The 72,089-nt window shown below is 40.8% G+C and overlaps 1 protein-coding gene across 2 annotated transcripts; it reads right to left on the reverse strand.

Annotated features, from left to right (window-relative positions):
- Positions 1-3,206: 3,206 nt before the first annotated feature.
- Positions 3,207-57,060, reverse strand: NDC1 (NDC1 transmembrane nucleoporin; the record flags this gene model as incomplete). Of its 2 annotated transcripts, none has more annotated exons than XM_080692474.1 (18): positions 3,207-3,270; positions 7,907-8,067; positions 18,037-18,137; positions 19,293-19,356; positions 22,324-22,374; positions 25,270-25,385; positions 25,481-25,711; positions 29,059-29,214; positions 33,256-33,337; positions 34,043-34,135; positions 34,650-34,785; positions 37,856-37,907; positions 41,874-41,982; positions 46,509-46,647; positions 49,302-49,476; positions 52,402-52,503; positions 55,216-55,336; positions 56,695-57,060. In XM_080692474.1, the coding sequence occupies 18 exons, from the start codon at positions 57,058-57,060 to the stop codon at positions 3,207-3,209; spliced, it is 2,319 nt and encodes a 772-aa protein (XP_080548600.1). The 2 variants fall into 2 exon arrangements, with proteins under 2 accessions (XP_080548600.1, XP_080548601.1); XM_080692475.1 differs by having other exon boundaries at positions 49,302-49,356; positions 56,695-56,751.
- Positions 57,061-72,089: the final 15,029 nt, after the last annotated feature.

Consider the following 72,089-nt stretch of genomic DNA (forward strand, 5'->3'; position numbering starts at 1 on the left):
AGATAAACCTTTCCAGATTTTCCAAGCAACAACTCTGAGACTAAATTGCAATGGTTAAGACAACACACATACATTTAATAGCTGACCTTGTAGACACACACATTGCAAGTAATAGACCCATTTAAAAAATTCCCAATTTATTTTTCTATTCAATATCAACAGTATACAAAAGATATAAGCAGATTATCATAAATATTTATAGAAAGACACACACAGCAATTACGAAGGAGAAATCCTGCAGAGTCACAAATTGCTGCTTATTCATGTCCACTCAACAGTACAAGGTTTATTCTAGGACAGTGTTCCAGGTCTACATGAAAGAAGCGTTGTGGCTGTATGCTTTCCACGAGGGCCAAGAAGACGCTGTACAAGCTCGTACGACTGTGTGTTGTACGGACAATTTCATGCCAATGTCAGCATCAGTGGGCTCGGAGTCAAGGTGCAGCAACTGGATCACAGGAAATGCTTCTCTCCTCTTGGCCTCCCTCAGATCCTCCTTGTACACAAGAGAAGGCGCTTCCTTTAAGAACACTCTTGTTCCAACAGCTACCAGTGCACAGTGGAGAAAAAGAACTGACCCCCTTACCTACTAAAAACACAAATGTGGGGAGGACAGGGAGACATCATGTATCACGTATACTGCAACTCATGTACGTCAATCTCTAGAGAAAACAGGAGCATGTCAGAAACATCCACGGCGCTTATCAGATATACACAGGAAAGGGCAAGAAACTAAGCCTAGTCCGACACTTTATAAACGCAGGCCAGGGTTTAAAGGAATCACCCAATATTCTGTCTCAGGAATCCAGTAGGTTCAATACCACAATCCTCCCCCCCAGTACTGGAGGTTTTACCAGGGTCTCCTACTAGTGGTAGGCAAGCACTCGACCGACCACTGAGCTAATCCCTACTTTCCTCCTCCTCCTCCTCCCTCTTCTCCTTCTTTTTTTTTTTTTTTTGGTGGTACTGTAGATTGAACCCCGGGGCACTCTACCTCTGAACTACACCCACAGGCCTATTTTATTCTTTATTCCAAAACAGGGTCTCACTGCGTTTCGGAGGGCCTCACTAAATTGCCAAGGCTGTTGCAAACCTGCGGTCCTCCTGTTTCAGCCTCCCAAACCCCTTCACGTCCTGTTTTGCTGTTTTCTTTCTGAGACAGAATCTTGTTAATTCACTAAGTTGCCCAAGTCTACCAGGATCTCCTGGTTCTCCTGTCTGTCTGCTGAGGAGCTGAACCACAGGTGTGTCCACAACCCACAACCCACCGAGCTCCGCCATTCTTCTTCTGCATCAGGCTCCACAATGCTTTTTTTTTTTTTTTTAAACAATAGTACTGGGGATTGAACCCAGAAGTGTTCTACCTCTGACCTATATATGCCCTCAGTCCTATTTTATTGTTTATTTTGAAACAGTCTAAGTTGCTGAGTCCTAAGTTGCTGAGGCTGGCCTCAAACCTGCGATCCTCCTATCTTAGCCTCCCAAATCCTGAGATTACAGGTGTGTGCTACCATGCCCAGCTCCCACCAATTCTTTAGTGGAAGCAGAAGAGATCTTCTCTCCCAAAATGCTTCAGCCAGGGGACGACCAGGGAATATAAAATGCTTATGGCTTTAATACATGGAACACAGCAGTTCTCAGTTAATGCAGCCACCACTTTCTGGTCATCTGTGAGAAACCACATTTGCAATTCAACTTTCACATTTTCTGTGAAAAAAATTTCACAAAAAAGATCAACTCAACCTCAAACACAAAAAGAAACAAGCAACAAATAAACAAAAACAAATAGCAATATAGCAAATACCCAAACGCTTAACAACCGGGGAGCTGTACTCTAAAGACACATTAAAGGCCTGCAGGACTCATTTATAATTTGGCATGTGCTGGCTAAAGGGGCAATAGGGCAGAAGCTAAAATGTTTTATTATAAAGATGTAGCACATCGATGAAGCAAATGGTAGACATATATATCACATTAAAGGTTCATATACAATACTGTGCTGACTTTAAAGGAAAAAATCTAGGGGACACTATGGGGGAAAAGATTATAGAAAAAGAATTACACAGGAGTCTCTAGCCCAAAGCTAGACCAGTGAACCACCAGGACTTCCAATCTTCCCTCTCCAAAGAAGCTGATCCAATAAATTATAAATGACTTCACTCGCATTACTCCCAAGTAGAATAACTCCTCTGATATTTTGGTTTCACTTGCTTTTGATGACTAAGTTGTTTCTCGCTTTAAAATTTTTTCTATTATATTTTAATTAGCTGGTTAACACAACAAAGGCTCCTCCCTCTGTAAGGCCAAACAAACTTCAAAACTAATTTGAAATAATAAAGATGAACGGTGGGGGAAAGAGGAAAAGCTTTCTGGTTTTTCTTGCAAAACCTTTTCTCTCACTTGAAAAACTCTGCAATTACTTAATATTTTATTCCAGAAAAAGAAAGCAAAATTAATTGGGAAAACACCCATACACTGATTGTTTACTAGCATGATACAAAATAAAATCATACATGTTGGTCAATTGTTTCTAAAGTCCAAATGTGAATGTTTAATCTTGCAACTTAAGAACCGAATTTCTCCACATTCCTTTATATAGAGTTAGCATCTGTAAATTTGGACTTTTTTTGGACAATCATGCAAATTTAATTTGTCCCTGGAAACAAAAACACAGCCTAACAGATTAACAAAATATGTCCGTTAGACAATATTTTTTCTGTGAATTTTTCTCTGTTACCATTTTTATCCATCAGTAAACAGAAACTACTCTAAAAAAATTCATGTATTTGGAATTGACGGAGAGCTTAACTTTTCGAATGATCAAGAAGGCTGCATCAAGCCAACCTATTCTACTTCTAAACTGGCTCCATTCTTTTCAAAAGCAAGTTCTAAAAAACTTTGAGTTATGATTATTAAGTTATATGAACTAGACATTTCGATTGCCATTGATGCTCCTGTAAAATTGAACAAAGATTTTATTATACCACACACACAAAAAGCAATCGGTACAGAAAAGGCAGTTTTCGGTTTTCTGTTGAGAATTTCTTTCCATGATTTCTCTCATTAAAGTATAGTTTTCAAAGCAACCACCACGACAAAGGAAGCATCTAATTAGTCCATTTTCTTCTGATCCAAGAATGCTGAACATTTACTGTCCCATCTGTAGTTGTATCAGCAGTGTAATGAACACAGTTTATATTACTTAACTATTCTTTGAACTCCAAGAACTGTTGAAGTCTTTTCTGATGTTCTGCAGATGCTTGCACAGCACTAAATGAAACATAAATTCAAAGCATAAGCTTTATTTTACATTAAGCATATTAAGTGAACCACAAAGCACAGAGTCAATATTTTTCAAAACAATTAAAAATGAATAGGAATCTTCATTTCTTTAGTATTTCTGAAAGAGCTGATGGAAACCTTTTTTAATCTAATGAAGAAAAAGGCTACAGTCAGTAATGGCCTGCTTCTACCTTCTAAAAGACCAAAGCAAATTAAGACTGACAAGTGAAGGCATCGATTGTAACCTGCTCTGCTGCAGAACCTGCTGTGCAGAGTTCCAGGCCTTGCAGTAGATTTTCTGGATTTTATTATTTTATTTAAACCAGATTTCAACATTATCTTTGAGTTGTAGAATATTTGAATTGCCTTTAATACAAAATCCTTTAAACTAAAATGTTTGGTTAAAACACAATAGACTCCATTAATCGCTTTCAAAGGTAATAGCTTGGTGGTTCAGATTTACTTTTTCCTTTGAACACACGTTCTGTTTTGGATGGGGCCGCTGAGTTCTCGCTCTACTCTCATCAGCACAAAAATGACTTATTACCTTGACAAAGCTAAGGCAAATATACACTGAACCCAGTATTAACTTCCTTTTAAACTTCTAAACAAAAATCGAATACAATAAAAGATTCTGGTTTTTTAGTTTCTAAATAGTAACTTATCATTAATGAATGATTCAATTCTAGATAACTAAAGGTCACTACTTTTCAAAGTATCAAAAGTCTCCTTTCAATAATATTTCTATAAGTCATCCTGAAATGCCTATTTCACATCTCTGCTTTCTTAAACCAAGATATTCACTTCTAATGGACCCATTTCAAACACTTTACTAGGCAGATCCTAGTAAAGCTGTCATCTCTAAATAAATGCCCTGACCTCTCAAACACCAAATGTATGGGTTTTCCCATGACTCTAGCAGGTAGTATAATATCCTTTATGATTCACTGTTACTACTCTTAACTCCAAAAGCAATTTCTGCCCCTCAAGTAAATTTTGATACACTATGGGCTGGAAGCCAATCAAATTTGCCCAAATTAAGAGTAAATAAAATGGGCATGGAGGTACACACTTGTAATCCCAGTATTTGGGAGGCCGAGACAAGAGGATCACAGGTTTGCAGCCAGCCTAAGCTACGTAGTGAGTTCCTCCACAACTTAGTGAGACCCTGTTTCAAAATAAAAAATGAAAAATAAGGCTGGAAGTGTAGTTCGGTGGTAGAATATCCCTAGGTTCAAACCCAAGTACTAGAAAAGGGGGAGGGTAAATAATCCAGGCATGGTGGCACACGCCTGTAATCCCAGTACTTGGGAGGCTGAGACAAGAGGATCACAGGTTCATGGCTAGCCTTAGCAACTTGTGAGGTCCTCTACAAATTATTAAGACCCTGTTCAAAATAAAGAATAAAACAGGGCTAAGTGTATAGCTTGGAGGTCGAATGCCCCTGGGTTCAATCCCCAGTATCATATCAAATAAATGAGCCAGGTATGATGGTGCATGCCTGTAATCCCAGTACTTGGGAGGGATCACAGGTGAGACCAGAAGGATCACAGGTTTGAGACCAGCCTCAGAAATTTAGTGAGGCCTTGTTTCAAAGTAAAAATAGGACTGGGGGTATATAGTTCAATGGTAGGACACCTCTGGGTTCAATCTCCCATACGAAAAATAAATAAATGAGGGGGAGGAAATAAGGAAATGTATATAGAAGGATACAAAATATAAGATATGCAGAATAAACAAATCTACAGAATATACAAGTACTGTAATTAATAAAGCTGTATGTTAGGAATTTTCATAAAATAAGTAGATTTTAGAAGTTCTTGTCACAAAAACTATATAAGATGAGAACTGTTAATTTGCTTTACTACAATTTTTTAACTATCGATATGCATCCTATAGCATCATGTTACAAACCTCAAATGTACTCAATAGAGTTTATTTAAAACAAAACTAACAACAAAAAGGCAAGAAGGGTGCTATTTGAATGTCTCCAATGAGTAACTAGCCGCATGGTTCAAGGATCTATTTACGCCTGCTTCTGAGTGGTAGAGCTTCAGCTAGTGAATAATTAGCTATTATGCAATAATAATAGTTGTCACAATATATAATGTATAGTAATATGACATATGACATATATGTCATATATGACATAGGAACTTAAGAGTTAGCAGAAAGATTCAGAGCTCAGGGAAGATAATAAGGTCAACTGGCTGAGTATAGATACTGTAGTTGTCTAGGGTTAGAAAAATGTGGATCTGAATTCTGTTTCTGCAACTTTATATCCATATAATCTTGGATGAATTACTCTCACTTGGTAGGTAACTTGCCCATAATCATAGATCACCAATAGGGTAACCAGAAATAAATTCAGATGTTTTAACTCTAGATTAACATTCTTTCCAACATACCATTCTGTCCTATATTTGTACAAGACTCTATTCATTAGTTTTAGTGCATATGTAAAATATGACTCTTTTCAGAGGAAAGAAACCAAGGCAGAATTTCTCTCAAACAATTTTTAATCAGTCATCTACCTCCTCTTCTGTATCTAAACATTCCCTTTCTGCCCTACCTTTGCTCCATCAATAAATATCACACCTATTTCATTCTCTAAGTTCATCAATGAGCATTCAGTGAGCGTATCCTAGATGCTAATTTTTATCTATCTAATAAGCAGATTAATGAGTAAGAAAGACCTGACTCAGGTTCATGTTGTAACATGCACCAGACTGTGCTATCAGGCAAGCTTTAACCTCTCCCTGCCTCAGTTTCCACACGTGTACAATTAGGATAACGCCTGCATTTCACAGGATCTTTGAGAAGAATAAGCGGAGCACATCTGTAATCCCAATACTAAGGAGGCTAAGATAAATAGATCGCGGGTTTGAGACAAACCTCATCAGCTTAGCAAGTACCTGTTTCAACATAAAAATTTTTAAAAGGAGCCGGGCATGGTGGTGCACATTTGTATTCCCAGCATTCGGGAGGCTGAGGCTGGCGGTTCACCAACAGCCTCGGCTACTTAGTGAGGCCCTTTGCAACTCAGTGAGACCCTGTTTCAAAAATAAAAACATTAAAAAATAGGGTTGGGGTGTAGCTCAAAGGTAGAATGCCCCTGGGTTCCATCCCCAGTACTGCAAAAAAAAAAAAAAAAAAGTTTGAAAAGGGCTAAAGGTCTAGCTTGGAGGTAGAACACCCCGGGTCCAATCCCCAGTGCTATCTCCCTCTTCACCCAAAATGAGAAGAAATAAGAAATATATGGCTATTATATTGTATAGTACAGGTCTAGAAGTTACTCAATAAATAGAGCTTTTGCCAGGCGTGGTGGTGCACACTTGTAATCCCCACGCTTGGGAGGCAGAGAAAGGAGGATCGCGCAGGTTCGAAGCCAGCCTCGTGCGCTGGCTTAGGAGACCCTGTTTCTAAATAAAAAATATATAAAATAGGTCTGGGAAATAGGTCTGGGAGTGAAGCCCGGAGGTAGAAGGGCTTCCAGGAACCCCAGTACCACCAAAACAAACAAACAAACAAACAAATAAAGCTTTTGGGGGGTTGTTTTTAATTAAGTTAATAAATGTCTTTTTTTTTTTTTTTTTTTTTTGCAGTACTGGGGATGGAACCCAGGGGCATTCTACCTCCAAGCTACGTCCCTGGTTCTATTTTTTAGTCTTACACAGTCTCACTGAGTTGTGAAGGGCCTAAGTAGCTGAGGCTGTCCGCGAACTGCCATCTTCTGGTCTCCTGAATGCTGGGATTACCAGCGTGTGCTACCACGCCCTGCCAACAAATGTCTTAAAATGGTAGAGAATTATCTGCAGCTCTTTAGTATTCCCTCATAGAGTCCCCGATAAATACTTACTCCTGCCTAGTATTATGGAAGTAAAAGGAAATATACTCCTTGCTTCTAGAAGCAGGTAGTAATAAAGAAGTTCTAAACTATTAATTGATTGCATACAGGAAAAGCAAGGCAATCTCTCATGCTTTCTATAGCACATTTATGATTATAATAAACATGATTTAGTTGATAAATTAGTGTCCCTCATCCTGTCTCGCTGGATGAGAGCAAAGCAGTAAACATCAACGAAACTAAATATAAACAGGTTTGGCACTGTGGTTTTTCTCTCTGGTTCTGAAGGTGCTGTGATCTGTGTTTCTCCAGCATGACTCACAAAGCACCACAGACTCATTTACGGAATACTCTGCTCACCCAAGTCTTAATTTCCTGACCAAAATGTAAAACCAGAATTATTTTTAATATACTTTTCTGGAAGGTACTCAGTATTTTGTTGTTGTTGCTTGTTTTGTTGCCATTTTACTTTCTTGAAGATCTTTCAGTAACTTAAAAAAATACACAATCATATTTGCTGTTTTTACAACTTCTTATCCTCTCTTTTGTCCATTTAAAAGAAACCCCCAAAGCTCAAATTTTAAGTCTAAATCCAAGAATCTGATTCACAGTGTGGAATCATTAAAGCCCCAGAAGAACACTTCCAGCTAGTGAGCCTTCATAATTCTCAGACCTATTTCTCAGAGGAATTCCTGAAAGTGCACAAATCAAAGTATACTTTGATTATCAAAGTGCATAGGATTATTTAAGTGCACGGATCAAAACAGGTAAACTTACTTTAGATGTTCACCAAATGTGGTAGTTATTCGATAGATGGCAGTTTTCAGTGATGCTCTGAACGCAAATCTTAATGTTTTATAAGAAGTATCCACAAGGCTTCCTGATACCCGAGGGGGTTTACTGGAAGCATGAGGAAGCTTGAAGTACTTGTCGGCTGCCTAGACCAAAAAAAGAAAATGCACAGATCATCAAGAAAGCCAACTTAGTCCAAAACTTAGTGAGATTTTTATTTTTGATACATATCTATATCTCCAGACATGTGGTTCCCCCCGCCCCCGTGGCTCACAGTCCAAGCAGTTTAAAAAGCAATGCAGTAGCCAGGCATGGTGGTGCACATCTGTAAACCCAGTACTTGGGAGGCTGAGACAGGAGGACCGAAGGTTCAAGGACAGCCTCACCAACTTAGTGAGATTCTCATCAACTTAGTGAAGCACTGTTTCAAAATAAAAATAAAATAGGGCTGGGGGTATAGCTCAGAGGTAGAATGCCCCTGGGCTCAATCCCCAGTACCACACAAAACAAACTAAAAACAATGCAAAAGAGGCTCAGCTACTTCAACAGTTACCAGGGCCCAGCAAAAGTCCAGATCTGTCCTCTAACGGGGAGCTGTTATTCAGCAAGATAACTTCTAAAAGCCGGGCATGGTGGCACACGCTTGTAATCCCAGCATTTGGGAGGTTGAGACGGGAGGATCACGTTTCGAGGACAGCCTCAGCTACTTAGTGAGGCCCTCTGCAACTTAGTGAGACCCTGTTTCAAAATAAAGAATAAAAAACAGGACTGAGGGTGTAGCTCAGAGGTAGAATGCCCCTGGGTTCCATTCCTAGTTCCGCAAAAAAAAAAAAAAAAAAAAAGATAACCTCTAAAGCAATAAGAAGTGTAAGCATGTTATTTGTAGTTAATGGGTATCATCACCAAAAGAACTGGAAAAAAAAAGTTAAAATATTTTTGCCATCTTATTTTTAAGAGCTCTTTTATGTCTTCTTAGTGTTTGTTTTACTTTATTTCTTTACTGGTGGGGGGGGGCATTCTTCCTTCAAGTTATATCCCCAGTCCTATTTTATTTTTATTTTGAAATAGTCTCTCTAGGTGATGAGAGTCTCACTATTGGCTGAGGCTGTCCTTGGACCTGCAATCCTCCCGTCTTAGTTTCCCAAGTACTGGGATTACAGGCATGAGCCACCACACCTGGCTAGCACCTTACTTTTGTTTCAAGGATATAATATCCCTATTATTTCTGAAGTTTTTTGGTTTGTTTTTTTTTTGGTGGTACTGGGGGTGGAACCCAGGGGCTTTCTACCTCCAGGCTATACTCCCAGACCTATTTTATATTTGGAAACAGGGTCTCACTAAGTTGCTGAGAGCCTCGCTAAGTAGCAAGGCTGGCTTCGAACCTGTGCGATCCTTCTGTCTCAAGACTCCCAAGCGCAGGGATCACAAGCATGCACCACCACGCCCAGCTTTATTTCTGAGGATTTTGATATCTTTTTTGTTTTCTATAGCTTCTTCAGGCTATAAATTTTCCCTTTGTTTCTCCTTTTGGTTTCCATCTTCTGCATTAAAGACTTTCTTCAGAAATTTGGTGATCCTTGGCTCATGACTATTAATGGGAACTCCAAAATGCTAGCGGGAAGCTCTGAGTGCATGGCTGGAGATTACTGACAAAAGACTTCACTGCAGGTGACCTGTGGGCTCCCACCTCAGATTGTAGGTCTTTGGTCTTGGTTTGGTCAGAAGCCTCAGAGAAGTCTTCAAGCATCTTGTCTGGAGAGACTTGCCCTGGTGTTCTGAAGAACTCTTCCCTATGCACAGAGTCCCCACAACTGTGGCAGGACTCTCCCAGTCCAGAGTATTCTGCTCTCTTGAACTTAGATCCCAAAGTCCTCCATTTTCCTTCATCCAGGGAGCAGGAGGGAGCAACTGAACAAACCAGGAGGGCAGTGGATTCTGACTAAACTGAAGGCATTGAATAAAATTAAGAAGGCAGAGGACAAGCCCAGGAGGGTGCTGAGTAATTTTTTTTTTTTTCCTGAAAAGAGGGCCATAAGCCAATTTAGTTTGGGTAATCTGTACCCTTGAGAATGAACCTGTGTGGCAGGAAGGATGTACAAGTAGACGGCATGGGAGGCTGGATCTATTTGGTCTTCAAACCACCACCCGCAGGCCTCAGGCTGGGGCCAGCACTCTCCCCTGCCAGCGTGGGACGTGCCTCTGGCACCTGTCAGGTGAGTCGTCTCAAACATCGGCTTTCCAGTTTCAAAGACCTTGCTGCTGTTGGTTCTGCTCTTGCTTATGGATTTATGTATTTCTACACTCTGTCTCCACAGTTCAGTAGTGTTGGAGAAGGAACAAGACTCGATACACGTGTTCAGTATGGCATGTTCACTTCAAGTCCAATCATTTGTTCTTTCACAATAATCATACTTGTGTTTCCCAAGACTGGGACATGCTTGAGATAATTTGAGGCAGCATGAGCAGTGACATTCAGTGAAATACTTAGCAGGAGTCAATGACACTGAGTCATAACAGAAGTGTTTGAAGTTATTTTCTTTTTAATTTCCTTCTTTCTCTCTCTCTCAGCATCTTTCTTTCTGCTTTATGGTACTGGGGAATAAATCCAGGATCTCCTGCGTGCTAGGTAAATGTTCTACCACTCAACCCCCATCCCCCTGTATAACTTCTGATTAACCCTCAGGATACCAAGCAAAACAGTCATCATCATTTAACATCTGGATCCAAGAGACCCTCCCCCCTTTTAAATTGGTGGTACTGGGGGTGGGACCCAGGAGCTTTCTTTCTACCTCCGGGCTATACTCCCAGACCTATTTTATATTTTATTTGGAAACAGGGTCTCACTAAGTTGCTGAGAGCCTCACTAAGTAGTTGAGGCTGGCTTCGAACCTGTGCGATCCTCCTGTCTCAGCCTCCCAAGCGCGGAGATTACAAGCGTGCGCCACCACGCCCAGCTCAAGAGACCCTTTGGAATTAATACATTCTAAAGTTATTTTAGTCCAAGATTTGAGCCCCGGCACTATTAAAACAAAAACAAAAAACTACAGAAGAATGACAGGATACTGTAAAATAACTATATAATTTAGAGAACATGAACATAGCAAACTCCAATTTTTATTCCATATTTTCTAGGTTTCAAAGATAACAGGCAATGTCCTTTGAATCTGAATGCCACCACCTGCCCATCGACTGTCAAGCATAAAGCTAGAATACATCCACTGTATAAACACGGATTTCAAAGCCAGGTGTGGAGGCATATAAGTGTAATACTAGTACATAGGAAGCTAAGACAGAGGGATGGCAGGTTCGAGGCTAGCCTCAGCAACTTAGTGAGATACTGTTTCAAAATATAAAAAATAAAGCCAGACATGGTGGTATATGCTTATAATCCCAATACTTGGGAGGCTGAGACAGGAGGATCATAGGTTTGAAGTAAAAAATGTAAGACCCTCAGCGACTTGGTGAGACCTTGTTTCAAGATAGAAAATATTTTTTTTTGGGGGGGGGCAGGTCTGGGAATGGAACCCAGGGGCATTCCATCTCCAAGCTACACCCCCAGACCTATTTTTTTTATTCTTTATTTTGAAACAGGATCTCACTGAGTTGCAGAGGGCCTCACTAAGTAGCTGAGGATGCGATCCTCCGGTCTCAGCCTCCTGAATGCTGGGATTACAAGCGTGCGTCACCACGCCCGATTTGAGAATACTGTTTTGAAATAGGGTCTTACAAGGTTGCTGACAACCTCACTACATTGCTGAGGTTGGTCTGGAGCCTGTGATCCTCCTATCTCAACCTCCCAGGCACTGGGATTACAGGTATGTGCCACCATGCCCGGCTTTGCTTCAATTACTTATCCTCAATCTAAAATCCAAAAAGACCTGCAAACAGAAATTGTTTGTAACTCCTTTGGTGGCAAAAACTGACCTAAACTCATCTAGCACTGTGACAGCCTGTGTTGGCACAGGCAATTTACAGTCTTATTCCATTTACTATCCTTTTTCGTTTATTGTACTAAAGAAAAGCATTCCTGATGCTTACAATTAAAGAAATTCAACTCAGAAATAGTTAAGTAGAAGTAATACAATGTTATATTATATACTATTTGCAGACACACACTTATATTTTTTATTTTTTATTTTTGGTGGTACTGGGGATGGAACCCTTCTACCTTCGGGCTACATTCCCAGACCTATTATATATATATATATATATATATATATATATATATATTTTTTTTTTTTTTTTTTTTTTTTTTTGAAACAGGGTCTCTTAAGCCAGCGCAGTCCTCCCGTCTCCACCTCCCAAGTGCGGGGATTACAAGCGTGCGCCACCATGCCCAGCCTAACACTTAGATTTTTAAAACAACAACAAAAAAATCTGAATTCTAAAATATATGGTAGGCTTGAAATAAAGGACTATGGACCTGTATTCTACTTGTGGCAAGTCAAACTACTTTTCCTTTTATAATATTGATGTTTCCTTACAGTTTTTGTTAAAAGTAAATGACTTGCCGGGCGTGGTGGCGCATACTTGTAATGCCTGCACTTGGGAGGCGGAGACAGGAGGATCGCTCAGGTTCGAAGCCAGCCTCTCTGGCTTAAAAGACCCTGTTTCCAAATAAAAAAATATAAAAATGGGTCTGGGCGTGTAGCCCGGAGGTAGAAGGGTTTCCAGGAACCCCAATACCACCAAAAACAACAAAACAAAACAAAAAACAAAAAACAAAAAGACAAAAAAAATGACTTAAAATACTAAGTAAACTAAGGTTCAGGTAAGTCAAATGCAACAAACATTATGACAAAAGTATGTGTTAAGAATCAGTTATGGTAATCCCTGTGCTTGGGAGGCTGAGACAGGAGGATCGCACAGGTTCGAAGCCAGCCTCCGCTACTTAGTGAGGCTCTCAGCAACTTAGTGAGACCCTGTTTCCAAATAAAATATAAAATATAGGTCTGGGAGTATAGCCCAGAGGTAGTAAGTCTCTGGGTTCCATCCCCAGTACCACCAAGAAAAAAGAAAAGGAACAGTTATGGCAGCCAGGCATGGTGGCGCACACTTGTAATCCTAGCAATTTGGGAGGCTGAGACCTGAGGATCATGGTTCGCAGGAAGCTTGGAGGACGAATCCCCCTGGGTTCCATCCCCAGACCCGCAAAAAAAAAAAAAAAAAAAAGAAGAAGAAACAGTTATGGCCAAACTTTTAAAGATAGCATATGAATAACTTAAGTAGGAAAATGTTTTTTAATATTCATTCATGTGCTCTGTGGTTAGAATTGAAATAATCAGCAGTGAGATTGAGTATCAATGGAATACATTCCTTTTATGTACTACACATGGTCCTTGCCCTTAAGATTCTGATCACTTTGCTAGGACCTCAAATATCCCAAATGATGAAGAAATAAGTGGTGTCACCTAGCACAGTACACCACTGAACAACATCCTTTAAGAAAAATTTAAAATCCCAAGGCCTTATACTTTGGCCCTACCAGAAGCCTAAACATGGGCTGCTATTATGAAAATGGGTATTTTCCCCATTTATATTTACATGCAGTAGTACATGAACAAAAGCCAAAAAAGAGAAAACTTTGATTGCTTACCTCTGAATATCTATCACTGTCATTAACAAATGCAGACTATGCAAAGCTGTGAGATGCCCTAGTCTCCAAGATCCTATGTATAATGTAGTTAAAACAAAGTTTTACTCCAATAAAGCTGGAATTCCAAAAAGAAATATTAAATATAAGGAGCCAGGCTTTGTTACTGAGAATCAGGGCACAGAGCAGCTCTCAGCACAAGTGACATCCTTGATTGGACATTCTTGCCGTGGCTCTGTCTTATGCTTAACAGGCTGTATAGCAGCATTCCTGGCCCACGCAGCACTCCCCTGGCAGCAGACATCAAAACCATCTCAGACACTGCAAGATGGCTCCTGGTGGAGAACCACTATTATAGTCCATATGATAATGCTAACAGCTAAATTCATTGATTGTAATTACGGTGTCCCAGGAATTAAACGAATTAAATATTTTATATGTAACATCTTGTTTAAATAATAAAATAATTTGCTGATGAAATCACACGCAAAAAATACTTGCTACATTTTTTCTAATCAGATGTTTTTATAAAAGTACCTGCTGCCAGGCGTGGTGGCACACGCTTGTAATCCCCATGCTTGGGAGGCAGAGACAGGAGGATCGCACAGGCTCGGAAGCCAGCCATGCTGGCTTAAGAGACCCTGTTTCAAAAAAAAAAACAACAACATATATATACATAAACATATATATACATAATAGGTCTGGGAGTGTAGCCCAGAGGTTGAGGGTTTCCAGGAATCCCAGTACCACCAAAAAAAATAATAAATAATAATAAATAAAAGTACCTGCTACTTATTGTATAATTATTACTAGGCACTATTCTATACCCTGTATCAATATCATTGAAAAAAAAACAAAAAAACATTATTTTCGTTCCCAACCTTTCATATTTAAGGACAATTTAAAATATTATGAGCCGGGCGTGGTGGTGCATGCTTGAAATCCCCCACGCTTGGGAGGCAGAGACAGGAGGATCGCACAGGTTTGAAGCCAGCCACGCTGGCTTAAGAGACCCTGTTTCCAAATAAAAAAGTATAAAATAGGTCTGGGAGTGTAGCCCGGAGGTAGAAGGGTTTCCAAGAACCCCAGCACCATACACACACAAATATATATATATGGAAGTCTGGGAGTGTAGCCCGGAGGTAGAAGGCCCCAGGGTTCCATTCACAGTACCACCAACAATAAAAAACAAAAAGATAAAAAATAAAAAATTATGAATGTTCACTGGGTTATAACTATTCTACATCCTCTGATGAAGAAAATAAGTACCATGAATTCAGTAATGCTTTTAAATGAATTTGTATTTTAATTTATCAAAACAGCATGCAAAAACCTCTCAGAAGTAGCTGCCAACCTGTTAGAACACAGGTTAATTATTCATGTGACCGTAACCTGTGTGTGGAGCCGGAGCCCCTTGTAATGAGCATGATCTCCCAGGGCAGCCTGGCTGGCCTGGCTGCTGGTAGGAACCACTGATCTAGATTTCCATCACTCTTCCTCCTGCCCTCTGAATGGTTGGAAGAGAGAAAGGCTCCCCTTTCACATTTTGCCTTCAATGATTCACAGAGAAATGACTGAATGACTGATGATATTGATACTGAGAAGTAAAACAAAACAATAGAACAGCTCCATACAATTGTTTCTTAGTAACACCCAGAAGCTGGCATTGTACAACTTAAATTACATACTCGGAATTTGTTCTCTTCACTAAGAATAAGTATCCCTGGAGATCAAAGAACATAAAATCAAAAACATGTAACATTAGCCGGGCGTGGTGGCGCACGCTTGTAATCCCCGCACTTGGGAGGCAGAGATAGAAGGATCGCACAGGTTCGCAGGTTCGAAGCCAGCCACGATGGCTTAAGAGACCCTGTTTCCAAAAATAAAAAAGCATAAAGTAGGTCTGGGAGTGTAGCCCAGAAGTAGAAGGGCTTCCAGGAACCCCAGTAACACCAAAAAAAAAAAAAAAAAAAAAAAAAGTAACATTGCATTCCCGCCTCTCAAAATAAAAGGGTAGTTTGGGATAATTAAAATCAATCTACTACATCAGAACTGTCACTAAACTTAGGACCAGAACAGAGCTTTCCTTCACTTAACCAGCAGGGAGGCTTTCAGCAGCCATCCAGCAAGCATGCAGTAAGTATCTGCCACTCAGGTACCCTGTCAGGTACTAGGAATCAGAAATGAGACAAGGGCTCTGCCCCGCTCCAACTAATGGAAGAGAAAAAAAAAGTCAGTAATGCTGGGCACATGCTTATAATCCCAGTACTCAAGAAGCCATGAGAGGAAGATTGCAGAATTGTGGCCAGCTTCAGAAAAAACAAAAACAAAAACAAAAAAACAGATAAATAAACTAGGGCTGGGAGTATAGCTCAAAGGCAGAATGCCTCTGGGTTCAATTTCTAGTGTCTGTCTGTCTGTCTGTCTGTCTCTCTTCTCTCTCTCTCTCTCTCTCTCTCTCTCTCACACACACACACACACACACACACACACACACACACACACACACACACACTCTCTCTCCTGTGGAGGGGAGTAGTAGGGAGGAGAATAAGACAAGATGGCAGACAAGTTCAGGAAGAATAAAGATTATGGATCTGTAGCTTTTTCTGGGCTCTATTATACTGCTAACACTCTGCAATCAGATTAGGTTCGAGTCCTAGCTCTTCCTCCTATGAGACCTGTGTGAGCCCTAAGGAAAGTCAATATACTGCTGAACCTCCCTCATCTGTTAACACAATGCTAGCACGCCTCCAATTTACCTAATCACAGGTACTAATAAAGCCATGTCAGCAGGGCTAAAGACATGTCAAGCCACAGTTGCCCATTAAATGGTTAGACATGCCACACATCAGAAGAATACTGTGAGCGTGTGTGTGTGTGTGTGTGTGTGTGTGTGTGTGTGTGTGTGTGTGGTGCTGAGAATTGAACCCAGAGGCATTCTACCTCCTAGCTACACTCACAGCCTGATTTCTTATTTTTTATTTTTAAACAGGGTCTCACTAAGTTGCGGAGGGCCTACTAAGTAGCTGAGGCTGGCTGAGAACCCAAATCCTCCTGTCTCAGCCTCTCAAATGCTGGGATTACAAGCGTGCACCACCATACCCAGCTATGTGAGCTAAGTTTAAAGAAAGATAGCTAGAAAAGAATACAGATAAAAGACTATCCATGCAAACAAACACACGTCAAAAACATGCCTGAGAAAGTGGGTATGAACAATACTCAAACCAAACAAAAAATTCACTGATTTTTTTTTGGGGGGGTACTGGGGATGGAACTCAGGGCACTCTACCTCCGAGCTACACCCTCAGCTCTATTTTTTTATTCTTTATTTGGAAACAGGGTCTTACTGAGTTGCAAAGGGCCTAAGTTGCTGAGGCTGTCCTCGAACTGCAATCCTCCTGTCTCAGCCTCCCAAGTGCTGGGATTACAAGTGTGCACCACCATGCCTGGCTCACTGATTTTGATGAGTAAGACTGTGTATACGTATGTTACTGGGGATTGAAATCAGGGAATTCTATCTCTGAGCCACCATCTCCAGCCCTATTTTATTTTGTGTGTGTGTGGTACTGGAGATTGAACCCAGGGACATTCTATCTCTAAGCTACACCTCCAGCCCTATTTTATTTTTTATTTTGAAACAGGGCCTCTCTAAGTTGCTACGGTTGGCTGCGAACCTGTGATCGTCCAGTCTCAGCCTCCCAAGTACTGAGGTCACAAGGCATGCACCACCACATCAAGGAGATAAAATGAACCAAGTTTTGAAGAAAGGAACTGTGCCACATGCTTTCTTTAATATCTTAAATGGCTTCCGAAGACCAAACTGTGCACCAATTGTTATCCTTCAGGCTTACAAAAGCCTTTGTGTTTAGTATACTTTCTATTTCTATAAAACATTTTTTCTGCAGTACTGGGGATGGAACCCAGGGGTACTCTACCTCTGAGCTACACCTTCAGCCCTTCTTATGTTTTTGTTTGGAAATAGGGTCTTGCTAGGTTGCTGAGAGTCTCACTATATATCTTTCTTTCTTTCGTTTTTTTTTTTGTGGTACTGGGCATGGAACCCAGAGGCTTTCCACCTCCAAGCTACACTCCCAGAACTATTTTATACTTTATTTGGAAACAGGATCTCACTAAGTAGCTGAGGCTGGCTTAGAACGTGTGCGATCCTCCTGTCTCAGCCTATCGAGCGCAGGGATTACAAGCATGCGCCACCATGCCCGGCTTTCTCACTATATTTCTGAGACTGGTCTCAAACCTGTGTGCCCCCTGTCTCAGTCTCTCAAGTATTACAGTCATGTGTCACCACACCCTGCTTCTATAAAATCTTATAAGAAAATTGAAGCTTTCTCCTCCTGTTCTCTCTTTTAGATTATAATTTCCTAAGGGTGAGAACAGTACCATTATTTCAGTTTCTAACATGTTTGGTTACTCAATAAATGTGATCCATAAGAAATAAACAAAACAAAAATGGGGCGGGGGAGATAACCTCTTACACATACCCAAAGCACAGATTGCTTACCTCTTGCAGTGTCAAAAAAGTATTAAGGATAGCTGGTAGTGTAGTCTGGACAACTCCAAATCTATCTTCTGTGAATGATGCTGCTACTAAATGAGAAAGACCTCAAGGGGAAGAGCAAACAGTAAAAAGTTAATCAAAATTATGTAAATCTATCTACAATACACCTAATTTGAAGAAAGATTAATATCCTGAATATAAAAAGAAGGGGGGAATACAATGTAAAAATGGGAATAAGATGGGGATTAGCACTAACAGGGTATTCAACTGCTTCAGTCATAAATAAAATGACAAAATCTTTAGTTCTATTAAAGAAATAATAATATAAAGTGCTGTTAGGCTCCGGTGGTACATGCCTACAATTACAGCTATTTGGGAAGCTAAGGCAGAAGGATTGCAAATTCAAGGCCAGCCTGGCCAACTTAGCAAGATCCTGTCTCGAATAAAATAAAAAGGACTAAGGATATAATTCAGAGGTAGAATGCTTCTGGGTTCAATCTTCATTATCAAACTAAATTAAATTAAAATACTGAGTTGTGATAAATGCTAGGAAGAAAAAAATGGCAGAGTGACAGTTGTGAGGTAGACACTTTCCACAGGATGGTCAAGAAAAACCTTTTTCAGAATCACTTATGCCCCCAAAAGGTAGTATCTAAAAGGTGAAAAGAAACAGGATTTTTGTCTGTGTTTGTGGTACAGGAGCTGATCCTGGGGCCTCCTGCGTGATAGTTAAGCACTCTGCCACAGAGCTATATCCCCAGCCAGGCCATGCATTTCATCATTTAACTTCAAGATCTGACATCACTAAGCTGCCCAGGCTGGCTTGAACTCGCAGCCCTCCTACCTCCCCTCCCAAGTAGCTGGGCTTAGACGTGTACCACTGTATTCAGCAAGAAACAGTTCTTAACAAAAAATGAGGTTTCCATATTTAACATAAATCAAGATAAGTTGAAAACAATCTATTAGTTGTGCTTTTTTGCAGAATACAAAGATCACAGATGAATCCCAGGATCAATTTTTCTGCTATGCACAAAAAGAAAAAATTTTGTCCAAATCAAAGTCTGGACTTGATCCCCACCATTGCAAACACAAATACCCAAAAATCTAAGAAAAGTGATCTATATAAAACAAAGACATAAAAATGCATCTGAAAATTCAAATATTGATAATCAAAGTCCAAACAGTGATTTTTCACTAATTATATTTCAATATTTAACTGATAATTAGAATCATAGTTATAGTTCATAGAGATTGTTTACCTTCTAATGCCCAAATATGCATCTGGGCATCTGAAAAAACAGACTGAATGGAGGACTCTGGGTGCTACAAATAAAACAACACTGAGGTTAGTTCACCAGGCAAAAACTACAATCTCATTCATTTTACCAACTATATAGACCATAACAAAAGAATCAAAGTTGCCTTTCAAGAATTAAAATATAAAATAGCCGGGCCTGGTGGCGCACGCTTGTAATACCAGCATTCGGGAGGCTGAGGCCGGAGGATCACGGTTCGGGGACAGCCTCAGTTACTTAGTGAGGCCCTCTGCAACTCAGTGAGACCTGGTTTCAAAATAAAGAATAAAAAGTAGGCCAGGGGATGTAGCTCGGAGGTCGAATGTCCTGGGTTCCATCCCCAGACCCGCAAAAAAAAAAAAAAAAAAAAAAAAATATATATATATATGTATATATAATATATAAATATACATATAATAAATTTTTATGCAGTATGATTTAACTACAAAGCATTTGTTTTTTACTTGGTGGTACTGGGGTTCCTGGAAGCCCTTCTACCTCCGGGCTACACTCCCAGACCTATTTTATATTTTTATTTGGAAACAGGGTCTCTTAAACCAGCGCGGCTGGCTTTGAACCTGCGCGATCCTCCTGTCTCCGCCTCCCAAGGGCGGGGATTACAAGCGTGCGCCACCATGCCCAGCCAAAGCATTCTTTTTATCAACTTACTGTATGGCCCTTGCCAAGATTCTAAATCACTATGTGCCTCAGTTTCTCAATTATAAGAATTATGTGTGGGGACAGTGGATACAGCTCAGTAGTGGAGCACTTACTTAGCATGTGTGAGGCACTAGGTTTGATCCCCAACAGCACACACACAGAATAAATAAATGTATAAATAAACTTACTTTAAAAAAGTTATGTGTGCTCGTCTTACTTCAGAAGATTAGTACAGATATCATTAAGAGAAAAGGCTTTTTTAAAAAAACCTGCTCAAATACATACTACTTTAAATGGTCTACTCTCAACCCTACTCCAAAGAAAAATTGCCCATTTTCTTTCCTCTGCCAGGGTCAGATGGTGTGGTGAATGCTGCCTTTGGTTATGCACCTAACGAAGCACACTAAGTGCAGCACAATAAAGCTATTAAGCTACATTTCTCAACATCACACGGCAGTGTCCATAACTTGTCATACTACAGATCCACTGGCGAACTCAGAATCAAAAGGAGCCATTCACACCCAAGAAAAGGAGCTCTTGAGCTGCTCTGCCATTCACTGGCCATGTGCCATAGACGAGCTGTTTGACTCCTCTGGGCTTCAGGTTTCCTCATCTGTAAAATGAGGACAAAAAGCCTACCTCACAGCAATGCTCTGGAGGAATTAAATGAGGGCACTTAAATGAAAGCACGCAAGACTCACATGGAAAATTCCTTCCGCTCCTTCTGAAACCAAGCACTGAAGTAAAACTTAAGACACTCCTCAGCCGGGCGTGGTGGCGCACGCTTGTAATCCCAGAGATTGGGAGGCTGAGACAGGAGGATCGCACAGGTTCGAAGCCAGCCTCGGCTACTTAGTGAGGCTCTCAGCAACTTAGTGAGACCCTGTTTCCAAATAAAATACAAAATAGGTCTGGGGGTGTAACCCGGAGGTAGAAGGCCCCTGGGTTCCATCTCCAGTACCACCAAAAAAAAAAAAAAGACACTTCTCACCCTCCCAAGGTAAATTTACTTTTTGGCAAAAGAAGATTCAAAAACTTGTTCTAACTTTTATGTGTGTCTATATTCTATCAGGGTTGCTCAGATCTTGTTCTCCACAAGAGTACAAATTCCAAAGAATAAAAATGAACAATGCATGCCAATGCAACTTTACCTGAATGCATTAACTGAGTGCAATATTAGCCTATTCACTAATACTGCATGTCTTCAGAAAGACAGGTTAGAGTTAAAATATTAAAAACAAAATTTCCTTCCAAAAAGGGGCAAAGGATTAATACACATCAGACAGATGAAAACAAGAATAAATCTTTAGCTTCCGCAGATGAGCTTTACTCTACCAAGGCAGCTCCAACAAATGCCTGACAGACAGGTTGGAAGGTCCTTTTATTTGTGGCCTGAAACTTTCTTTTTGCTGTACTGGGGACTGAACCCGGGGATTCACAAATAGTAGGCAAGCACTATAATCACTGAACTACACCACCAGCCCTTGAAATATAACGTGTGTGTGTGTGTGTGTGTGTGTGTGTGTGTGTGTGTGTGTGTGTAGGTACCAGGAATTAAACCCAGGAGTATTCTACCTCCAAGCTACACCTGCAACTCTATTTTATATTTCAAAACAGGGTCTAAGTTGCTGGTGGCCTCACTATGTTGCTGAACCTGGCCTCAGATGTGCAATCCTCCTGACTTAACCTTCCAAATACTAGGATTACAGGAATGAGCCACCATTCCATGTGTAAAATACAACTTTTACCCATCACAAATTTAACATATGTCATCTAACTCAGTAATCTCTTTTGAACTGTTAGTTGGCCAAATGCAGAAGGCCATGGATCACAGACTTTATGCAGATCCAAGCAGCAGGAAGAGATCAGTGTTACATATCCACATGAAGCTGCCAGCCACCAAGTCTCGGGAAGCCACTGAGGTGAGATATGTATTTAGAGTGACTAGAATTTAAATAAAGGATGGGAGAACCACTCTGCAAAGCTGCATGGCATGCTAAGATTAAGCTATAAAATACCTAAGAGAAATGTGTCGTGCATGCGTGCGTGCGTGCGTGTGTGTTACTAGAGATTAATCCCAGGGGCATTTTACCTCCAAACTATGGCCCCAGCCATTTTTACTTTTACTTTTGAAATAGGGTCTCACCTAATTGCTAAAGGTCTCAATAAGTTGCCGAGGCTGTCCTTGAACCTGCTATCCTTCGGTCTTAGCCTCCCAAATACTGAAATTATAGACAAGAGCCCCTACCACCCGGCTTGCAATCAGATCTGCTACTTCACTACATATTTCATTCCCTCTCCCTCTGTTCTCACGGCTATAACTTCATATTCTTACCTTGCTGAAAAAATACATTATCAGCACCCGTTTTGACAAGAAATTCTTAATCTGTGTTGGAAAAGAGAATTAACATATTTACATTTTCAGTTCTATTCACATATATTATGCATTTCCAGGTTTTACCTGATAATAACTTAAAATATCGAAATGCCTCACATCTTACAGAAAAAAAACAATAATATTATAATAAACTGTGTAAGTAAATATATTTGTACTACAAACTAGACAACCAAAACGGACCATCCAAACTAATATGTACTGGGTTCCCATACACATATTATTTAAGGGTTTCTCAGTGGTTCTAGCAATGTTTTCTTTTTTTGTGTGGTACTGAAGACTGAGTAAACTCAGGAGCATTCTGCCTCTGGTTATACCCTCAGCCCTATTTTACTTTTTATTCTAAAATAGGGTCTCCCTAAGTTGCAGAGGACCTCCCTAAATTGCTGAGTCTGGCCGCATACCAACAATCTTCCTGTCTCAGACTCCCAAGTACTAGGTCTGGTGACAGTTGCTCTAAGAACATACTTGGGAGGCTGAGACAGAAGGATTGTGGGTTCACAGCCAGGCTCAGCTACTTAGTGAGACTTACAACTTAGTGAGACCCTGTTTCAAAATAATATAAAACTAGGACTGGGGGTGCGGCTCGGGGGTAGAATGCCTCTACCTCTGGTTTCAACTCCCAGTACCACACACACACTAAAAAAAAATGCAGAGACCTCCACATTTCTAATTCCACCCGGCAGCACCCTTCTGGTCCTCAAAACACTTTCTTTCATCATTTCTCTGCTTATCTCAATTCCCACTCCTCCGTGCCCTCTGCTGTTCCTCCCATTCCTGTTTCCACTCCTGTCTGGGACCGAGAGTCTAAACTTGAAAAGTGTAGTCTCAACCCAGCTATTAGAACAGCACTTAACAGGTGTATTCATTTAGAATCACCCCCCCCCATGCCATTTTGGCATGGGGCTGTATTTCTATTTTCTGTATTTCTATCTTTCTAATAAATTTCTTTAAATCTTAAAAAACAAAAAACAAAAAACACAGCACTTAACAATTTAAATTACAGCCTATTATTCTTTGGGGCAAAGCCATACAGTAGCTTTCCATCTCCCTCAGAGAAAGGGTCAATCTTGGTTTTGTTTATGTGTGTGTCTGGGGAATGAACCCAGGAACATTCTACCCCTGAGCTATACCCCAGCCCTATTAATTTTTATATTAAAACAGGTGCTTACTAAGTTGCTGAGGCTAGCCTCCAACCCATGTTTTGCCTGTCTCAGCCTCCTCCCAGGTACTGGGATTACAGGCATGCACGACTGCGCCTGGCCAAGAAAGCCAATCTTTACAGCAGCTAATGGCCTGGTAAGCTGCAGGTGGTGCTACCTCTCTGACCTCCTCCCCCTTACCTCTCCTTACTGTTTGGTGCAGCCACACTGGTGTCCAGTCTGTCCCTCACACTGTGCAGGGGGTACATTTCCTGCTCCCTGCTCTGTCAGGCCTCTGGTCTGTGTCGCCTTCCCCTGGTTATACCACACTAAATGATACTTCCATAGCTACAGTCTCCCTTTCCTGCTCTATTTTTCTCCTGGAGACTTAAGACATCGAATTTCTTTCCTTGTTCCTGTAAATTCTTCCCTTTCATATTTTTCCTTCTTGAACATGAACATATCAGGATGCATCTTATAGTTAATAGAACGTCATAGTTTATGGCAACTTTTTCCTTAATAGTACTCAACTATGTCTTAGATTAATCCAATTAATGGCATTCTAAGTTCAATGAAATATAAGTTTACTTCTTCAGCTATTTCCCTAACTAGGATGTAAACATTATATGGGCAAGGACTTTATTTTCCCAAGAGCCTAAAATGGCATCCTGCATATACAAAGGACTCAAGAATTTTTTTTGTTTTTGTTTTTTTTGTTTTATGGTATTTGGAATTGAACCCAGGGACTTCTACCTCCAATCTACACCCAGCCTGCCCTTTTATTGTGGTACTGGGGATTAAACTCAGGAGCATTCTACCTCTGAGCTACACGGCCAGACTTTTTTTTTTTTGCTTCTGGTACTGGGGATTGAATTCAGAGGCACTCTACCTCTGATCTACATTCTGAGCCCTATTTTATTTTTATTTTAAAATAGCGTCTCATTATTTGCTGAGATTGTCCTTGAACCTGTGACCCTCCTGTCTCAGCCTCCCAGGTACTGGGATTACAAGTGTGCACCACCATTCCCAGAGTATTTTTTGTTTTAAAATAGGGTTTCACTAGGTGCTGAGTCTTCCTAAGTAGCTAAGGCTGACCTCAAACCTGCAGTCCTCCTGTCTCAGCCTCTCAAGTACTAGGATTACAGGTTTGCATCACCTTGCCCAGCTACCCGCCATTTTTATTTTTTATTTTGATATAGGGTCTGAGTTTCTGAGGCTGGTCTTGAATATGCGATCCTCCTGTCTCAGCTTCCCTAGTACTGGGTGTGTACCACTGCTCTTGGCTTCAAGAATGTTTTAAGTGAAATAATTCACAGATAAAAGATATTATAATAGGTTAAACTACATAAGATTGCAATTTCTGTCGCTCAAAACCAGTCAAATATTGGCAATTTTAAGCCGGGCATGGTGGCGCACCCTTGTTATCCCCACGCTTGAGAGACTGAGACAAGAGGATCGCACAGGTTCGAAGCCAGCCTCAGCTACTTAGTGAGACTCTCAGCAACTTAGTGAGACCCTGTTTCCAAATAAAGTATAAAATAGGTCTGGGAGAGGTAGAAAGTCCCCTGGGTTCCACCCCCAGTACCACCAAAAAAAAAAAGGCAATTTTATATGGACCGACTTAATACATAAAGCATCAAAAAATTCCAACACGCTATTTGTACCTGATGATTTGCTCATGTGAGATCCTTAATGCTCTCAATATTACATATAAATATAAATCCTATAACCATTATCATCCTACCTGTTCACGTTTATTCTGAATCCATAAATAAATCACATTGGGCTGTCTCACTGTCTTACCCTCAGCACTAATAGAGGTATATGGAGAAGGATTATAAAATTCAGATGTTTGCTGATCTATTGGGGGAAAAAAAACAATCAGGTAAGAATTTAGGCTGTTTGATCCTCTGCAACTAGGAGATTTTAAATTTTATAAAATAAATAGTCCTCACCAGAAGCAGAAGTCCACAATTTTGGCCCTCTTCGCATTAGCTGAGTACCTTGCGGTGACCCAGAGTAGGTGTTTACATCAAAAATTCCAGCCATTCGATTCACCACAATAGAGCCACGCAGAGTTCCAAAGGGACTTGAAGCCTCAGGAGTAGATAATTTTGAAGACAACAGTGATGGCACTGAATGCCGAGGCATCTGACTAGATTTTGGTGTTTGAAGAGTAGTTTCCTCTGTAAAAGAACATACACACTGCTGAAAAGGAAACTGAGTTCAAGCAGCCAGCGTGGAGGTCCCCAAACTGTATTCATCTTAACTCTGTTTCAAACACATTTACTTAAGTAGATCATTTCCATTAGGAATTACATTCCCAAATCATTGACCACTCAAGATTTATGTATCTTTTTCTCAGATGAGTATACCTGCTTTTGTTTTGTTTCCCTCCATAAATATCTTTATCTTCAAGGTCATTTCTCTAAGTTCTTTTGAATGAATTAATCAATTTACATTTTATTTGTAAGGCAATGAACTTTTTACCACATTATAATTTATTCACTTTTACTACATATTTCTACTGTAGCTATTATTTGACATACCAAATCTATACTGCAAATATGTACACATTTTCCTCAAATCTTTCTTACTTTTTTTTTTTTTTTTGTGGTAAAGGGGATGAAACCCAGGGGCATTCTACCTCTGAGCTATATACCCCCAGCCGGATTTTTTATTCTTTATCTTGAAAGAGGGTCTCACTGAGTTGCACAGGGCCTCACTAAGTAGTAGCTGAGGATGTCCTTGAACCACGATTCTCCTGTCTCAGCCTCCCAAAAGTTGAGATTACAAGCGTGCAACACCTCTCCCAGGTTTCCTCAAATCTTTCAAGTTAACAAATTCACACCAAAGACTAATTTTTCCAAGATATCTACTAATCTAAGCCTATAAATCTGATCTGCAAACAGATTCTTTAAAAAATTACCTCATAGTTGGGCATGGTGGTGCACGGTTGTAATCCCAGCATTTGTGAGGCTGAGACAGGATCGTGGTTTACGGACAGCCTCAGCTACTTAGGCCCTGTTTCAAAATAAAGAATAAAAAATAGGGCTGGGGTATAGCTCAGAGGTAGAATGCCCCTGGATTCTATCCCCAGTACCACAAAAGAAAGAAAGAAAGAAAGAAAGAAAGAAAGAAAGAAAGAAAGAAAGAAAGAAAGAAAGAAAGAAAGAAAAGAAAAGAAAAAAATCACCTCATAACTCTGCCTTAAATTGGCAAAGAAACTTTTCTTGACATTCTTGCACCAGGCACAAAAACAAATAAACTACACTAGGAGTCTATCTTTTTTTTTTGGGGGGGGGGTTACTGGCAATTAAACCCAAGGGCATTCTAGCTCCAAGCTACACCCTCAGCTCCATATCATTATGGAATAAAATTCAAACTTTTTTTGGTAGCATACAAAGCCTCCTTTCACTATCAGACATCATTCTTACCCATTCAGACTTTTCTGAACACATTTCTTATTAGTAGTTTTACTGTCTTATCATTATTTGTGTGCCTTCTCCTAAAATGTTCAGTTCCATAAGTATTTTTTTCATCTGTAACTCCTGGCCTCTAACACATTGTTTGGTATACAGAAAGCATTCAATATTTGTTGAATAAATGAAACATGTATTTGTTGCATATCTAAAAGATGTTAACATCTCAAACACTCAAGAATTTTAAAATCTGAAATTTATAAACTTACTTAGATATTTGTAATCTATCTGTTTCTAGGCCATGACTCCTCCAGAGTAATGACTTCAAAAGCATAGGTGGTCAGGTGTCATGGCACACACTTGTAATCCTGGTCCTTGGGAGGCTGAGATAGGAGGATAACAGGTTCATGGCAAAAAAAAAATAAATAAAAAAAAAATTAGTTGCTAACTTTTTTCTTTGGTGGTACTGGGTTGGAACCCAGAGACATTCTATCCCTGAGCTACACTCTCAGCACTATTTGATTCTTTTATTTTTGAAACAAACTCTAAGTTGTAGGAGACCTTATTAAGTTACTGAGGCTGGCCACACCACCTGTGGTCCTCCTGCCTCAGCCTCCCAAGTACTGGAATGAACAGTATGCACACCATGCCCAGCTAGTTGCCAACATTTAAAAGGTGGAAATTTTCAACTAAAATTTTCTTAATTTCAGATGTTTCCTAAGGAAAAGAGAAAAAAGACTAAAAGTTCAGTTACTGGGTCTGAATACCTACGCAGGCTCAAGAGTGCAGCTGACTCTGCTGCCAGTCAGATGAAGCCTGTGCCCATTAGGTTTGCCACCATCCTCCCCAGTCAGTCTTGCCTGTTTTCTTTAAATGTTCACCTTGAAAAAACATCTGAACATTAAGTCCTTTTATCAATCTTACATTCCTGGGCATTTTCTGCTGAAGGGATTTGGTGAAATAGCATAGGTTCCTGCACCTGTACTTCTCAGCTTTAATCTTTCGTGTGGAAAGCATACTAACATTTTATTAGGCTATCTTCAACAATGAGTGTGATCCCCTCTCTCAAATCATTCAATTATCTCAGTTGATCTTCTCTAGAGCAGCAACATTTATATCTGGGAAAGTATAGCCAAAATAGCACCCAGTATTATTCCTGAGGATTTGCCTGGTTTTGTACTAAAGTCTTTTATCTGGTGGCCATAATTTTGTTAGGCTTTTAAATATCACTACCACAGTGAACTTAATTTAAAAACTTTTATCAAGTGACAAGTGAAAAACTGTATATATTTTTGGTGTTAATGACTTGATGCTTTGGACGTGTGTGTGTGTGTGTGTGTGTGTATGTGTGTGTGTATTTTTTTTGGTGGTACTGAGGATGGAACCCAGGGGCATTGTTATCTCCGAGCTACACCCCCAGCCCTATTTGTTTTTTTTTAGGTTTTTTTTTTTTGTGTGTGTGTGTGGTACTGGAAGTGGAACCTAAAGGCTTTCTACCTCCGGGCTATATTCCCAGCCCTATTTTTTTTTTTTTTAAACAGGGTCTCACTAAGTTGCTGAGAGTCTCACTAAGTAGCTGAGGCTGGCTTCGAACCTGCGCGATCGATCCTCTTAGCCTCTCAAGCACAGGGATTATAAGCGTGTGACACCACACCTAGCTAGGACTTAATCTTGGCTTAATTTTCCCTAGAAATATACACTTCACACATAAGTTTAGTATTCTTAGATTAATCACTATCTTTTTTTTTTTTCAATATTGGCGATTGAACCCAGGGGCATTCTACCTCTAAGCTATACCCCCAGCTCTATTTTTTATTCTTTCTTTCTTTTCTTTTTTCTTTTTTCCTTTGTGGTACTGGGGATTGAACCCAGAGGCATTCTACCTCCAAGGACACCTCCAGGCCTATTATTTATTCTTTATTTTGAAACAGGGTCTCACTAAGTTGTGGAGGGCCTCACTAAGGAGCTGAGGCTGGCCATGAACCTGTGATCCTCTTGTCTCAACCTCCCAAGGACTGGGATTATAAGCATATGCCACCACATCTCCCTCTACAGTCATCTTTCTTAGAAAATAAAATCTAAATGCTTTCCCTCTCACAGTGATGAGTTACCTGGAGAGCTCAATTTCTTAGGTCCCGCTGGGTATGATGAAGACATCCTCCCATTTGTAGCAGCAGCTTCCTGGTAGAGAACCAGTTTCTGAGTCATATCATTTAAAAGATTCAAACACTCCCTTGAAATGGCTGTCCAACTGTGGGGATGTCCACCTATGAAGGCCAAACAACAGCTTTAAAAAGTGAATAATTTTATATTCTCTCAAAGAAGGGAGGTAAGTCAATAAGAAATGCTACTATACATATTGTACCAGAACAGTTTTCTTATTTTAGCTATCACATATATTTGTGCCATCTATATAGCAGTTCAATAAGTATTAAGTATTTCCCCAAAAGTCTACAAGGAAAACTTGCTGTTTTACCATTAAAAAGCTCTCAAACTGACTGCTAAAATAAAGCCAAACTCTAGGTCATGGTTTGAGAGGAAAAGCCCAGGTTACTTCATTAGCTCTACTGAGTGGACTGCTAAGACTGTGAACACTGAAGGCGAGGCTGTCCAATGAGAGCTCCCCATGGTCTCCAGTGACCTGAGCATTGGGGTCTGACCTACCACACTTCCTTCCATCTCGTTTACATTAGTCCCTCCTTGTCTGCAGTCTTGCTTTCTGCAGTGTAAGTTGCCCACGGTAAACTACAGTCCAAAAATATCAAGTGGAAAATTTCAGAATACAAGTAAGCTTTAAATTGAGGGCTATTATAAGTAAAATGAAGTCTAGTGCCTTCATGTGCCTGCCAACCCACTGGGTTCATTCTATATACACCATCTGCCTGTTAAATCACTTAGTAACTGACTCAGTTATCAAATAAACTGTCATGGTATCACAGTGCCTGTATTCAAATATCCCTTACTTAGTTATTACCTCATGGTATAAACATAGTGAACCAGCAATTTTATTACAGTATATTGTTATTATTTTTCTATTTCCTTTTCTTACAATGCCTAATTTATCAAAGGTAGTTGTGTGCTGGAAAAAAAAACATTATATATAGGGTATTTATCGACAATTTCGGGTATCCACTAGAGGTCTTGGAATATATTACATGTAAGGGGGAGACTACAGTGTATAATAGCCAATATTTGCCAGTACATCTCTAGGAATGACTAATTAGCTGATAATAATCATACTTTAACTCGGAGAATTTACATTTCTGCTGTCATATTATTTTAGCTTAAATTAAGTGATTTCTCACACACTCCTTCAAAAATTCCCTTACATCTCACTGTCTTTGGATTATCTAAGGTCTCTGTATCCTAGAGTTTTCATGTAAAAATCAAACATGCTTCCCTTAATTGAGAACATAAGCTACTGAAAACTGGTTTCCCCATCCTGTGTGCCAATCATTCCCTCTTCAGTGAGCACCATCCTTAAACATCATTCCTTTTTACAACTCAAGAGGAATACCACTCAACCCACAAAAAAATCTCTATCAGTAGGTCTTAGGACATTTTTGTACTTCTGTAACTCAGGAGTCCTAGAAAATAATACTTCAGTTAAATTTAATAGTATGTTCCAGAATGCAAGTTCTCTAGGAGGGCATTACTACCTTGTTACAGTTTACTTGAATCTCTGGGAAAATAATGTATAAGAATTCCTGTGTTTACCCAACTCAGATAGAAAAATACTGTTGCAAGCCATTTTCCACAGTATCAGCTCTGGATTTCTGGCACAACTAAAAGAATAGTGTGGCTGCAATCAATTATATTTTTATGTGACTGTTTTTCATTTCCCTATCACATTTAACTGTAGACAGGTTTTTCTGTTGTTATTGTTTTTGTTACAATCTGGGAATTGGCTAAGTCTGGCAAAATAGTGAAAAGATGATTAGAAAGAGGCTGAAAAGACACCCAGCTCTCCATTTCCCACCAGTGGCTGGGACTGGACTGTTTCCCTTCTAGGAATAAGGCAGGACACTAGCAAAGTCACAGTCTTAAACAACTTGGCAAATGTCAGTGAAGAAGTATGTGTCACGGTTACCCAAAACACCCCGAACCACCATCAGATATTGTTCCCCCACTTCTTTTTCAAAACTGGGGACTGAACTCAGGGCCTTGTACACGATGGGCAAGCCTCGCGCTACATCCCCAGTCTTCATTTTTCTTTGAGACAGGATCTTGAGTTGCCCAGGCTTGCTGTGAACTTGCTATCCTCTGCCTCAGCTCACAAGTACCTAGGATTACAGGCCTTCTTTTTGTGTGAGTGTGTGTGTGTGTGGTGCTGGGGTTCCTGGAAGCCCTTCTACCTCTGGGCTACACTCCCAGACCTATTTTTACATTTTTATTTGGAAACAGGGTCTCCTAAGCCAGCGCGTGCAGCTGGCTTCGAACCTGCGTGATCCTCCTGTCTCTGTCTCCCAAGCACGGAGATTACAAGCCTGCGCCACCACGCCCGGCTACAGGCCTTCTTAAAAAGGGGGAGAGCAAGCTGGGTGTGGTGGCGCACACTTGTAATCCCAGCATTCGGGAGGCTGAGACCTGGAGGATCACGGTTTGCGGACAGTCTCAGCTACTTAGTGAGGCCCTCTGCAACTCAGTGAGACCCGGTTTCAAAATAAAGAATAAAAAATAGGGCAGGGGGTGTAGCTTGGAGGTCAAATGCCCCTGGGTTCCATCCCCAGACCCGCAAAAAAAAAAAAGGGGGGGGGGAGCAGAGTTTGGGGGGGGAAACAGAGTAATAAAGGAGAAAAAAGTCCTATACCTGGAGGCAAATGATAGAATTCTTTTTTTTTATAGTACTGAGGGAAGAAACCAGGGGTATTCTAGCTCTGAGCTACACCCCAGCCCTATGCAATTATTTTATTTCTTGAATTAGGGTCTCACTAAATTGTTGAGGGCCTTGACCCTGCCACAGTCCTGTCTCAGGCTTCCAAGTACTAGGATTACAGGCATGCACTACCATGCCTGGTCAAATGACAGAATTCTTATTCCAATTCTGACATAAACTTTGAGTCCCTTACTCTTTCTAACCTCACATAGGGATTAGACTACCTAGCTTTAAAGATGTTTTATAGCATTAAGAATTTTAAGATTACAAATATATATATATATATACTTGCTGGATGTGGTGACACACACTTGTAATCCCAGTACTTGGAAGGCTGAGACAAGACGACTGCAGGTTTGCAGCCAGCTCCAGCAATTTAGTGAGACCCTGTTTCAAAATAAAAAATAAAATAGGGGGTCTGGGAGTATAGTTCAAAGGTAGAAAACCCCTGTGTTAAATCTCAGTATTGCAAAAAAGAAGAAATAAAATTTTTAATTTTTATGTGCATATGTAATACTAGGGGTTGCACAGAGAGCATTCTACCTCCAAGATAAAACCCCTACTTCCGAGTAGGCGTGGTGGCACACACTTGTAATCCCAGCATTTAGGGTGGAGACGAAAAATCGTAATTCATGGACAGCCTCAGTTATTTAGTGAGGCCCTTTGCAACTCAGTGAGACCCTGTTTCAAAAAATAAAGACTAAGCTGGGCGTGGTGGCGCACGCTTGTAATCTCAGCATTTGGGAGGCTGAGACCTGGAGGATTGGGGTTCGCAGACAGCCTCAGCTACTCAGTGAGGCCCTCTGCAACTCAGTGAGACCCGGTTTCAAAATAAAGAATAAAAAATAGGGCAGGGGCTGTAGCTCGGAGGTCAAATGCCCCTGGGTTCCATCTCCAGACCCGCCAAAGAAAAAAAAAAAGATTCAGATCTATTTTTATGTTCTTAAACCTGTTGCTCTAGCCAGGCATGGTAGAGTATGCCAATGATCCCAGTTTGAGAGGCTGAGACAGGAAGATTGCAGGTGTGAGGACAACCTCAACAACACAGTAAGATTCTCAGCAACCTAGCTAAGACCCTATTTCAAAACAAAATAAAAAGGGGTGGGGGTATAGCTTGCAGAGAGAATGCACTTGGGGTCAGTCCCCAGAAGCGGCCCCTGCAAAACCCCAGTCAACCTACTGTATAATTTCTTGAGGTTAAGGTATTGAGGGAGTTAAAGAAAATAAAAGTTTAAAAATAAATATTTTCCCCAGTGATGTAAAACCTACCCACAGCAATGCAAACACTTGAGTTGTAGAAGATTTAAGTCAGTACGTACTTCACTTCACTTAAAGGCCTCATGGACATGAGTATTTTATTAAATACACTTCTCTCACTAGAAACTTTGCATGGAACACTTTCTACAAACATAAGTCTCCTCAAGGCTATTACCTGGCTGGCTAAGGCTGAAAACTTCTTGTCTTCGAGAAGGAGAATACTGAGAAAGCAACGTCAGGTCCTGCAAGGCTAAATACTGAAAGGAAAGTACACATCATTTAATTTTTTTATTTTTATTTTTGGTGGTACTGGGGATGGAACCCAGGGGCATTGTACCTCCAAGCTACACCCCCAGCACTATTTTTTAGTCTTTTTTATTTCTAAAACAGGGTCTCACTGAGTTGCAAAGGGCCTCGCTAAGTAAGTAGCTGAGACTGTCTATGAACCACAATCCTTCAGTCTCAGCCTCCTGAATACTGGGATTAAAAGTGTGCGCCACCACGCCCAGCCATTTAATTTTTGTTTGTTTTTTTGGTGGTACTGGGGATGGAACCCAGAGGCGCTCTACCTCCAGGCTATACTCCCAGACCTATTTTTATATTTTATTTGGAAACAGGGTCTCACCAAGTTGCTAAGAGCCTCATTAAGTAGCTGAGGCTGGCTTCGAACCTGTGCGATCCTTCTGTCTCAGCCTCCCAAGCGCGGGGATTACGAGTGTGCGCCACCACACCCGGCTAATTTTTTTTAAATCTCTACATGAAATCTTATTTATCATATAGAGACCAGGAGATCAAGGCTAATCTAGGCAATATAGACTTCGGCTCCAATACCAACAACCAAAAAATAAAAAATATTCTGGGCCCTAAAAATATATGTTAATACCTAAATATGCTAAATATAATGTCTACTCAGTAAGTAAGTTAAAGATGACTTGTAAAGATAAAATGCATAGTTCTGATACCTTTATAATGAGGGGGGGATTGCTATTTAAAACTTTCGGGAGGCTTTCATCTGAGTCTTCCGCAAATGGTGTTTGAACAGGGAACACATGAGCCTACCAAATGCAATATAAAGAACATAAAAATGATTATTTTCATGACCTTTCAAACAATGTAATTCTTAACTTTAAAAGATTGCTGAAATTATCCAGATCATCTCAATTTTCAAAATCACTTCTTCATTATAAACTTCAAAACTTTATTTCAGAACAAATATTTTATTGCCATATATTTAAATATTTTATAGTATCTATGTTAACAGCATATAAAGTTAATTTAGTTAATTTAAAAGTCAGACCCACTTAGTATGTACTTAATAGAGAAATAGCCTCCAGAAGGGAGTCAGACTATAAATAAATCAGACATATCATTCAGTTTAAAAACTAAGTATCAACATTATTTCTCAGGAAAAAATACAAATTATAAATGAATCACCCCTAATAAAATCTCAGAAGACCCAAAAACAACTTACTGAAACAGCTTTAAGCACAGAACGTTGATCAGAGTGCTACTGAAAATCAATCTGTACTCTCCAAAACACAAAAGTAGTAACAAAAAACCAACACTGACCTCTGTGGCATAGATTCTGAAGAGTATCCATGAGATGTACCAAGTCATCAGGAGGAAGACACCACACAGCCAGACGTGGTAGAGTAATGAGACATTTATGAGGCCACTTATTGTGTCAAGAGGCCTGTGAGACTGCCTGTGAAAGCAGAAGTAGTGTTTAATCCCACAGGAATCTCAATCTAAGCATTTAGCAGAATAGGGACTCCACACTGAAAAGCAAACCTATTTCTTTTCTTCTTTTTTTTTTATTTTTGGTGGTACTGGGGTTCCTGGAAGCCCTTCTACCTCCAGGCTACACTCCCAGACCTATTTTTACATTTTTATTTGGAAACAGGGTCTCCTAAGCCAGGGCGCGCGGCTGGCTTCGAACCTGCGCGATCCTCCTGTCTCTGCCTCCCAAGTGCGGGGATTACAAGCGTGCGCCACCACGCCCGGCAAAGCAAACCTATTTCTAAAAAATAACGTCAACAGAGCCTTTTCTTTTGGGCCCTTCTAGAGATCTTTTCTTAATACTTTCTTAGGAGATACATAGGCCTAACCTGACCCTATCATTTATTTTCTTCTGTTTTTTTTTTTGGGGGGGGGGGTAGTGGAGGTTAAACCCAGAGGCATTCTACCTCTGAGCTACACTGAGAGGCATATTTTATTTTTTATTTTGAAATAAGGTCTTGCTAAGTTGAAGAGGGTCTTGCTAAGTTGCAAAGGCTGGTCTCAAATCTATGATCCTCCTATTTCAGCCTCCCAAGAACTGAGATTACAGGCGTGCAACACCATGCCTGGCTCCTTACGGCTTCTGTGTTTCAAATCTTCACTGCCATTTTCCACGGAGGAAGAATGAGCCAATCCTGTAAGCATAACTCCTTAGGCTAGGCTAAAGTTTATTGTCATTATTTTGTAATTTTTTTTTTTTTTTTTGGTGGTACTGGAGGTGGAACCCAGGGTCTGTTCTACCTCCAGGCTATACTCCCAGACCATTTTATACTTTATTTGGAAACAGGGACTCATTGAGCTGTGGAGAGCCTCACTCAGTAGCTGAGGCTGGCTTCAAACCTGTGTGATCCTCTTGTCTCAGCCTCCCAAGCGCTGGGATTACAAGCATGGACCACCACACCCAGCTCTTATTTTGTAATTTATTGCTTAAAAACCACTAAACATGTCTAGGGCCACTCCCAGACCAGAACCAGATTTTAGTCTTATCTGTATATCCTAGAAACAGTTTTTTGTTTTTTTTTTGTTTTCTGTGGTACTGGGGATGGAACCCAGGGGCCTTCTACCTTTGGGCTATACTCCCAGACCTATTATATATATATATATATATTTTTTTTTTTGGGGGGGGGGAAACAGGGTCTCTAAAGCCAGAGGACGCTGGCTTCAAACCTGCACAATCCTCCTGTCTCAGCCTCCCAAGTGCAGGGATTACAAGCATGCACCACCACACCCGGCTTCTAGAAACAGTTTTATAGTAGTTAAAAGCATATGCTACGCCGGGCATGGTGGTGCACGCTTGTAATCCCCGTGCTTGGGAGGCTGAAACAGGAGGATCGCACAGGTTCGAAGCCAGCCTCAGCTACTTAGTGAGGCTCTCAGCAACTTAGTGAGACCCTGTTTCCAAATAAAGTATAAAATAGGTCTGGGAGTATAGGAGGATAGCCCAGAGGTAGAAGAGCCCCTGGGTTCCACCCTCAGTACCCCCCTACACACAAAAAAAGCATATACTACTAAAACAATGATCTTTACTTTTTAAGCAATTTAAGAATCCTGCTAGAATGCTAAATAAAGCTAAAAGCTAGCATCTAACCAAAACATGGAATAGATTAAGTCATTCTCTTACAATCGCACAACTAGTAACTATAAAAATCAGAATTTAAAAGCCAGGATTGCACTCTCACTTCCCTTATCCATGTAATCGTGGCATAATCTCTTTGCTTTGCCCCTTACAGCTATTATAAGATTTCACACAGCTTACATTAGGATTGCCCAACACCATGCCTAGCCCTAACATATCTTAATACCCATATATGCCAATATTCCCACTCCCTAAAACTTGTATTAGTGAATTCTGCATATGACACAAAGTCTCACAAGAGAATAATCCATTAGAATAACCAACACAGAAGAAACTGACATTTATTCAGTAAATATACATTAAACTCTTATCTATGTGCAAAGTGTGTGTAGGAGAATAACTAAAACAATATACACCAGTATTGCCACTTGATTGCCACCTGAGTAACACCACACATTGTTGTGACCAAAATACACTGAATAAATTATTGAATAAAAAATGAAAGGCATGGTTCATGCAACTCTGAAAGTCCACTTTTAATTAGTAAAAAAGCTCTTTACCAAAATAAATAAACCAAGCCAGGTATGGTGATGCACGCTTGCAACCCCAGCATTCGGGAAGCTGAGACTGAAGGATCGAGGTTTGTGGACAGCCTCAGTTACTTAGCAAGGCCCTCTACAAATAGTGAGGCCCTGTTTCAAAATAAAAAATAAAAAATAGGGCAGGGGGTGTAGCTCAGAGGTAGAATGCCCCTGGGTTCCATTCCCAGACCAACAATAAATAAATAAGTAAACAAACAAACAAACAAATCACCATTGCCTACTTTGTGTGTGTGTGTGTGGAGGGTACTGGGGATGGAACCCAGGGGCTTTCTACCTCCAGACTACACTCCTATACCTATTTTATATTTTATTTGGAAACAGAGTCTCACTAAGTCGCTGAGGCTGGCTTCAAACCTGCATGATCCTTCTGTCTCAGCCTCCTATATACTAGGATTACAAGCGTCCACCACCACACCCAGCACCATTGCCTACTTCTACAGAGAGGAATGGGGTGACAGGAAACAGGCAGAACGAGTCTTTTTCACTGTACATATTTAAACATACCTTGGAGTTTTAAACTACAAAAACAATTTAAAAAATAGACACAATTTACCCAAACTTAGTGGTATTATGCCTCTAATCTCAATACTTGGGAGGCTGAAACAAGAGGATTGCAATTTTAAAGTCAGCCTCAGCAGTTTAGGTTAGACTCAGCAATTTAGCATACCCTCTTGCTATATTAACTGCCTTCAACTCTAGTTTTGTTTCATATTTCAATTTTTTAAGAGATCTGAAGACTTAATCTAAACAAAAGCATTTTGGAAAAGCAGCTAACACTTAAAAGGATAGAATCAAATTAAGATTTAAGTATCACTTACTTATCTATGTGAAGGTCCATAGCAGTGCTAATCCAAGCTTTAGGAATATGGCCTGAAGAGCAAAAAAAAAATATTATGCTAATGAACATAAAAAAGCTAACAAGATGTGGTGTATGTGTGTGTGCGTGTACGTGCGTGCGTGTGTGTTTTAACCCAAGGGCATTCTACCTGTGAGCTATCCCCTCCAGCCCTATTTTATATTTTATTTTGAAATAGGCTCTCACTAAGTTGCTGAAGGCCTAAGATGCTGAGGCTGAAGATTGACCTCAAACCTGTGATCTTCCTCTCTCAGCCTCCCAAGTATTAGGATTACAGGCATCACCACCACATCCAGCTATCGAGACAATTTTTTCCCCTGTGTGTGTGGTACTGGGAATTGAACCCAGAGGTGTTCAACCTCCACGCCACACCACCAGCGCTATTTATTTATTTGTTTGTTTGTTTATTTTCTTTTGGTGGTACTGGGGTTCCTGGAAGCCCTTCTACCTCCGGGCTACACTCCCAGACCTATTTTATATTTTTATTTGGAAACAGGGTCTCCTAAGCCAGTGTGCGCAGCTGGCTTTGAACCTGCGCGATCCTCCTGTCTCTGCCTCCCAAGTGCAGGGATTACAAGCCACCACGCCTGGCGAACCACCAACGCTATTTAAAAAACAAAACAAAACAGGGTCTAGCTAAATTGCTGAGGCTGGTCTCCAACCTATGGTTCTCAAGTCTCAGCTTCCCAGGTACCAGGATTACAGGTGTGTGACAACATGCCCAGCTAAAACAAATCTTAATCATGCTTCAGACTATGAGGTCAAAGTAGACAACAAGACGTCAGTCACAATACTAAATTGTTTAATTAGGAATAGGTAGGAAAAGATATATAGACAACTGCTTTGTGAAATTTTGATATAAACATATTCCAGCTAGTTCAGTTGAAAAACACCAGTCTCCCAACAATTCAGATTTCAGTTATCAGCTGGGCATGGTGGTGCATACTTATATAATCCCCACATTTGGGAGGCTGAGACAGGAGGTCATTCGCACACAGCCTCAGCTACTTAGTGAGGCCCTGTGCAGCTGAGACCATGTTTCAAAATAAAAATAAAAAATAGGGCTGGGGTATAGCTCAAAGGTTGAATGCCCCTGGGTTCCAATCCCAGTACCAAAAAGAATTCAGTTATCATAGTATATTAACTATGATTATATATAGCACTTTTAACTTTTTTATTTTTGTGATACTGGGGGTGGAACCCTCTAGGGGCTTTTCTACCTCTGGGCTATACTCCCAGACCTACTTTATATTTTATTTGGAAACAGGGACACACTAAGTTTCTGAGAGCTTCACTAAGTAGCTGAGGCTGGCTTCGAACCTGTGTGACCCTCCTGTTTCAGCCTCCCAAGTGCTGGGATTAGAAGCATGCGCCACCATGCCCGGCTAGCACTTTTAACTTTTCAATACACAATTATTAATATAGGTATCAGTTGTGTATCATGATCTGCAACCAATCATTTTACTTCTCTCTAAGTCTACTAGTAATTAGTCACTTGTATCTGTTGTTCAATTCAGACACAGACAGCAATGCATATAGTTGTGTTGCTACCCTATCTCCTATGATAAACTCATATTACATATTATAAAAGTGAGTAGATGAAAGACGAAATTGGGCAAAAAAGATCAAAGTGCAAAGAAAGGTGACAATGCTTAAAACAAAATGTGAACCAAATACAAAATAAATTTTAGAATAAAGAGCTTACTATGGGATGTTGCTATGTCAGGCCAAATGTACAATTATATGGCAAGAGCTAGGCCAATCATAGTAGGTTAAAACATTTCAATAAAGTGTAGATATAAGAATGACAACTTTAAGAGCTATGTAGAGCCAAGTGTGGTGGCACACACTTGTAATCTCAGTCCTTGAGAGGCTGAGACAGGTGGATAGCAGGTTTGAAGCCAGTCTAAGCTACTTAGTGAGGCCCTCTGCAATTTAATGAGACTTTGTTTCAAAATAATGAATAAAAAATGGGCTAGGGGTATAGCTCAGTAGAATGCCCCTGAGTTCCATCATCACTAGGACCACCAAAAAAAAAAAAAAAAGCTACATAGAAAAATGAATTATATGAACTACAAGCAAAAAAAGTAAACAACTGGGTGGCTTATACAGAGCGCCAATAATTTTGTAAGACTATGTCAATAGAAAAAAAGATCAGAAAAAGCTCCAGTAGTTTGCAAAACTACTGCAAACAGTAGTTTTGAATATTGGGTTTTGTTTATTTTAGCCTCCCTACCCCTGTGGTACTAGAGATGGAATCCAGTGATGTTCTAGCTCTGAGCTAAGCCTCCAGCCCTTTTTATTTTTCAGTTTGAAACAGGGTCCTACTAAGTTATTATGCTCTGGCTTGGAACCTGTGCTCTTCCTCACAGCCCCCCAAATCCTGGGATTACAGGTCTGTGTGCCAGCACGCCAGGCTGGGTTTTGTTTACATTTTACATTACTGCACCTTGTACTATTCACTGCACAAAAAAAATAATTGTCTAAAATTAGATACTTTTTTGTGATTAAAGTCCATATTAATATATTTTACAAGGTTTCCTTAACATCAGAATATTTGTATCCTATTAGTATCAAGTTACAAACTTATAAAAAGGAGTATGCTATTTCTATACAGAGTAATGCCAAAATGGTATACAATATTTTTCTTTTTTTTAATAGAATAAATTTTTATCATGGTAAAAACATCATAAAGTACCCTTTTTTCACAGTACTGGGGATACACTCCCATCCCTATTTTTTATTCTTTTTTTTTTTAAATTTGAAACAGGGTCTCACTGAGTTGTAAAGGGCCTCAAGTAGCTGAGGCTGTCTGCAAACAGCGATCCTCCTGTCTCAGCCTCCCAAATGCTGGGATTACATGCATGAGCCACCACGGCTGGCTCCATTTGTGTGTGTGTGTGTGTGTGTGTGTGTGTGTGTGTGTGTGTGTGTGTTACTGGGGGTGGAACCCAGGGTTTTTTCTATCTCCAGGCTATACTCCTAACCCTATTTTATATTTTATTTGGAAACAGGGTCTCACTAAGTTGCTGAGAGCCTCACTAAGTAGGTTTCAAACCTGTGCTGGTTTCAAACCTGTGCGATCCTCCTGCCTTAGCCTCTCAAGCGCCGGGATTAGAAACATGTGCCACCACGCCCAGCCATAAAGTACCTTTTTATTTATTTATTTTTTGTGTGTGGTACTGGGGATGGAACCTTTCTACCTCCAGGCTACACTCCCAGACCTATTTTATATTTTATTTGGAAACAGGGTCTCTTAAGCCAGCTAAGGCTGGCTTCGAATCTGTGCGATCCTCCTGTCTCAGCCTCCCAAGCGCGGGGTAACAAGCATGTGCCACCACATCCGGCTCATAAAGTACCATTTTTAAGTGTGCATATAGAGTATTAACAATAGGTGTTTTTTTTTTTTATCAGGCATGACTGAAACTCTCAACCCACCAAACTACTCCTTTCCATTCGCTTCTTCTTTGCCTTTAAGTAGCCACCATTCTACTGTTTCTAAGAGTCTGCTCACTTTAACTACAACCATACAGTATTTCATTAGCCTTTTTGTGACTGGGCATTTCAGTCAGTATAGTGACTTCAGATTTATCTTTTTTTTTTTTTCCCCCCAGTACTGGAGATGGAACTCGGGGCATCCTACCTCTGAGTTATACTCCTAGCCCTTTAAAAAAAAATTTTTTTGTGGTCCTGTATGTATGTATGTTTGTATGTATGTATTTAAATAGCAAAGTTGCCAGGTGTGGTGGCGCATGCCTATAATCTCAATACTTGGGAAACTGAGAGAAGAATTGCAAGTTTAAGGACAGCCTCACAACTTAAGGAGGCTCTCAGCAACCTAGCGAGATCATGTTTCAAAACAAAAATACAAAGGTCTGTGGGTAAAGCTTGGAGGTAGAACGACCCTAGGTCCAATCCCCAGGTACCACAAAAATAAATTATTTACTAATTTATTTTTAGAAAAAAAGAGAGATTCTTACCAAGAAAATAATACACAATGCAGAAATTTCTAACCAAGAACAATGATTCCACACAACTATGCTTAACTAGTAATAGCAGAGATCTCCGAAAACGCAAAAACTTGTATTGCTGTAGAAAAAAAGAGAAAATAATTAAATGACACATCCAAATCAAATAATACATTCCACATCATTCTAAATCAAGCACTGAACTATAACAAACAACATACAATGCATAATCTTTAGCGGGGGGATGGGAAATATCTGTAATCCCAGATTCCCAGTACTTGGGAGGCTAAGACAGGAAAATTATAGGTTAGAATCCAGTCTCGTGGGTGTATTCATTTCGAGTCACCCCTCCATGCCAGTCTGATATGGAGCTGTATTTCTATTTTCTGTATTTCTATCTTTCTAATAAACTTCTTTAAGTCTTAAAAAAAAAAAAGAATCCAGTCTCAACAATTTATTGAGACCCTGTTTCAAAATAAAAAATAAAAAGGGCTGGGAGAGCTGGGCATGGTGGTGCACGCTTGTAATCCCAGCATTTGGGAGGTGAAGACTGGGAGAATCACGGTCCACAGCTAGCTGCAGCTACTTAGCAAGGCCCTTCACAATTCAGTGAGATGCTGTTTCAACAATAAAAAGGCTAAAAAAATAGGGCTGAGGGTATAGCTTGGAGGTAGAATGCTCCTGAGTTTAATTCCTAGCACCAAATAAACCCCATAATCTTTGTCTTTTGGACAGTGATTATTACAGAGGCACAAATCAAGTATTTCTGGCGTTAAAACACTTAATATTATATAACCATCCCACTGATGAGATCAGAAATAAGAAAATTAATAATATCAATTCATAATTGTTATTAAGAACTATTAAGATGGAGAAGGTTTAGAAAACATTAACATATCTAGATGCAGTAGTGGCACACACCTGTAATCCTAATACTTAGGAAACTGAAACAGGAGGATCACAGATTTGAGACCAGTCTCACAACTTAGACTCTGTCTCAAAATGAAAATAAAAAGGGCTGGTGGTACAGAAGTAGAAAACCCCTGAGTTCAATCCCTAGTACCACAAAAAAAGACGTCTCCCTATTATCCATATGCAATACATACTAAGATCCCCAGTAGATGCCTAAAACTGTAAATACTGAACTCTATGTATATATATACTATGATTATTTCTATACATACAGTCCTATGATAAATAATGTAATAAGTAAAACATAGTAAGATTAACAATAGTTAATAATAGAATTATTATACTATACTAAAAGTTGCTTAAAAGGTATGAATTGTTTAATTCTAGGATTTTCCATTTAATATTTTTAAGACTATAGTCGACCCTGATAAGTAAACTATAGAAAATAAGACTGTGACTAAAGGGAGACTACTACTGTAACAATAATAACAGCTAACATTCTTTGGGTGCTTACCATGTACCAAGTACTGTTCGAAGCTCAGTACATGCATTAATCCATTTAAGCCTCACAACTCTATGAATTATTGTCCCCACTTGATTATTTTACCCATCTTACAGATAAGAAGACTGAGGTCGAGAGGGGTTAAATTACTAATGTTACTAGCTAGCGAAAGGATAATCTGAGATAGAAATCCAGGCAGGCTGACTTCAGAGCCTATAATCTTAAAGGTTATGCATACTGCCTTTATACTAAATTGTTTGTAGAAAAATGGAGGCTGTGAAGCAGGTACTATAAGAATCAGGAGATAAAAGTGCTAATGTCCCCTTTCTGTATATCCCTGAACAAGTCACATCTTCTAACTATCTATGGGGTAAGAAGGCCGAATCAAATGTACCATACATAATTCTTTAGCGGGTATTTGACAATTTGACAATTCTAACAATCCTAGAAAGAAATCAAATTATTTTTCCTGAAATATCTATACTTTTGAAACAAGGGTTGTCTGTCTCCTCTCTTTCTTTTTCTTTTTTTTTTTTTTTTTTTTTGGTAGTATGGTAGGATGGAACCCAGGGGCCTCTCCAAGCTGGACATCCAGACCTATATTTTATTTGGAAACATGGTTTTAGTAAGTTGCTAAGAGCCTCACTAAGCTCCTAAGGCTGGCTTTGAACCTGCAATCCTCCTGTCTCAGTCTCCTAAGTACTGGGATTACAAGCATATGCCACCACACCAACCTTTGAAAATGTTTTAATAAGCCTATATAATTGAAGCTATATAGTTCATGACCCAAGTGTTCATATGGGATCAAAGCCAGCCTCAGCAGTTTAGTGAGGCTCTCTGCAACTTAGTGAGACCATTTTTCCAAATAAAATATAAAAAATAGGTCTGGGGGTGTAGCCCAGAGGTAGAAAGCCTCTGGGTTCCATCCCCAGTACCACATACACACACACACACACACACACACACACACACACACACACACACACACACACACAAAAAAAAAAAAAATATTAGTACTAAATTTTATAAACTTGACATTGTGTGGTAAAAATAATTTATCAGCACTGTCAACTATTGTATTGCTTCTGTTTACCCTATTGTACATGTCTGATATTAAATAGATGGCCAATTTAAAATGAAACTGAACAAGGTAAATCGAGGTCCAGCAAGGTAGTTAGTGGCATCTTATTTTTCTCTTAACATTTTCTTTTTCTTTTTACATTTTTTTTTCAGTACTCGGAATAGAACCCAGGGGCATTTTATGTCAGAGCTACACCCCAGGCCTATTTTTTATTTTGAAACAGGGTCTCGCAAAGTTGCAGAGGGCCTCACTGAGTATCTGAGGCTGTCCGCAGACCCCAGCCCTCCTTTCTCAGCCTCCCAAATATTGGGATTACAACATGCGTGCACCACCATGCCTGGCTCTCTCAACATCTTGTCCTTTTTTGCTATACTCTTTAATATATTTGGATCTAAGTTTATTTGCCATGGATATTTCTATACAGAAATTTGAAATATTTCTCCTTGTGAAATAGCAAAGTTGATGTTTTACTTTTATCCTGACAAGTTGTGAAGAATTTCTAAACAGGACTTTTTTTTCATTCCCTCACAGATGTGGAGGAGAGCCAAAGGGTAAATCCTTTTAAGGGAGCACTAGCTCCTTGTACTGCACGTGTTCTCATCAGACTGCTTGGGATACAGAACACATGTAATGACTTTAATTAAAGCGGGAGAACCCTACTGCACCATTCTCACAGATTATACTCTCATCATGGCATCTCATTTGTTTGCACATCCCAGTAGACTCGGTCCTAGGGGGAAGGGATTGGCTTAACATTTCTGCTCCAGCGCCTAGTCCTCACTCCCACCAGAACAGGAAGGACAGGAATAACCCAGTTGGGAAAAGCAGAAACAGGCTGAGGACATCCCTGATGTGACACACAGAAATCTCAACTAAACTTTCTCCTGCCAATGAAGGTGGCTCTGAGTTCCACAGATGACTGCTACCAGATTAGATTTTTTAAAACTTAATAAAAGAAGCCTGGCATGGTGGTGTACACCTGTAATCCCAATACTTGGGAGGCTAATACTGGAGGATCACAGGTTTGAAGCCAGTCTCAGCAGCTTGGCAAGGCTCTCAGCAACCTAGTGAGACCCTGTTTCCAGGTAAAAGATAAAACAGGGCTGGGGGTATAGCTGAGACGTAGAATGTGCTGGTACAGTCCCCAGCACCACACACATACACACACACACACACACACACACACACACACACACACACACACACACACACAAAAAAAAAAAAAACCACTAATGAAAGATAGTATATACTATACCACTCAAACCAAGTGAAACTGATTTATTTGTACCTTGCCTTGTTCTGAAAAGGATGTGCAACAGTAACTGATATATTCTAAAAGTATCTACACTTTTTCAAGTTCATAAGATTTTAAGTTCAAAGTGAAGCTGGCAGCTGCACAGAGGTACTTTGCATGAATGTCATCCTTGTTCCCCAGCCTTGCTAGGTCACAAGTGCTGCGACCTACCAACGAAGAAAAATGATACAAAGGAGAGTGGTACAAAGCAGGATGCTGAGCGAGAGCAAGAAAGGGTAAATAAAAATACACTGATATCTCACGAAGAAAAATCTCTTCTCTCTAAGTGACATTTTGAGCTTGTAATCCCAGTACTTGGGAGGTTGACACAGGAGGAACACAGGCTCAAGAACCACCTCAGCAAATAGTGAGATTCTCAACCTAGTGAGATCATTTCAAAATAAAACAAAATTGGGCTAGAGTGTAGCTCTATGAGGTAGAATGCCCTAGGTTCAATCCCCAGTACCAAAAAATAAATAGTAATAATAACAACAATAATAATGATATTTTGAGGAGTTCAGTCTTAAGTTGTATTGATCAAACTTTTCATTAAATCAACGCCGGGCGTGGTGGCGCACGCTTGTAATCCCCGCGCTTGGAAGGCAGAGACAGGAGGATCACGCAGGTTCGAAGCCAGCCGCGCGCCCTGGCTTAGGAGACCCTGTTTCCAAATAAAAATGTAAAAATAGGTCTGGGAGTGTAGCCTGGAGGTAGAAGGGCTTCCAGGAACCCCAGTACCACAAAAAAAAAAAAAAAAAAAAAAAAAAAAATCAAATGAAGCCAGTTATATACATATACACCTAAGCAATCTTAACACACCAAATTCTAATACAAGGCAGTGTTCAAATGATACCTTACCTGTATGATGGGAAATGGAAGATAGTTCATGTTGTTAATAAAATACAGAAGGCTGTAACTATAGCCCATGAATGCTCCAGCCAGTAGGAAAAAAAGATGATACTCATTTAAGCAGGTTTGTGCAGCAGGGCTATCTAAGCTGAAGAGGGAAAGTTAAATTATTAATCCAGTAGTCAGGGATACATATCACTGTTTTAAGCTTAATATTTACTGAAGGCAAAATCTGAGTTAATCACTCAAGAAATGTTTCAAATTCTAACAAAATGGCTCATTTTAGATAAGTGTGAGCAAAAGATGAACAAAACCCTTTCCCTGAAGCATTAAGAATCTGACTTGAGTAAGGAATCTGATATGAGTAAGAATGTCTACAATGGTAGTACACAATGTTGCTTACAAGTTGTTAAACTGCACCTGGACTGAGAGGAACTATAAATAAATTACATATGCCTGATAGAGGTGCCATAACTTTGAGCTTTTTTCCATGTTATCTCTTGTAACTGGACATCTCTCAAAAACACCCAGAATGCTATGTCTATAAATTTGCTGCCAAGAAGGCCGGGCGTGGTGGCGCACGCTTGTAATCCCCGCGCTTGGGAGGCAGAGACAGGAGGATCACGCAGGTTCAAAGCCAGCCGCGCGCACTGGCTTAGGAGACCCTGTTTCCAAATAAAAATGTAAAAATAGGTCTGGGAGTGTAGCCGGGAAATAGAAGGGCTTCCAGGAACCCCAGTATCACAAAAAAAAAAAAAAAAAAAAAATTTGCTGCAAGAAATAGAGGATCTCATGGAGCACAAGGCTTTTAAGACAAGGAGCCCCACACCTGTCTGATGTACATCTCTACTCCTACACCCAACAATTTCACAGGCAAGAAAACAGCTCCCAAGTGGTTGTGGAACCTGTTCCTTACATGAGCTGCACCCAGAACTCCTTCTAAAGAGACATTCCTCATGGTTTCCAGCTAACAATCTACAGTTGTTAAGGTCTGAAATATTTAGTTAAATTCAAGAGGATTCCCTGGCAGGCACTAACCCTATCATTTTTATCTCACATCTTTTAATTTTAAGCATAAGATCTCTATTTGGTAAACATCAACCTCTGAAACTCCTTTGTGTTGCCTGAGGAGCTCTAGAATGCAACAAATATCTAGGGATATACAAAGCCAACAAATAATTCAGTGTAAGTTACCCTTCCGTGAAAGAATACAGGGTGGGGGCCTGCCCCACCATCTTTCTCCAGGAGAGTTGGGACTTCTGGTTGTTTTCTGGACTCTAAGTTAAAAGATGATGATGAGAGCCTAGCTTTGCAAAAGACTGACTGAAATCGCCAGTGAGTCCCTTCAAAGCGGCACCAAGCTCTTTGACAACCTGTAGCTGCTCTGTAACTGGCTCCTTCACTAACGAGCGCCGAGCAAGAGGAACTCACGACTCACTCGAGATAAGCAGCTGAGATTTCCTACTCACAACAGTCCTACATTCACAGATGTCCATTTAATGTTTGCTGACAGGATAGTTTTCACTAAAGAAAACTTATATCAGAGGGGAAAAAACCCACCTGATAGTAGCTGAGGACCCAAAGAAAATCAAGTATTTGGTAGTACTCATGTAACATGGTCATAAAGTCAGTGGAAAATAGGAATTTATGATTATTCTGATAATCTTTACTGGAGAAGGAGGTGGCATGTGCTAGAGTATTAACCCCAGGGCTTTGCACATGCGAACCATTAGTTCTACCACTGAGCTATAGTATAGCCACAGTCTTTTTTTTTTTTTTTTTTTTTTTTTGGTACTAGGAATTGAACCAGGGGCATTCTATGTCTAAGCTATATCCCCGCACCTTTTTATTTTTTATTTTGAAAGAGAGTCTTATTAAGTTGCTGAGATTGGCCTTGAACCTGTAATCCTCCTGTCTCATCCTACCAAGTACGAGTACTACAGGCATGCACTACTAGACCTGGCTTCCACAGTTCTTTTTTAATTCTTAAAGTCAGAATATCAAATTGCAACTTAAATCAATGCCATATGTCTAAAAATTATGTAGCTTCAAAAGTATAAAAATACACTATAGAAGGTAGTTACTATTTTAAAATTCTTTCTTTAGATTCATTATTTTCTGTGTGTGTGTGTGTGTGTGTGTGTGTGTGTGTGTGTGTGTGTGTTACTGAGGATGGACTGGAACCTGGAGCATTCTACCTCCAAGCTACACCACCAGCCCTATTTTATTTTTTATTGCAAAACAGGGTCTTACTAAGTTGCTGAGGCTGTCCTCAAACCTGCAATCCTTCTGTTTCAGCCTCCTAAGGACTGAGGATCACAGGCATGCACCACCACACCCAGCTTTGGTTCATGTTTCCCCAGCTACCCTTCCTTCACACATCAACCTATACAGCCTCCTCGAGGAGTATATGTAGACACCCACATGCTTTCTAAATGCCACATGTTCTGTCTGCACAGCTCACTGCTTTCTATTACACACATCTGTGTCCATGTCTCAATCCCCCATTCTTCTCAACTCTCAAGAAGCTTATAGCTTACAGCCTTTAGATCACTCTCAAGAGTTCAACAGCACCTTCCAAATTCTACAAATCTTTTTGAAATTTTGCTGAATTCAATATAAAGATCAAAAACACTTTACACACACACACACACACACACACACACACACACACACACACACACCCCTTCCATACAAGTCTGGAAAGCAAAAACTGGCCATAAATGATTATCCTACATAGGTCACATTTAGCTTAGTGACAAAACAAGGCTCTTCAGAAAGAAAAGATATATTCAGTATTACCTCTCAGTACCAGTGCAGGGAACCACGAGAAAACTGAATCGGCCCTTGGTTATCACTGCTGCACACCACGCCATCAGCATCCCCATTGCAGCATGAATGAATGAGTGCAGGAGCTGCTGCGGGTGAATGATCTTCCCGATCAGTGCCAGCCTGGAGCAGGGCACGGAGGGCACAACTGCAAAGCAAACACACCACTGTGGCTTTAGAGCCGCAGCACATGCAGTAAGAGGACCTATGCTGTGACTGCTCATCCTTGCAAACACTCCAAAGGACAGAAGGAAACCCACAGCTAACGTGAAATACAGAGCAGAAAAACTAATGTTAAAAAAAAGCTCGAGGAAAGAGATAAATCCCAGTACTTGGGAGGCTGAGACAGGAGGACCACAGCTTCATGGCCAGCCTCTGCCTCTGCAACTTAGTGAGATCCTGCTTCAAAATAAAGAGTAAGTGCCGGGGCGTGGTGGCGCACACGTTTGTAATCCCCAGAGGGCCAACTGACTTTTAACACTCTACATATGCCACACCCTCTCATGTCCCTCAGCCTTATGCGCTCTATCTTTTCTCTGAACACTGCTGCCCTTCTTTGTCTACTGAAGCTACTGAAGACAACTCCTTCTTCAAGGAGTGGTGTGAGGATCACCTCCAGGAAGCTCCCATGCTGGGTAAGTTGTGCTCCTGGGTACTCTCTCACTAGGCAATATATTATAAGCAAACATGTCTAATGTTTACTATCTGCTGTTTTTTATCCCCCAGTACTGGGGATGGAACCCAGGGGCACTCTACATCCAAGCTACACGCCCAGCCCTATCTTTTATTCTTTTTTTTTTTTTTTTTTGAAACAGGGTCTCACTAAGTTGTGGAGGGCCTCACTAAGTAGCTGAGGCTGGCCGAGAACGGGATCCTCCTGTCTCAGCCTCCCAAGTACTGGGATTACAAGCGTGCACCACCACACCCAGCTACTGTCTGACTCTTAACTGCAATCCTTTGGAAAAACCTAAAACCACATGGCACATATAACTGCATAAGAAATGCTAGAGGAAGGAATGAAGCAGTGACTAGTCAGGATTTAAGAATGACTAGCTAGAAAGCCTTCATCTGGTATATCTACTTATACGACTATTGCTCAGGCACATGGGAGTATGAAAGAATTTTGTTATAAGCCAAAGAATTCTTTTTTGTGGGTCTGGGGATGGAACCCAGGGGCATTCAACCTCTGAGCTACACCCCCTGCCCTATTTTTTATTCTTTATTTTGAAACAGGGTCTCAGTGAGTTGCAGAGGGCCTCACTAAGTAGCTGAGGCTGGCTGAGAACCCCAGTCTCTGCCTCCCAAATGCTGGGATTACAAGCGTACGCCACCATGCCCAGCTAAGCCAAAGAATTCTGAGTAGGGTTTGAATGGAGAAAAGACTCAACAGCCAGGATTGAGGGATTAGATAAGCAAAAAAAAGTGTATGCATCATATGATCCACAGTTAGGATTTAAACTTTTACACCCTACTTCAAGGAAGTAGTAAAGAACTTGAAAGAAAGAAAGAAAGAAAGAAAGAAAGAAAAAAAGAAAGAAAGATAGATAGATAGATAGATGCTGGGTGTGGTACAGCACGCTTGTCATCCCAGCATGCAGGAGGCTGAGACCGGAGGATCGCAGTTTGTGGACAGCCTCAGCTACTAAGTAAGGCCCTCTGCAACTCAGTGAGATCCGGTTTCAAAATAAAGAATAAAAAACAGGGCAGGGGGTGTAGCTCAGAGGTCAAATGCCCCTGGGTTCCATCCCCAGATCTGCAAAATAAATAAATAAATAAATAATAAAATTTTAAAAAGAGATTTTTTTAAGTATAAGAAAAGCTGGAAATGGTGGCACACACCTGTAATCCCAGTATTGAGAGGCTGAGAAAGGAGGATCATAGATTTGAAGCCAGACTCAGCAATTTAGCAACTTAGTGAGACCCTATTTCCAAATAAGAAATAAACTAACGCCAAGTGTGGTGGCCCATGCTCCTAATCCCAGTACTTAAGAGGCTAAGACAGAAGGATTGAAGATTTGTGGCCAGCTCACACACACCACAGAAATAAACTAGGGCTGGGTGTGTAGCTCAGAAGTAGAATACTCCTGGGCTCAATCCCTAGCATTATCAAAAAAAAAAAAAAAAAGTAAGAAAAAGCTTCTTATTGTCTTAAGTGATAAACTTAGGAAATCTGAAAGAGGCAGGAAGAGAAACTGAGAAAAATAAGTAGCTCTGGAATCTAGCAGGTAATTCTCCCAAAGTAAAATTTACATTTTAAGAGCTTTTTAAAAACCATCTAATTTATAGACTTGTATATTTGGGAAAAGGAAAAAAAAAAAACTTACAAATCACTTGGTCTTGATCTCCTACTGTGTAAGGAATTATTTTTATAATATATTTGCTAAATGTCAGCTTTAATTCCAGCTATTAACTATTAGAAGATCTAAACTTGTTATTTTTTAATGTATTTTGTGGCAAATACATAAAATTTACCATATGAACTATTTTTAAGTGCACAGTTCTGCAGCTTAAGTATGCTCACACTGGTGTACAGCCATCCAACCATCTCTCAATTTTCCATTTTCCCAAGTGAAACTCTACCCATTAAATAATCCCCCTCAAATGGGCATGATGGCACACATCTATAATTCCAGGACTAGGAGGCGGAGCCAGGATGATGATCACAGGTTCAAGGCCAGCCTCAACAGTTTAGACCCTGCTTCAAAAATAAAAAATTAAACAAGACTGGGGGTGTAGCTCAGAGGTAAAATGCCCCTGGACTCAATCTCTAAGACCACCAAAAATAAATAATCTCCTACCTCCCTCAAGTCCCTGGAAACTACTCCTTCCTGTCTCTATAAATGTGACTATCCTAGGTAACTCACATAAGTGGAATCATACAATATTTGTCCTAAAAGATCTACATATATTTTAAAAAAAGAAACTAGCACCAAAATGAACTGTAAGATATGATTCATATACATATCCAAAATGTTGTACAAAATTCAGCCTTTTATACACATTCACATAATAAATGCACTGAGTCTTCCCCTAGTAAAATTCAGATTAAAAAAAATTAACATTGAAAACTCACCTGTATAGAACTCCACATTGGAAATACTTATTATTATTATTACCACTGACAGCAACAGGAGGTAAAAAATTACGTAGGAACTATATAGGTCGTTAAAAGAATCTAAAACACAAGAGAGACAAATTAGTAAAGTTTACTGAGTCTTGTAGTCATGTTCAGTACACAGCAATATAAAAGGGTCTGAACCACAACTATAATTTAACTATAAAAGTTATCTTCTCTTTAAGAATTTAATAGTACACTGCTAAAAAGTCCAATGGAATAACAACTCAAGAACTCCAGTGTGAAGCCGGGCGTGGTGGCTCACGCTTGTAATCCCAGCATTTGGGAGGCTGAGACCTGGAGGATCGCAGTTCGCGGACAGCCTCAGCTATTTAGTGAGGCCTCTGCAACTCAGTGAGACCCGGTTTCAAAATAAAGAAAAAATAGGGCAGGGGGTGTAGCTTGGAAATGCCCCTGGGTTCCATCCCCAGACACGCAAAAAAAAAAAAAAAAAAAAAAAAAAAAAAGAACTCCAGTATGAGTTTGGACTTGGCCCTGAGTTATTTACTTACTTACTTATTTATTTATTTATTTATTTATTTATTTATTTATTTATTGTGGTGGTACTGGGGTTCCTGGAAACCCTTCTATCTCCAGGCTACACTCCCAGACCTATTTTATATTTTATGTGGAAACAGTCTCTTAAGCCAGTGAGGCTGGCTTCGAACCTGCGTGATCCTCCTGTCTCCACCTCCCAAGCGCAAGGATTACAAGAGTGCGCCACCACGCTCAGCAGCTGAGTACTTTAAATGATACTAGAATTTTTTTTCAAATCATGCAGTCATTAACATCAGCCACAAATATTACCATATGCAAACATTTCATCAGATGAAAAGGAAGTATCTTAGTAATATTCAAATAAAGTTTCTTTTTAAAGTGTAAATGGTATTTTTCACATCTTTTTATTTTTGGTACTGAGGATTGAACCCAAGAGTATTCTACCTCTGAGCTAAACTCCCAGCTGGCCTCGAACCTGAACTTCTGTCTCAGCCTCTCAAGTATTAACATTAAAGGCATGCACCACTTTCTTAAAATACAAACAGCAGCTGGGCATGGTGGCACAAGCCTGTAATCCTAGTACTTGAGAGGCTGAGACAGGAAATTTCCAGGTTTGACACCAGCCTCAGTAACATAGCAGGACACCCAGCAACCTAGTGAGACTGTCTCAAAACAAAATATAAAAATGGCTGGAACTGGGCGTGGTGGCGCACGCTTGTAATCCCTGAGCTTGGGAGGCATCACACAGGTTCAAAGCCAGCCTCAGCTACTTAGTGAGGCTCTCAGCAACTTAGTGAGACCCTGTTTCCAAATTTAAAAAAATAGGTCTGGGAGTATAGCCCGGAGGTAGAAAGCCCCTGGGTTCCACCCCCAGTACCACAAAACAAACAAACAACAACAACAAAAAAAAAAAGCAGCTGGGGATATACCTTAGAGATAGAATGCCCCTGGATTCAATCCCCAGTAACACACACATACACACTCATGCAATTAGCCAAGCAAGGGGGTTCATGCCTATAATTCTAGTACTTGGAGGGAGACAGAAGAATCATAGGTTCAAGGGTAGAATCAGCAGCTTAGCAAGACTCTCAGCAATGGAGCAAGACTGCTTCAAAATAAAAAAATAAAAAAATTTTTTTAAAGCCAAGGATGTAGCTTGGAGATAGAACACACACCCCCGGGTTCAATTCCCAGTACTCCTCCAAATGTAATTAGCTCCTCTAGCTAAAATCAAAGTAACATGTAAATTATCTAAGCAAAATGAACAACAACAACAAAAAAATACTGGTGCTAGGCGTGGTGGCGCACACTTGTAATCCCAGCATTCAGGAGGTTGAGACAGGAGGATTGAGGTTCGCAGACAGCCTCAGGTACTTAGTGAGGCCCTTTGCAACTCAGTGAAACCCTGTTTCAAAAGAAAGAATAAAAAATAGGTCTGAAGATGTAGCTCAGAGGTAGAATGTCCCTGGGTTCCATCCCCAGTACTAAAAAAAAAAAAAAAAAAAAAAAAAAGTTGATGATGCCCCTGAAAAATACTAATATGTTCATATTTCATAGTAGTACAACCACCAATATTCCATTCAAAGTTTAAAATAAATGTGTGTTATGCCTGAAAATATGAACAAAAAATAAAAACAAGACATGTTTAGCCAGGCATGATAGCACACACCAATAATCCCAATACTTGGGAGGCTGAAACAGTAGGATCCCAAGTTCAAGACCAGCCTCAGCAACTTAGCAGGAACCTCGGCCATTGAACAAGATCCTGTTGTACGTGTGTGTGGAGGGGAGTACTGGGGATAGCACCCAAGGGCATTCTACCTCTGCACTATACCCCAGCCCTTTTTTATTTTTGAGACAGAGTCTCACCAAGTTGCTGAGAGTCTAGCTATGTTTCTGAGGCTATCTTCAAATCCAGGATCCTCCTGTCTCAGCCTCCAAGATCCTATTTCAAAATAAGAAATAAAACAGGGCTCAGTGTGTAACTCAGAGGTAGAATCCCCCTGGGTATAATCACCAGCACCACACACACACACACAAAGATAGTTTTGTTTCTGTCATCATGCATGAGTCTCTGAAGAATTAATTAATCTCATTACACAATAAAAAGTGGCTTATATTATACAGGGAGCGCCTTAAATGTATCTCAAAGCCAAAGTTTCAATGTGTCAATGAAGGCAGTAATTAAAAATAGATCACTTGAAACATAAAGCAACTTTTATGTTAAAAAGTAGGACTTGTAAGTTTGTTTCCCCCAAATTCAGTATCACTTACCTGACAGCCACTGTATAGGATGAAATAAATCGATGCGGCTGAGGATTATAAATACTGTGGTACAGATGGGTAGAAGCAACACTGACCAAACAATACTTGAAACTATCCTCCAGCCCAAAATCTAAAATTAAACAAATAAAACCCTTCAATCATGAAGTCAGTTAAATTATTTTGTTATGCAAATCCTATCTCATCATACAAGATATTTATGTTCCATCACTAATCCTTATACCCAGATTACAGTCCATGCAATTATTTATAAACCCAAGTGGTTACTACAATAACATTACATGCCACTACAGAACCTTGTAAACTTAGGAACTGGTGCTTGCTTCCATTAGGTCTAGAGCTAAGTGTAACATCAAATATCATACTCTGAGTAGGAAGTAAGATCTTCTGTAAGGTCTTATTTAGTTTTATAGCTATATTTAATACTGTCTCTTTAGGTTCAACTGATAGTAATAGGAATTGTAAAGGTTGTACACACTTTATAAGAACCAGTATATGTGGATTATGATATGTGCTTCTTAATTGGGCAACAAACTACTGCACTGTAGCACTGTTCTGAATTGCCGGTGCCTACCATAAGGAGATACAAGATTTACTGTTGAATAAGCAAATACAAGGAGAGAGACTGCGGGGTCGCATGTATGAAAAAATGGCAACTGGATATATGTTATGGAAGGTGAAACCTGTGTTTACCATAAAGTAGCTGGAAGGAAGATGGATCAGAAGGGACCAGATCCAACCAGAAGATAGCCAGTCCACCACAGCCCAAGACAGAGATGACAGTCAATGTCTGAACAAAGGCAATAGCATTGGGAAAGGAACAAAATGCAATCACTAAGTCTAGAGGACTCAGTGATAACATAGGTAGTATACACACACACACACACACACACACACACACACACACACACACGGTAAACCCCAAAAGATTTCAGCTGAGGATCCAGGAGATGACACACAAAACTGATGCAGGAAGATCCGCATCCATCCCACTGTGGATACTTAGCTCTAATTTGCCACGCTCCTCAGCTCAGTCCCATGGTGGACCAAGAACATATGCTCTGCTCACTACATTCTTCCTAATTCTAAACATGATTCCCAATTCTTTTTTCCTTCCGCCTTGCCCATGTTAGACAAGAGCTCTGCCACTGAGATATATCCCCAGTCTTTCCTTCCCATTTCTTATCCCAAGGAAAGAACCAACAAGTTATTCGTTTTGCGCCTACAGGGCACACTTGCATAAGACTCCTCCCAACTCTGCCCCAATTTCATTTCGGTTATTCCCTCCAGGCCGGCCAGCGTCCACTTCGGACTCAGTGACTCCACTGCTGCCCTGTGCCCGACGACCACTCAGGATGCGTCCACGACACAGCGGCCAGCCCCCAGGCGTTCCCCTACCCACGCCACCCTCCTAGGGGCCGCTTTACACGCGGCCCGCCAGCCCGCCGCCCGCCCGCCGCGCCCACTCACGCGCCACAGGATGTCCCGCGACCCGCCCGCGCAGGGCCCGCTCAGAGCCGCGGCCATGGGGATGGCCGCCCCCACTCGAAGCAGCGCCGGAGGCCGTGTGCCCGCCCGCCACCGCAGTTCAAAGGCACGAAGGCCCCGGGAGGACCCCGGCGGGGGTGCCTCAGATGCTGCCTGAGCAGAGCCCCGCGCGAGCCCCCACCCGGCCCGGCCCGGCCTCGTCTGCACAGACTCAACGGGCCAGAACTGCCCCGTATTCACGACGCCCAAAGGAGGCTGTGGCTCCCGGAGCCGCCTTCCGGGGCCCAAAAGTTCCCTCCGAAGCAGGGCTAGGCGGGGCGCCTGGGCCGGGAGGCGGCGGCGCTGCATGCTGGGAACTGTGGTTTCTTGGCACCAAAGGGGCGGAGCGTTGCATTCTGGTACTCAGGGTTCCAAAGTACAGCATGCTGGGAGAAGTCTTCCCCGAGATGCCGTGAGGCATGCTGGGAATCGTAGTCTTGTAAAGCTGACAATAGCCCCAGTATTAATTGATCGGATTTCTGCAGTTAAAAAGATCTGGCAAAATGATTTGCCCTCATTTCTCCCGATACGTCATCAATCGCCTAAAATGGAGTCAGAGGATGCCGTGGCCCCCTCCACAAACAGGGACTCAGGAACAATGGAAATCTATTTTTTTTTTTGGTGGTGCTGGGGAGGAACCCAGAGGCTTTCTACCTTCAGGCTATACTCCCAGACCTATTTTCTATTAAGAAAGGTGTATTTGGTTTCATAAAATCTGGTTTCTAGTTTCAGTAATGTCTCTTGCTAAATGGAATATCCCGACCTCTGAGCCTCCATTTCTTCATCTGTAAAATAAGGATAAAAAACCTAGCATACTGACAGTGCTGTGAGAATGTAAAAATATGCTATATAATATCATTGATTTCTGCCAGTAAGGAAAAAAAAAGCTTTTCACCAACTCGTCTCCTTAACGAAGTCTTCTCTAATTTCTTCCGGTCTTACTGAGATTCCTGGTTTAATACCCTAACACCTTTGTATACTCAATTGTACGCCATAGTCAACATTCAGTGATCCACAAAGGCAGACTCAAGTAATTTACTGACACTGAAGAAACTCATAAGTTGATGAGAGAAACTGAGCTCACACATAAGCTCCTTCCAATCCTTGCTAGTAATAGCTTTCTGTGTTGCTTTAAGATTGTATTCACTTCCAAAACCATATAATATCAGCCATGTACGAAGCACTACAAGACAAACTGGGATTACAACTGGTTAATGAGGTTTATTTTATCTGGTGGTGGAAAAATTCTAATGAATCAGTCTAAATGAGTGTCCAGCCGGGCGTGGTGGCGCACACTTGTAAGTAATCACCGCACTTGGGAGGCAGAGACAGGAGGATCGCAGGTTCGAAGCCAGCCTTGCTTAAGAGACCCTGTTTCCAAATAAAATATAAAATAGGTCTGGGAGTGTAGCCCGGAAGTAGAAGGGTCCCATCCCCAGTACCACCAAATAAATAAATAAATAAATAAATAAATAAATAAATAAATAAATGTGTGTCTATAAACATGACTTGGACTACTTGAAATCAAGAATTTGTTTAATTCCCATACTAGAGCTCCCAGTTGTCTACCTCACTATCTAGTCTCCCTTCTGCAACTCCCCGGCCACTGGAGATTGTACCCAGGGGCACTCTACCACTGAGCTAGTCCTCTAACCCTTTTTTGTTTTTGAGTTGCATAAACTCAACCCCAACTTGTGATTCTCCTATCTCCGACTTCCAGTCACTGGTATTACAGGTGTGTACTACCATGCCCAGCCTGAATCCTCTTCTTAAACTCTCACTCTCTTGCCCAACAACATACATGGATACGGGAATTACTTTTTGTTATCAAATTGCTCTAATGCTAGCCGGGTGTGGTGGTGCACACTTGTAATCCCCGCTCTTAGAAGGCTGAGACAGGAGGATTGAGCAGGTTCGAAGCCAGCCTCAGCTACTTAGTAAGGCTCTCAGCAACTTAGTGAGACCCTGTTTCCAAATAAAATATAGGTCTGGAAGTATAGTCCAGAGATAGAAAGCCTCTGGGTTCCACTCCCAGTACCACAAAACAAACAAACAAACAAACAAACAAACAAAAACAACAAATTGCTCTAATGCTTAAAAATTGCCCCCTAATAGCCGGTCATGGTGGCGCACATTTCTAATCCCAACGCTTGGGAGGCAGAGACAGGAGGATCACACAGGTTCGAAGCCAGCCGCTCTGGCTTAAGAGACCCTGTTTCCAAATAAAAATATAAAATAGGTCTGGGAGTGTAGCCGGAGGTAGAAGGGCTTCTAGGAACCCCAGTACCACAAAAAAGAAAAGTCCTTAAGAACTTTTGCTTTTGTGTATCACCTCATTCACTGACCCTAGCCACATGTACTAAGCAATGAATATGGGCCAGGCAGAGTGCTGGGCTCTGTGGGGTCACACTGGAGCACAATTCTGCTGTCAGGACCTTCCTGTCTAGTACTCAAAGCCCCATTTTTCAGACATCCACTCTCTTTAGCCACACTGTCAACCAATGCGTCCCGCAGAACAGGTCATCAGTTCTTAGTGTACATGTAATTCAAGGGAAAGAAATGAAGGCAGGAAGTATAGGTCTAAGAAACAAAAGCTGATTTGGTTATAAACCAGTTGGCACCCCCATGCCTCTGCTTAAGGTGGACTCTGCATCTTCAAAATCCATGTCTTCCATGAAGCTATTCCTGTTAAATCCCTCCTTCTTCTAAAAAGCCTGGAATTCTACCAGTCACTGGATACGCTCTGCCTTCAGTAGCTTAGTAGAGAAAGAGCAGACAGTGGAGCCAGAGAGTCCTGGCTTCAGATACCCCATTACTTTCCCGCCTCTTTCTTCAGAAATGCTGATATCTTGCAAGCCTTAGGGCTGCTAGTAGTTCCATCTACTTGGATCTCAGGGTCTGTAGGGATATCTTGTCACCAAATTTTGTTGTAGATGTCAACTGGTGTGTTGGTTGCTCTGTTTTCATGAAGGAATTCAAAGAGTTACAAAAACTGTGCAAGAGTTGCTGCCATGTTGCCAAAATCATTTATCTTAACTCTTTTCTTTTCTTTTTGCAGTGCTTCAGGTTGAACCCAGCCTGTACATGCAGGCCTGCTCTGCCACTGAAACATATCCCCAATCCTTTTTTAAGATTTTATTTTGAGCTGGGTGTGGTGATGCAGGTTTATAATCCCAGTACTTGGGAGGCTGAGACAGGAGAATCCAGGTTTGCAGCCAACTTCAGCTACTCAGTGAGGCCCTTTGCAACTCAGTGAGACACTGTTGCAAAATACAGAATTTAAAAAATGGGGCTGGGGATGTAGCTTGGTGGTAGAATGCCCCTGGGTTCAATCACCAGTATCACAAAGAAAAAAAAAATATTTTGAGAGCTGGGCATGGTGACATATGCTTGAGACCCTGTTTCCAAATAAAATATAAAAAGAAATAACTCTGAGAGTATATCCCAGAGGTAGAAAGCCCCTAGGTTCCATGTCTAGTAACACACACACACGCACGCACGCACGCACGCACGCACGCGCGCGCACGCACAATTAAAATTTAAAAATAAGGTTAGGGTGGGGTGTGGTGGTGCATACTTTAATTTCAGCATTTGGAGACTGAAACAGGAGCATCACAGTTTGTGAAAGGCCTCAGCTACTTAGGCCCTTTGCAACTCAGTGAAACCCTGCTTTAAAATAAAGAATTAAAAACAGGACTTGGAGGCTAGGCGTGGTGGCACATGCTTATAAACCCAGTACTTGGGAGCCTGAGACAGGAGGATTGAGCAAGTTCAAAGCCAGCCTCAGCTACTTAGTGAGGCTCTCAGCAACTTAGTGAGACCCTGCTTCCAAATAAACTAGAAAATAGGTCTGGGAGTATAGCCTGAAGGTAGAAAGCCTCTGGGTTCCTCCCCAGCACCATAAAAAAAAAAAACAGGGCTTGATGTGTAGCTCAGAGGTAGAATGCCCCTGGGTTCTATCCCCAGTACCGCAAAAATGAATGAATGAATGAATGAATAAATAAATAAATAGATGAATAAATAAATAAGGCTGGGGTTAAAGCTCGGAGGTAGAATGCTCCTGGGCTCAATACCGACTACCAGAAAATAAATAAATAAAATAAATTTTTATTTTATCTTGCAAGGTTGCCCAGGCTGGCCTGGAACTTGGGATCTTCCTTCTTAAGCCTCCTGAGTTGCTGGGATTACAGGCACATGTCAACTCACCAGGCTCTCTCAATCTTTTATGAGGCCAACCAATGAAACAATGAAATCAAACTGACAATGGACAAATCACCATCCATTAACTTTTTTTTTTTTTTTTTTTTTTTTTGGTGGTACTGGGGTTCCTGGAAGCCCTTCTACCTCCGGGCTACACTCCCAGACCTATTTTATATTTTTGAAACAGGGTCTCTTACACCAGCACGGCTGGCTTCGAACCTGCGCGATCCTCCTGTCTCCGCCTCCCAAGCGCGGGGATTATAAGCGTGCACCACCACGCCCGGCTCCATTAACTTTTCTAAAAATGAGGGATCCAAGATGTAGTAGCTATCTATCTAAAACCCATTCTCCATTCTCCTTTCCTTCCCTACTTTTTGTGTGTGTGTGTGTGCGTGTGTGTGTGTGTGTGTGTGTGTGTGTGTGTGTGTGTGTTACTAGGATGGAACCCAGGGGCATTCTACCTCTACCTCCAGCCCTATTTTTTTTCTTTATTTTGAAACAGAGTCTCACTGAGTTGCAAAGGATATCACTAAGTAGCTAAGGGTGACAGCAAAACATGATCCTCCTGTCTCAGCCTCCCAAACGCTGGGATTACAAGTCTGTGCCACCAGGCCCAGCAGCTCCTTTTCCTCCCTACTAACAGTACTCTAGTTTATTCTTGGTGGCAGTATACCCTATAGAAGAGCACTACCATCCTTCCTCAGCCCACTAGGGGTAACCATGGGATACACTTCCTACCAATACAATTCAAGAAAACACTGGATGGAGCCAGTTAAGAGGCAGACAGTAGCCAGACATGGTGGCACATGCTTGTAATTCCAATATTTGGGGGATAAGACAGGAGGATAATAGGTTCTCAGCCAGCCTCAGCTACTTAGTGAGACCCTCTGCAACTTAGACCATTTCAAAATAAAGAATGAAAAATAGGGCTGGGGTAGTGTAGCTTGGAGGTAGAATGCCCCTGGGTTCAATCCCCAGTAAAACACACACACACACACACACACACACACACACACACACACACACACCACTTACTGCACGGGTATAAGCAAGACACTAAAGTAGAAAAAGCATAAGACTCCATTTTCCCAAGAAACAATGCCAGGCAAGGATCAGGTGGATTGATGCAAATATGAGGATTGCCTCACTGCCAAGGAATACCTTTTTTTTTCTTTTTTTCAGTACTGGGGATGGAACCCAGGAGCATTCTATCTCTGAACTACACCCTCAGCCCTATTTTTTATTCTTTATTTTGAAACAGGGCCTCACTGAGTTGCAAAGGACCTCACTAAGTAGCTGAGTCTGTGCATGAACCATGAGCTTCCTGTCTCAGCCTCCCAAATGCTGGGATTGTAAGTGTGTGCCACCACACCCGGCTCCAAGAAATCCCTAAATAAAAGGCTTCTTCATTTTTACAGATTAGGAGCTAAGGAGAAGGAAAGAAGGAAGGGCTAGGAATGGAAAATTACTGATTATTAAGAGTAAATAAAAATAATCTTCAAGACCTCACCCACCCACCCTCAGTAAGTGGGTCTTGGCAGAGGCACCTGATCGGTAATGCCAAACTCATAGAAGGACTTTTAAACAGAGGAACACAAACGACTGGAACACCTGATGGTATCATGGAGAAGCCAATTTAGCCTCAGACTATCGCCAAACTTCTATTTACATGAGCAAAATGGAATTGCTAATGTGGTTTGTTATAGTTAGATATAAAATGTCCCCTAAAGTGCTCCTTTATTGATGTTCAGGGTTAATCTAGTTGAATCATGTGGGTTATAATCCCAGTAGTGGATAAATCCATCATAATGAGTTAACCTGGGTGTCCAGTAGACCAGAGGGTGTGCTCGAGGAGGCGGTTCCTGGGATGTGGCCTTGGGAATTATACATGGCTCTTCCTCCCCTGCTCTCTGGCTGGCTTCTGGCCTTCGTAATGTGAGGTGCACAGCCCATGTGTTCGCCTCTCTCTGCCTTCCACCACCAGGCCCTGAGGTCTGCGGTCCCCAGCTTCTCATGGACTGAATCTGAAACCATAAGAAAATACATCTTTTCTCTAAGTTAGGTGGTCAGTCTTTTATTTTAGATTATAGCTGTAAGAATGCCGACTGTAACATAGTCAAATCATTGCTTTTCACTGGTTTCTCCCGCTCATGTGCTCCACCCAGAAGTCCTGCCACCCTGAAGAAGCACTAAAAGTACACTAAGAGAATTTTCTAAAATTTGTGTGTCAAAATGTGTGATGAATGGACATGTTCTTTAGACCCAATGTTCCATACTTACGGGAAGGAAAATTCAGATATTCATTTTAACCCACACATCATAACAGCTAGAACATTAAATCAGATTCCCAGTAGCTTCCAACATGTTAAAGATAAAACCTCAAGGAAAAACTTGAGTCATGAAATGCAGACACAGACATTACGTGAGGTATTTATTTAGCAACCATTAGGATCAATTGCCCAATATCAAGTTACCAAGACAATTTTTCAAGTTCCCAGTTAATCCCGACCAAAGATTATACTGTGTGGCTACTCTGAGGACTAGCATTTGGAGCAAGAGGGATCACCCAGGTCATTTGTACAAAACTCAGAGAAAGGACAGCCAAGCCTAGGAAGGGTCTATTCAAGTATTAGGGGCAGCGCTACAGCAAAGCGTGTCATCTGACAGACGGGGTCCAACACGGGGCTTCTGAGCACACCTAACCTTTCCCTCACACTTAATTCCCAACCAGCACATAGTCACAGTGGTAAGTGATGGGTAGAAAAGAAGAGCTGAAAGACACATGTGCTGAACATTTAATTTTGTTTTTGGATTCTTCGTGGTTGACAGGATGGAATGCAATGCCTGAGCTACACTGAGCTACACCTGCAGCCCAACATTTCACTTTTGTTTAATAGGTGATGAGGCTTCAGCGCAGTACCATCTGTCAGTTTCCTGCTGGCTTTGGCCATTCTGCTTTCCCGCAGTGGATACCGTGTCCAGAAGAACCACTCTCCCCAAAACAAAAGAGAACTAAAAAACAAACAAACAAAAAACAAAAGTAACTTTCTTTTTTTTTTTTTTTTTTTTTTTTTTGCGGTACTAGGGATAGAACCCAAGGTCATTGTACCTCCGAGCTACACCCCCAGCCCTATTTTTTAGTCTTTTTTTTTTTTTTTTTTTGGAAACAGGGTCTCACTGAGTTGTGAAGAGCCTCACTATGCAAACTGCAATCCTCCTCCAGTCTCAGGCTCCCGTATGCTGGGATGATAAGCATGTGCCACCATGCCCAGCTAAAAGTAACTTTCAAGATAAAGCTTTTCTCTTACAGAAAGGAGCTAAGTTGTAGAAAAATGGTTTTGATGTTTAAAAGCATAACTTCAATACCAGAACTGTCGGCTGCCACAGACTCCTGAAATCTTGAGTTACGAGCCCTGGTTTCTGTGGGCAGAGGAACTCACCGTTGGAGGGGAGGTGACTGTTTTTCCTTAAGGTTTCCTCTGTCCCCACAGAAACCCATGGACCTTCTCCAACCCAGATCGCCAAGATGCCTTCAACCACTTTCTTTCTCCTTCTGTGGCAGCACTGCACTAGGCACCAGAGGAGAGGTGATAAAGCAGGTGTGGAGGGACTTAAACAGATGTGGGGCTGGAAAGTTGTCTATGGTGACTGAAACATAAGGTTCCACACAAGGACGTGAGACAGAAGACACAGACCAGGGAAATCCAGGGAGTTTCGATTTTTTTCTTCTTTCTGTGTGCATGTGTGCATGTGTGTGTTCAACTGAAGATTGAACCAGGGGAATTCTACCTCTCAGCTATATCTCTAGCCCAATTTTATATTTTATTTTGAAATAGGGTCTTGCTCAATTGCTGAGGGTCTCTCTAAACTGCTGAGGTTGGCCCTGAACCTGCCATCTTCCTGTTTCGGCCTCCTCCATACTGGGATTACAACTATGCACTACCACACCTAGCTTGGATTTTCTTCTTTAGACAACAGGAGACGAAAAGAAAAAAAAAAGTTTTTAAGCGAGGAAGTCAACTGAAGGCGTGGTCAGATTTATTTTCAAACACACCCATGGTCACATGTAGGATATATTAGAGGAAAAGAGATGAATAAAGTCATGAAATTATTATCAGATTCAGATAAGAAGTAGCAGACTCTGAATGCTGCCTACTGTATAATGATTAGACAGAGTTGAGAAATATTTCTTGCTGACTGATAAGATACAAAAGATGAGAGGGAGAAAACTTACATCGATGTTGGGGTTTCTAGCTGGGATGACTGGGTTTGTTTTGTTTTGTTTTGTTTTGCGGTACTGGGGATGGAACCCAGGGACATTCAACCTCTGAGCTACACCCCCAGCCCTATTTTTTATTCTTTATTTTGAAAGAGTCTCACTGAATTGCAAAGGGCCTCACTAAGTAGCTGAGGCTGTCCACGAACCACGACCCTCCGGTCTCAGCTTCCTGAATGCTGGGATTACAAGTGTGTGGCACCACGCCCGGCTTAGATTTCTTAATTAATCCAACATATATTCATCAAGGACTCATGTTCCACTAGACACAATGATCAACAAGAGAGGCATGATCCCAACTCTCGAGGAGCTAACAGTCTAGCAAGGGAAGCAATATATACAACATTACTTAACTATAATCGTGCATGTGTGATGGGGGTAAAATGAAGACTGACCTAGTCTACAGTCAGGGACAGTGTGGTCCCCTTCACTGAGACAGAAAAACATAAACGATCTGGTTGTAGGGGAGGATGAGTTTAGTTTGGGATGTAATGAAGTTGAGGCACCTAACTCGGGATTTGCAAGAGATGGAACTGGGAAAAGGGGGCTAGAAACAGAGTTAAATTACAGAGAGATGAAGAAATGTGGCAGAGAAGGGATTTAATGCATGGCTTTCCACTCAAGCCAACACTTCAGGCAAGTTCAGGCAGTACCACATTCAGACACCAGCGTTGGACCACACCAGGAAGGTGAGGCGAGGACCATCTGTCTAAGTCTATTGGCTCACGAAAAGCGAAACATTGCCAGCCAACTATCTGTGCAAACTGTTTGCAAAGGGTGGAAGTTGTACTTTGCTAAACTGAAAGCCCTGATTAACAACTGGCTGTCTTTTTTTTTATACATGGGGAATCAACCCAAGGGTATTCTACCTCTGAGATACACCACAGCCCTTTTTTATTTTTTATTTTTATATTTATTTTTTATTATTTTTTAAATTTTATTTTATTTATTTATTTTTTTATTGGTGCACTGTATTCATACATCATAGTGGGATACAAACTTTTGTAGACATACATGCACACATCGCCCAGTCAGCCCCCACCCGATCCCCACCCCATTCTCTCCCCATCCCTCCCTCCCATGCTTGGCTTAGTGGTTGACATCTAGTATTATAGCAATTTATCCAAAATTAAAAATGATAATCTCACATAACAGTTTCATTCGTCTGATACCAAGCTTTTGATGACTTAAAGATAACATTTCAATATTTCTTTTTACTTTCTTTCTTACCAGAGAATTTTTTTTTCTATTTTTTTTTAGGTGAAACTATCATATATTTATATATTTATTTTTCAGAAAAGAAATCTATCCTAATATGGAATATGGACTCTAGATACCCAAAACGATCTTGAAAGAGAACAAAGCTAGAAGATATATATTTTCTGATTTCAAACCATATAAAGCTACAATAATTGAAACAGTGTAGTACTATTCTAAAGGCAGATATATAAACCATTGGAGTTAAATAAAAGCCTAGAGCTAAATTCTTCCCTATATTGTCAAGTTATTTTTGACAAGGTTTCCACGAACATTTGGTGGTGGAAATAATAATCCTTTAACTAAATATTGTTGAAACATAATAATTACATGGAAAAGAATAAATTTGGACCCTTACCTAATCCCATATACAAATATTAACTCAAAATAGATAAAAGACCTAAATATAAATCTTAAGAATATAAACTTTTAGGAGAAAATCTGGGTCATAAAACCTCACAACATTGAAATTGGCAGTGATTTCTTGGATATGATTTCAATGGCACAGGCAACAGAAGGGTATACAAACTCCCTAAAAAATAAAAGAAAATATTGTATATCCAAAGACAATGTAAACAGAGTTAACAGTTACTAATAGAATGGGATAAAATATTTCCAAATGCTATATCTGAAGGTATATTAATATTCCAACTAAAAATCCTAAAAATTAACAACAATCAAAGCAAACAATACCATTTAGAGATAAGTAAAAGACTAACATAAGTAATGAATCTCCACAGATAACCAATCTTAGTTGACTGTTGGATAAAAACTCTTGTTTCTCTGGTTCCGGTGTGTGTTACCTATTTCTTCTTTGTAGTTAATCTCTTTGAGTATTTTCTCTAGCGCTGGTTTTGAAGACATAAATTCCTTCAGTTTCTGTTTGTCATGGAAGCTTCTTATTTCTCCATCTAATTTGATAGAAAGTTTTGCTGGGTAGGAAATTTTTGGCTGGAAGTTGTTTTCTTTCAGAGTTTGGAATATGTTACTCCAAGCCCTTCTGGCTCTCATGACTTGGTTTGGGAAGTCTGGAGTGATTCTAACTGGTTTGCCTCTGAATGTCACTTGGCCCTTTGTTTTTGTTGCCTTTAAGATTCTCTGCTTGGCTTCCACATTGGTCATTTTGACAATTATGTGGCGTGGGGATCCTCTTCTCCGATCCTGTCTAAAGGGAGTTCTATAAGTTTCCTGGCCCGGTGTATCAACCTCTTGCTCTATGTTTGGAAAATTTTCTGCTATTACTTCCTTGAAGAGATTGTTGATCCCTTTGGTTTCACTTTCTTTTCCCTCCTCTATTCCAATTATTCTTAGGTTAGCTCTCTTAAAATGGGCCCATATTTCTTCAATATCAGATTCCTGCTGTCAGATATTTTTTCCTAGATTGGAAACTACGTTTTCATTTTTGGAATGATCATCTTCTAAGAGCGAGATTCTGTTCTCCATGTGGTCTAATCGGTTGTTTGTGCTTTGAATTGAGGCCTTTACTTCATTAATTGCATCCTTTATCTCTTTTTGGCTCTCTCTGAGTTCTTTTCGAAGCACCTCTATTATTTCTACAGTTATTTTCCTGATTTGATCTTCTAGAAATCTCTGATTTTCTGTTTTATCGGGTTCTGATGTTGTGGGGTTGTGGCCATTCATTGCTCCAGTGTTATTCCTCTTTCCCATGATTTCGGAAGTTTGTGCCTTCTCTGGGTTCTTCCCTTGGGTCACTATGACTTCACTTAAGGTGTTCTGGATCTCGAGTCAGTAGTATCTCAGACCCCACTACTCCTTTACTGGGTTGTATCACAGAGTCTCCGACCCAGGGAGTCGATAGAGGCTGCTTTAGACTGTGGGGGGGTGCCAGGTTGCACGTTCTCCTATGGTGTGATATCTCTGCCACCGCCCCTCCCCCACTGGGTCAAGTCCCAGGGAGTACAGTACTGGGATTTCTCCTCTGTGGCCCGCAATTTGACTCACTGTTTTTGAGTACGCAGATGTAGCTGTACTGGATTCGGTGAATTCTCTGCTGCTGCCGCCGATGGCAATATGGCGCCGCTGCTACGCCCTCGGCCGTGAGGCTGGCGTATTTCTTCTTGGTTTTGATTTCCACTCTGAATCCCTGCAGCGTGTGCTGAGCTCAGCCACTGGGAGCTTTAGATTTTACCTGCGGCGAGAAATCCCGCCTGGCTGTTCCGCAGCGGCTCACCTCGGCTTGCTGTAGCCGTCCGGTGAATTTGCCGCTGCTGCCGGCAGTATGGCGCTGCTGCCGCGTCCTCGGGCGTGAGGCCGGTTATCTCCTCTGTGGCTCTGAGATCTGTTCACAGTCCGCTTTCTCTCTGGATCCTGGTGATTTTTTTGTTTCTCTGGTGATGGTGTTTTCTGGCTATGAAAGGCGCTGATTTTGTGGTAATGGAGATTGGTTGTTAGCAGGGCTCTTAAGCCCCGCTTTTCTCGGTTGCCATCTTCCCGGAAGTCCTATATTTATTTTTATATTTATTTATTTATTTATTTTTGCGGTCCTGGGGATAGAAGCCAGGGACATTCAATCACCTAGCAACACCCCCTGCCCTTTTTTTTTTTTTTTTTTTTGGTGGTACTGGGATTCCTGGAAATCCTTCTACTTCCAGGATACACTCCCAGAGCTATTTTATACTTTTTTTAAATTTGTTAACAGGGTCTTTTAAGCCAGCATGGCTGGCTTTGAACCTACGCGATCCTCTGTCTCTGCCTCCCAAGCACGGGGATTACAAGCATGCACCACCACGCCCGGCTATTTATAAATTCTTTATTTTGAAACAGGGTCTCACTAAGTTGTGGAGGGCCTCACTAAGTAGCTGAGGCTGTCTGTGAACCACAATCCTCCAGTCTCAGCCTCCCCAATGCTGGGATTACAAGCGTGCACCGCCACACCCAGTTTATTTTTTATTTTTAAACAGTTCGCACTAGGTTGCTGAGGCTAAAACCTGCAGTCCTCCTTCTCAACCTCCCAAATCCTGGGATTACAGGTATGATCCACCATGCCAGCTTCTGATTGACTTTCTAGTAAATATCAGTTCAGGTTTCTGAAACACTAAGTAAAGATAGGGACAAGCAAGCACTAAAGATTTTACTTTCATACATACTTTGGCCAGGCATGGTAGTGCACACCTGTCATCTCAGGACCAGGAGGATCACAGATTGGAGGCCAGTCTCAGCAACTGAGTGAGAAACTGTTTCAAAACAAAAATAAAATAAAATGGGGCTGAGGGTGTAACTCAGAGGTAGAATGCCCTGGGTTCCATCCCCAGCACCTCCCACAAAAAAAAAAAAAAAAAAGACTCGGGAGCCAGCCTGAAGAGGCTCCCAGTTGCCAGAGAGGGAAGAATTTGAGCATCAGTAAAGGACAACACTTGCAATGGACTGACTATAACAGATGAGGGTCACTGCTGAAAGGCTGGCTAACTGGCTGCATTTTGAAAGGAAGTAAACAAAGGAGAGGAAGACTTTAGTTTGCTTTTTCATACAATCTCTACTACTAGATAACCAAATAGTAGATGAAGAGAGTTTTAATTAAAGAAGTAGTCTAATTAATAAAGAAAGAACTGAAATGTCACCATTTTGAAATCCCTAACGGATTAATATATTCTAGGCATTGCTGATTAATGACCACTAAAATCAAAGAGACATAATTAGCCATTATGAGTTTGGGGATGGAAAAATTCAAGAGCACGCATCAAGTAGTCTTGCCAAAAAAAATGAATTCAGTCAAGCCTTTAGATCTAACCACTAATTGACAGAGAAAAGAACAACCTGTTAAATCATAGAGATAAAAACCTGCAAGATCCATAGAGAAAATTAACAGGATAAATGATTCTTCAACACATAAAAAGCAAGAGGAAAGAAAAAGTACAGAGTAGGAATCTATAATTTAGATATATCAACCAATTGCAATGAGCAGGCCTTATTTGGATCTGAATCAAGCTAAAAAAAAGTTACGACAGTTATCATTTGAAATTCAAACACTGAAATATGCTTGATATTAAAGACTTATTCTGAAGCCGGGCGTGGTGGCGCACGCTTGTAATCCCAGCATTTGATCCCAGAGGATTGCGGTTTGCGAACAGCCTTAGCTACTTAGTGAGGCCCTCTGCAACCCAGTGAGATCCTGTTTCAAAATAAAGGAAAAAAAATAGGGCAGGAGATGTAGCTCGGAGGTTGAATGCCCCTGGGTTCTACCCCCAGACCTGCAAAATAAATAAATAAAGACTTATTCTTAGATGTGATTAATGCTATTGTGGTTATGTTTTTCAAAGTCATGTGTGCGTGTGTGTGTGTATGTACACGTTACTGGGAACTGAGGGTATTCTACCTCTGAGTTACACCCCTAGCCCTTTTTATGTTTTTGTTTCGAGACAGTTTCTCACTATGTTGCTGAGGGTCTCACAATACCTTGCCAAGGCTGACTTCGAATCTGCTATCCTCCTATCTCCGCCTCCCAAGTACTAGGATTGTAGGCATGTGCCACCATGCCTGGCTAAAGTCTATCTTTTATACATACAGAATTTACAGTTTCTGGGAGACTAGACAGGATCACATGTTCAAGGCCAGACTCAGTAACTTAGACCCTGTTTCAAAATTTAAAAAATAATAAATAAATAAGCAAGCAAGCTAGGCATGGTAATCTCAGTAGTTGGGAGGCTGAGACAGGAGAGTCACAAGTTTATGGTCAGCCTTCAGCAACTTAGTGAGATCCTGTTTCAAAATGAAGAACCGGGCGTGGTGGTGCACGCTTGTAAACCCAGCATTCGGAAGGCGGAAACCAGATGATCGTGGTTGGAGGACAGCCTCAGCTACTTAGCAAGGCCCTTCACAACTCAGTGAGACCCTGTTTCAAAAATAAAAAGACTAAAAGATAGGGCTGGGGGTATAGCTCAGAGGTACTGTGGTACCAAGTTTCCATTCCTGGTACCGCAAAGAAGAAGGAGAAGGAGGAGGAGGAGGAGAAGGAGGAGGAGGAGGAGGAGGAGGAGGAGAACAACAACAACAATAACAACAACAACAACAACAACAACAACAACAACAAGAAGGAGGGAATAGTGCTGGAGGTATAGCTTGAAAGTTGAATGCCCCTGATACCAATCCCCAGTATCACAAAAAAATTAAAAATAAATAAATAAGCATACATACAGAACTTGAATATGTAGCAGTAAAGTAATAGAAGTCTTAAGATTTGCTTCAAAACAATACAGAGGAAAGAAGTAGAGAAAAGTTGGATGTAGGGATAAACAAGATTGGCTATGAGTTGGCAATTGTTGAAACAATTAGTACGAAACAAATTGCAAAGTTACATTTACTATTCACACTTCTTTTGTCTATGTTAAAACTTTTCACTAAGTTAAAAAAAAAAAGAGGTTAGTATGTTGACCCATTCCCCATTCCAATTTCCCCCATCAACCTCAAAGAAAGGAAACAAACAACAACAAAAAAAAAAAAACTGAGAAAGAAACATCCCAGGGACCGAAGATGATTCTCTGGACAGGGATGTTTTTGACGTGGTGTGGAAGGATAGAAAGTGTCAGCAAAGGCGTGAAATCATGCAGTGTGGATGCAAGCTAAAGAGGATTATATCATTGAGCTGATC

Source organism: Muscardinus avellanarius (assembly GCF_963383645.1).
Source record: "Muscardinus avellanarius genome assembly, chromosome: 3".
NCBI classification, from domain to species: domain Eukaryota; kingdom Metazoa; phylum Chordata; class Mammalia; order Rodentia; family Gliridae; genus Muscardinus; species Muscardinus avellanarius.